A 68818-nucleotide genomic window follows, 5' to 3' on the forward strand; every position below is an offset into this window, starting at 1 on the left:
CAGATTTCAGAGTAAGTTTACATAGCTGGAATTGTTATTGAGATTACAGTGAAGTTTAGATTAATTATGGGAGAACTGACATCGTCATATATTGGGCCACCCCTGCCAAGAGTGTGAGATGACTACTTGGAGAGTGTCTACACTCCCAATTTGTGCCCATCCAGCAATTAGCAGGAACTAGATAGTTTGATAAATCAATGCTAGGGAGGAAATCTCCAAGGGGGAAGGAAGAGAGGGCCTGGAATGTTCCTCAGCACCAACTCCCTCTATTCAGCCAAGTCAGGCAACAGGGAGGACACACCCTGCTGAGCCCTAGAGAGAGGGGCCAGAGCCCCTCTGCCCAGATGAATGCCAGCCTAAGTTCTCTTTTCCAGATGACGTACAGAAGGAAAGCCCATCTAATTCAGGGAACACTGACCCCCAACCACAGGGCGGGCCTCTGTCCCTCTGGGCCCAGGGACCCAGTTGCGTGTGTCGGGACATTCTGGGTGATTCGGTCTGGCCTGAGCCCAGGGTGGGGCTCCCGAGGTCCAGTTCAGGTAGGGCCAAGCCCCAGTGAGTTTCTCTGTTTCCCCCGAGGTCCGGTCAGCCAGTCAGTCTGCACGGCAGCCGGCCGGCAGGTCCTGCTGCATGGCAGCTCCATGTTTTCTGCGCACCGTTTGATGAGCACACTGAATTCTCAGTATCCCAACCAAGATGCAGGTCTGAGAGATGTGCTTCTTTTTAAATGTCCAAACTGCAGCCGACAACACAAACAAAACACATTTCTTCCAAAGAAGCAACAGGACTGAGGACAGAAACTCTGCTAGATGACAGACCTGGTGTCTGCCATCACAATCCGTGCAACTTTCAAGTCTGAAGCATCTGTCTGGGGCTACTTCTGAGCGTTAAGTCTCCCTAAGAAGGAATGGTGGGGGCCTACAGGCAGCTGTGAAACTCAACTGCCTACACAGACGGCGTTCCCAGAACAAAGGCGCCTCAGGTCAATGCAAGTCTGTACTCTTAGGAGGCAACTTATTTCTAATTAAAGGTGGTCTTGGGTTTTTTGGTTTTGTTTTTGTTTTTGTTTTCCAGATTCTGAAGCTGAAGTGTACCCTGATACAAAAGAAGGGTAAGATGGGGGACAAAATGGATTCTGAAAATGCTAAAAGGACATTGCAACCTGGGTTAAAGTGAACAGACAGAAACATATAGCCTGCGTAGATAGACACAAAACGGCACAAAAAAAGTAGAGGAATGGCCACACCCTGGAGGGGAAGGGTGAGGGCAGTCAGATCAGGGCTGGGGAGTCAGAGAGTAGGTGGGGGTATGAACCCAGCCAGGCTCCGATGTGGCTTTGCTCAGTGTCACAGTGTTCTGAAACTGTGGGATTCTCTGGCTGTCATTACATGGAGGGCAGTGTAAGAACAAAGCACAATCATCCCCTCCTTCATTTATTCTGTAAGCCTGGCCTACTACTTGCTGGTCCCCTGCTGTGTGCTGGGAACAATCAAAACATGAATGAACCTATACAGTCCTCGTTCACCTGAAGTTAGGGCGGAGACAGGAGTCGGGTATTAATCAAGTAACCACACGAATAAGCACACTGGTCACAGGGCCAGCTGAAACTCGGGCACCTCGTGACTGCATTAAGTTCCTGACTGTGGTCTAGGGTTCTAATCAACAAAGGAAATGACACAGAGGAGGCCTGACTTGTTTTTCACGAAACAAAACTGGCTTCTGGTGATCTCTCTTCGAAGCGTCCCCGGCTCGGGATTTTGCGAGAGCCTACACTCCAACTTGGCAGCACGTGTACCCTGGGAACCTCTTTCATTAGAACCTGGCGGCCCACGCGTCCTTATCCTTCGGGTACCCCAGGTCTCGCGGACGCCTCCAGGGGTCCCCACGCACCTGCGGGGGGGGGGTCCACCTGGGAAGGCGAGCAGCACACGGCTTGGGACTCACTGAGCCGCCACGGTCACTCACGCTGCCCCCAACCCCGCCCACACAGGCAGCCCCGCCTGTCCGCAGCCACGGCCACGTGGCCACGCAGCGTGCGGCGCTGCAGCACGCCAGGGGCGGGGCTTTGGGCCCAGCGCGCGTCCCAATTGGCTCTCAGAGCTGCCTTTCAGACGGCGCGCAGAGGCCGCCCGCCGGCACTTTTCGGCTGCTGCTTTGGCGGGAGTCGGCGGCTGGTGTGAGGTGAGACCCGCTGGGATCGCTCCAGTACTGGGCCGGGTCGCACCAGGCCCAGGGCCACCCAGGGGCCTTCCCGCTTCGGGCGCCGACTCGGAGGGCCTCTCTGGGGCTTGGCAAGGGTTGGACGGAGCGCCGGCCCTGTAGGGCTCGCTGTGCAGGTGAACCCCACTGTGGGGTCCGTGGCCTGAGGGGCAGCCCCTCAGAGAGCCCTGCTGTGCGTGGTCCTTGGCCTCTCGTCACCCTGGACCCAGGGCCGGTGCGGCAGACGCCCTTTCTTCCGTCTTGGGGCAGCTCAGGGAACGCTCGCTGTGGGTCTGTGAGGGCCCCGAGTTCTGAGTCCCCCCTGCCTCCGCCCCCGGGTGCGGGCCGAGGGGTGAAGAGGTCATGTTCAAGCCGTGGTTCTTTGTAGGGAACAGACCTCCCAGATAGGGGAAGGGGTTTGGATGTGATTCTTTGGTCAAGCTCAGATGCGCACAGGTGCCAGGCGTTAGGTGTGATTGACGCGGCGGCACACGGGAGGGCATGTGCTGCGGGGCCAAAGGGACATGAGGACAGTGGCGCTGGGGTCCGGCCAGCGGAGGCCCTGTGAGGTGCATGCCAGAGACGTCAGGTGTCAGGGGTATTTTAACAACAGCCGCTGGAGACCCCGGTTTTGTTTTGTTTTGTTTTTTAAATAAGCTCTCTAGTTTTGAATGTTGAGGTTAATTCGTCGCGTTTTAGAATATTGCAGGGCCAAAGAAAATACATCTGTGAATTGCATTTGGCCCTCAGGCAGCCAGTTTGGTGCCTCTGCTGTAGATGTCCTGCGGGGAGGGGCGTCCAGGCAAGAGCTACAGACTGACAGAGAGATCCCCATTTGGGGGGGCTTGGGTGCTAGAAAGATCTATCCCAGAACTGACCTCTGGATTCTGTGAGCTGAGTAGTTGACTTGGTTGGCGACTGGGAGTTACCCCTTGCCTTGTCTTTTAGGGTTAGCACGGATCTAGTGGGGTTGGGTTTGAGAGTGGGGTTGTTCTGAGGCTGGGGAGCAGACATCCTCCTTGCAAAGCCGGCAGGACTCCTCAGATTGCAGCCTGGGCTTGGGGACTCCCTGTGCCAAGTGTCTGTGACTGGGGCTGTGAGAACATTTTCAAAGGAGGAAGTGCATTTGGGATGAGGCTACCAGAGCCGTGCACTGGGGAATTGTGATCCTGGTACGGCTTTGGCCTCATGGTTCTAAATTGCTGACTGGGGAGAGGAGGAGAGACCCAGAGGAACTCTGGGAGAGGAAGTTACAGTCAGTCATCTAGCATTTCCTGGGTCCCTCCTCTGGGCAGGGCAAGCCGCTGGGCGTACAGAGATGAGTCAGTTGCAGCTCTTGCCCTCAGGATACTTTCAGATGATGTGGGGAAATGAAGTCTCAGCCCTGGAGAAGGCTTCTTGCCCGGCAAGCTTGGGCTGGGGGAACCAAGGAAGAGAGGAAAAATCTAGAAGGTGATGCAGAGGCATCACGGACTTAGAGCCATGGGCAGAATTTGGGGAAGTGGTAGGGAAGGGAGAAGGCACTCCTAGGTGGGTGTGTGCCCTGTAGTGGGGTTAGGGATAACGTAAATAACTGAATCAGCCTACCCATCAGGGACGTGGTGAGAGATCAGGGTAGAAGGGTTTTTAGGGCCCAATTTCTGGGCTGGGAGGGGTTCAGTGCTGTCCTATGGAAGATAGATGTTATATTGTGGTAGGAAGGAGGAGGCTGAGGAGATACCAAGTGGGGTCTTCTCTGGAGAGTGCTATGTAAGAGGATACCAGCTGTGGAAAAGTCTGTCTTATCCCCAGCCAGGAGACCATTCCTTGGGAACAGGTCCGTGTGGCATCTCTCTGTGTTCTGACCCCCCACCTGTCCCCCATCTAGTACCCCAGGCCCACATTACTGTAATGATTCAGTGGATAAAGGACTGTCTTCTGGTGCCGAGGGGAAGACCATCTGAGCAGGACCTGGTGGTCTCGTGACAGTGGTCCTGTTCCTCTTTGGCAGTCTCACGCCTCCTTCCTGCCAGGCCAGCCTTGTTCCTTCCCTGTGCACAGAAAGGGTCTGAGTCTCTAGTACAGGCCCATCTGTGCCGTGAGATGGCAGGGTGGGTGTGGATGGTGAGACAAACAATCTCCTTCATGTTAGCCTGAGGGAGCCCTGATCTGAACACTCTGAGACCTTTTGAGGATAGTTGGCTCCTTGGTGGGACCAGTCGGATGTTGGGGGGGAAAGCTTTGATCTGAGCCAGCCCCCAGATTCCAGCCCTGGTTCTCACCACTGCCGGCCTGGGTGTTGTCTGTCTGTCCTGGGGTGGGGGGGATGGGGCTCACTCCAGGAACCCCTGGTTGTGGCCCGGATTCCAGTACCTCCTCCATCCTTCCTCTCCCCAGGTCAGGTTCCTCTGGAGAGAGAGAGAGGCAGAGGTGGCTGGTTCCCAGATGTTATAGACCCCGTGGACACCATGTTGGAAGCCAGACTCCAAACCCAGCAGAGAAGCAGCCAGAATGGTCGGGAGGTAGTGTAGCCTTTCCCATTCCCAGAACACCCTCTGCCCTCCCACCTCCCGTCCTGTGCCCCTCACTCCTGGAGCCTCCCTCCCTCTGCCAAGGACTTTGAGTCCTCTCATCTCTCCCTGTGGCCCTTTTCCAGACCAGCCTGTGGTCCTCAGGTTTTGGGATGAAGCTGGAGGCTGTCACCCCATTCTTGGGGAAGTACCGCCCCTTTGTGGGTCGCTGCTGCCAGACCTGCACCCCCAAGAGCTGGGTGAGTGATGGTAGAGCCAGGCCCTACCTTGTGAAGCTTGGTTCTGGGAGCCATGGCTCCCGTGGCTTTGGGAAGCAGCTTCCTTTATGTCTCCCAACCTCAGCCCTCCCCTGCACCAGCCTCTGCTGTCTTTCACGGAATGGGCGCACTAGTGTTGGTTGGTTGTTGGTCTGGGGCTGGCTCCTGGCTCCCAGGCCTGGGAGAGTTGGGTGGGGAGGTGTAAAGGGGCTCGAGAGGAGGCGTAGAGCGTGGCCAGAGGGCTGGGGTCTGACTATGCCTGCATGAGTCCTGTTGTTCACTTTTAGGGACACTGCCCGCTCAGAGTCAGTCAGCACTCAGCACATGCTTGTGTGTCCGTGCCACGTGCTGGTGCTGATGGGACCCAGGGTTCTGGCGGGGATTAGGCTACATGTTCTCTGCTGTTGGTGAGAGAACTTCTCCGAGACTTTAATACGCTGTTCTCCAAGAGGGTGATCCTACAGAGGATGCAGCCCTTCCATTTTGACCATGGAACCCTCTTTCCTAAGTGAGCTTCAGGATCTGGGGTCAAACATCTTTTGGGAACTGCTGTGCTATAATCCTGTCTCCTGGTAAACTCGATAGTCCGTCAGGCAAAGACCACAGAAGACAGAGCAGGGGCTTTCCTTTGCCGGTTTGCAAAGGCCCCCCCAAGGACATGCTGTCCCTGCCCTTCTTGGGCAGGAGTCCCTCTTCCACAGAAGCATAATGGATCTAGGCTTCTGCAATGTGATCCTGGTGAAGGAGGAGAACACCAGGTAGTCAGAGCTGGGGGTGGGGCAGGGTGGTGGGCAGGGCCCTCGGGTGCAGGGCTGCTGGGGCCCTGCTTTGTGGTATCATTTTCTTCCTTCCTCTGCTCCCAACCCACAGGTGGGGACAGGCAGGCTTGGAGCTTTCCTGCAGTTCCTTCTGTGAGCTTTCAGGCCCTGAACCTGTACGCTACTCGCTGGGGAGAGGGGTAGGAATAGGCCACAGACGGGCAGGTGCTTCCTCTTCCTGCTCCATGATAAGCCAAGCTCAGGTGTTCCCAGTCCCTGGGGTGATCCCTTCCTGATGGAATGCCCCCTGTGGGCCCTCGTCAGGGGCGGGCCCTCTGAGAGATCTACCCCCTGCTCGGGGGCTGTGCCCAGGTTTCGGGGCTGGCTGGTTCGGAGGCTCTGCTATTTCTTGTGGTCACTGGAGCAGCACATACCCCCGTGCCAGGATGCCCCGCAGAAGATCGTGGAGAGCGCTGGGTGAGGAGGCAGGGACTGGGGTCTGGCTGGAACTTCTGGGATCCTTGAAGGGGTGACAAAGGCTGTAGGCAGGGCTGATTGAAAGGGCTGGTTTCTAGTGTTAGCTTGGTCTGGGGCCCTTAAAGATGGCGGGTGAAGACTGGAGGCTGTGCCCTGGGGCTTCTGTGGGGCTGAGGGAAGTGAACTTAGGCCTGCTCCAGCCTGACACCACTGCCTCCCACACCACAGGGTTCAGAATGTCATCCCTGGGAGGGCCCCAGGAGGGGCTGGGGCAGGCCAGGTGCCCAGCCACGTGAAGAGAGAGGTACAGCGCATCTTGGGCCACATGCAGGCTCCACCCCGCCCCGTTCTGATCAGGTAACTCTGTGCTGAAGGGTGCTTTGGGCTGGGGCCTCTGCCCTTTGGGAGAGAGCATTGGCTGGGCTTGGGTAAAGACTAGACTCCCCTCCTGGGGAGCTGGGTGGTAAATTTACCAGTCTGAGTAAGCCCCTGATCTGGACGCTGTGAGACCTTTTGAAGACAGCTGCCTTCTTAGTGGGACCAGTTGGATAAGGGGGAGGGGCTTTGATCTGAGCCAGCCCCCAGGTTCCAGCCCACGTTCTCACCACTGCTGGCCTGGTGGTGTGTATCTGTCCTGGGGGTTGGGGCTTGGGGGTCACCCCAGGAACCCCTGGTTGAGACCTAGACTCCAGTACCTCCTCTATCCTTCCACCTTTCCCCAGGTCAGGTTCCTGTGGAGAGAGACGGGAGGTGGCTGGTTCCTCCATCTTACAGGCTCTCCTCTTCCCTCCCACATTCATCCTGCTGTCACTACCTGCTCCCTCCTCATCTGTCCTGCACAGGTGTGAGCTCCTTAGATGCAGGGCACTCTTCTGGGGAAATGGAGGGATGCTCGGGTTAGAGTGAGGAGAGATGCACACGCCTGCAAGAAGGACAGAACAAGGGCTAGGACTGAGAATACCTGCAGGGGAGGAAGGGACTTGTAAGCCAGGGACAAAAGGGGGAAAGGAGCCAGCCTTGGGGAGGTGAGGATGTGAGGGAACAGTTCTACCAGAGGGAAGAGCATGAGCTATGGCTGCGGGAAGGGGCCAGGTTTGCTCAAGTAGCGGATGTGGTCGGAAGCTGGCAAGTGAGGGAGAGAGTTGTTGGAGACAAAACTGAGAGGTAGAAGGGACCAGATATGCAGGGCCATGCAAGAAGTTTGGATTTGACTTCCAAGTGCAGTGAAAACCAATGGAAAGGTTTTAAGCAGAAAATGACAACAAGATTAATTGAGGTCAAGAGTAGAGAACAGGTCATCTGGGGAAGCTGTTTTGTTAGTCCAGGTGAGACGTAATGATGGGGGATGGGTGTGACAGTAGAACTTGGGAAGACGGATGGAGAGACCAGTATGAAATTATCAGGACTCACTGATGGATTGGAGGGTTGCAGTGGGAGCAGTGAGGGCGGAAGGGGAAGCTGCAGGAGAGCTGGGTTTCTGGCTGAGCACCTGGTGGTGTGGTTGGAGGGGAGGGGGCAGGCTTGGGGAGGAGCGAGTTTGGCCCGCAAAAGGTGTTTTGGACATAAAGAGTTTCTGATACCTGACATGCTGGTGGAGACACTGAGGCAGCTGCTTATATATATATGAGTCTGGAGCTCAGAAGAGAGGTTGGGGCCAGGAACATGTATTTGCAGAGCTTTAGCACATAGATGATGCTTCAAGCCGGGGGATGCGTGAGTCATTGAGGGAAGGAGGGCACAGGGCTGCACATGTCGGGCTCGGCTGTGTTGAAAGTGCTAAGAGGTCAACTGAGCAAGGACAGGAAGTAGAGGTTGTTGGTGACCTACGACCAGCCCTCCATGTGACAATTCTTAGGCTTTTTCGAAACTTCCAGTCCCTTGACCTGAGCACCTTTACACCAGCCACCAGCCCCCCTCCTGTCTTTCCTGCCCTCCAGGCCTAGCTTCAATTCCAGGGCTCCTTGTGACGAAAGTGCCCTTGTGAAGGAGTCACTGGGCACAACCTGGCTGTGTTTGAACCCAGCTGCCTGCCTTCTCTGCACCTAAGCAGCCAAATGTCACCAGAGAAACACACATTGGGTGGACCTGTTTCCTTTATAAGTGTGATTCTCAGAGGGGCACACTGCACTCTCCAAGGCTCCAGTCTAGACTGCTCCTTCTCTAACTTACCCTCTGTTGACCAACCGCCTCATGCTTCATGGAGAAATAGAAGCCATCAGATGAGGACATGCTGTGTGTCCCGCACATCTCCATGCTGCCTGCGTCTACGCTTCTGTCCTCATCTAAAGCCAGTCCCCACATTGAGCCTCTGGACAACCCCTCCCCAGAGATTTTGCCCCTTCAGTTATCCCCTTTCCTTCTTGTATCACTAACTCCTCCCTTTTTAGTTCACTTTTCCCAGCAGTTTGCAGAGACAAGGCCGGGTTATGCCTGGAGAGAGCCTTGGTTCTGTGGTCTCCTTTGGGGTAAATGGAGGCAGGGAGATGCTCGGAGGCTGATAGGAGGCAGCTGCGCCATGAGGTTGTGTTGGGAGACGGCAGCACTTGCCGGCGCGGGCTCTGCTGTCAGGCCCGCCTGCTAGTCCCAGCACCCGCACTTAGCTTTCTCTCTCACCCAGCAGCTTCTGTGACCTCTCTGAACCTCACTTTCCTCTTCTGTAAAGTGGGGACAGTAGTAGTGCCCACTGTAGAGGAGTTCTGGCCAGCCCTCTGGGCTGCCGTGGGCTGCCTCGTGGGCCGCGCCCTGCCATGCCTCAGACTGGGCGCTGCTCTCCAGGCTGTTCAGCTGGGCACTGCTGCGGATCCTGAACTGCTTCTTCCTGAACGTACAGCTGCACAAGGGCCAGATGAAGATGGTCCACAAGGCCGCCCAGGCAGTAAGGCCCACCCTCCATTGGGACGGGGATGGGATGGCGGGGACAGAGGAGCAGAGGCTAGGCCAAGCCCTGAGTCGGGACCAGCCCCATCAGCTGGTGGGAAAAATCCAGTGCTCTTTGACGACCTTCTCTTTGTGTCTCACGGTCCTGCTCCCACGAGGCTTCCTCTAACGGCTTTTCATCATGGTCTTAACAACCATTACGTCAATGCATTACCTTAAAAGCTGTTGACAGAGCTCCTCTGCTTTTGGGAGATGTGGTCAGAGGAAGAATGCTCAGCTGAACCCTCCCTCCCTCTGGGGCTGCCCTGGGTCTGGAGGCGCTAGGTTTCGGCTCCCTGCATCTTCAGGGTGGGGGGCGGATTGGCACTTCCCTTTGGCTCTCCCTGGAGCAGGGCTCGCCGCTCGTCCTCCTCTCTACCCACAAGTCACTCCTGGATGGGATCCTACTGCCCTTTGTGCTGCTCTCCCAGGGCCTGGGCGTGCTCCGTGTGGCTTGGGATCCCCGCACCTGTTCCCCAATCCTCAGGTAAAAGTCTTGTGCCCTTAGACATACAAGGGAGAGGTCCCCAGGCCGGGACAGGGGTGTGTGGGGATGTCAGGCGGTATTCTGGCAGCAGCTCCCCGGAGGCCCTCTTCCTGGCCCCTCTGCTCTCAACTTTGTGCCACCCCAGCCTCTGGGGCTCAGATGGAGGGTCAGCTGTGGGCTCTAGGGCCATGCCTGGCCTCAGAGTGTTCAGGCAGGACCCAGGCTGGCCCTGTGTGGACCAAGGCTCTCACTAGCCTCCTGCTTGGTCCCATCTCCTGAGCGCCTTCCCTCATCTGCCCTGTGCCCCACAGAGCTCTGCTGAAGAAACTTGGGGGACTTTTCCTGCCCCCCGAGGCCAGCCTCTCCCTGGACAGCTCTGAGGGGGTCCTTGCAAGGGCTGTAGTCCGTGCGGTGAGTGCTGTGCCCAGTGGTTGTTTATGGGGCCAGGCCAGGGTACGGGGGCCTGTTGCCGTTCTGGCTTTGACACCTGCCTCCCCCCACCCACTTCCAGGCTGTGGAGCAGCTGCTGGTCAGCGGGCAGCCCCTGCTCATCTTCCTGGAGGAGCCCCCTGGGGCTCAGGGGCCTCGGCTGTCAGCCCTGGGTCAGACCTGGCTGGGACTGGTGGTGCAGGTGGTCCAGGTGGGCGGCGTCCCAGATGCTATGCTGGTGCCAGTGGCCATCACCTACGACCTGGTTCCAGATGCACCCCGTGACACATACCACGTGAGACCCTCCTGCCCTGGGTACCCAAGTGGACACCGTCTCCAGAGAGGAGGCACAATATTGTGTCTGTGGCTGAGTTCCCCTCAGGGCTTGGCTAAGGGGGGAGTGCAAAGGAATTTCAGCCCTACGGTCGTTATCCTGTGGCACCTGCTAAGGCTGTTACAGTCATCCTCTCATTTCATACTCAAAAGACCTTGCTAGGGAGGGATTTCTCCTGTTTCACAGGTGAGAAAATGAGCTTGGAGAGGTCATGGTCATATACCAGTTTGGGCCCAAGATGAATTTGAGCAGAAAGCGTGCCCCAGGCAAGCCGGCTCCCCTGGACCCTTTCTCTCTGCAGGCCTCGGACCCACTGGGGCTGTGGACCGGAGCTCTGGCTGTCCTGCGGAGCCTGCGAGGCTGGGGCTGCAGCCGCCGAGCCTGCGTCCGTGTGCATCTGGCCCAGCCCTTCTCCCTGCACGTATGGACCCCATTGGGCAAGGCTGGGAGTACCTGGGGTCTGTCTAGGGCTTCTGGCGGCCTGGCCCTCAAGGCCACTTCAGGGATAGCATTACCTACTTCAGATGGGCTGTATGCAGGTATCCTGGTGGGCCAGGGCAGACCACCTAAGAGCCTTGTCCTGGGCAGGAATACATCATCAACGCCAGAAGCTGCTGGGGCAGCAGGCAGACCCTGGAGCAGCTGCTGCAGCCCATCGTGCTGGGCCAATGGTAAGGGCAGAGGAAGATGAGGGTCTCAGGGGCAAGGCAGGCAGCTCTTAGGCCCTGGCTTGTGAGCTGGCACCCTCTCCTCCCAGAACCACAAACACATCACCAGCTCCAGCCTTCCCCCACCAGATAACTTCGGGTCATCTCAAACCATGCCAGGCACCCCTCCTTTCCTGTAAGTTGAGTGCGGGTTACGGCACACAGGCCTGGAAAGGACTAGGGTTACACAAGCCACCTCTTTCGGGGATGGGAAACACCCTCACCTTTGAGAAAGCTCTGGGCTCCCCCATGATTGTTTTTAGGTTTGGTCGCTTCATCTTGTGATCTGTGTCTCTATCCCAGTACCGTCGTCCCCGACACTGAGAAGGAGCAGGAGTGGACCCCAGTAACTGGGCCCCTTCTGGCCCTCAAGGAAGAGGACCAGCTGTTGGTCAGGAGGCTGAGCCGTCACGTCCTGAATGGTGAGGGGACCCTCGGTCTGGCCTTTGAGGGAGGCTCCTGAACACTGTTCTCAGCGTTGGCCAGTCGTCAGGGCCCTCCTTTCCAGGTGGGTTTCTGTACCTGCCCCCTCTTGCATGGCCCACTTGGGACATGTGAAGAAGAGTGGAACACCTTCCCCTGCCCCTGAGGAGGGGGTCAGTCAGGGAGAACGTGATGGGGCCACTAAGTGAGAGCACACAGGCGGCCGCCCAGCCTGGCCTCAGGCGCATCACTTCACTCTCTTGAGGTGACATTAGCTGAACTGAACAGTGTATGTAAGGGACGTAACACAGTGCTTGGCACAGAGGGGGCTCTTAACAGCACTGTTATCACCATCTTCTCAAATGTCCCTTCTGTGGCAGAGACTGTGGGTTGGTGGGTAGTACACCTGCAAGAGGCAGGGAAGGTCCCTGAGCTCCCAGCCTGGCTCTCAGCATGTATTTGATACATGCCACTTCTCCACTGGGGAGGGTGGCACCCAAAGACCAAGCCTTCCCAGGGGTGGAGTCGTATGGGGGTGTGTACGTGGCTGCTGCCGGGGAGGTGTGTGCTTGACTGGGAAGGCTTGCCTGGTGACAGAGGGCCCGGGCTGCCGGGCCTCCGCCCCTGAGCGGCATCCCCGCACCCCTGGCCCTAGCCAGCACGGCGAGCTCGGCGGTGATGAGCACGGCCATCATGGCAACGCTGCTGCTGTTCAAGCACCAGAAGGTAGGGCACGGCGGGGTGGGGGCCTGGGGGAGGAGGCGTGGCCCTCCACTGAGCCCCTCACTGCCCACCAGGGCGTGTGCCTTTCGCAGCTCCTGGGGGAGTTCTCCTGGCTGACAGAGGAGACGCTGCTGCGTGGCTTTGACGTGGGCTTCTCAGGGCAGCTGCAGTGCCTGGTGCAGCACGCGCTGAGCCTGCTGCGGCCGCACGTGGCCCTGCTGCGCGTCCAGCAGGGGGACTTGCTGGTGGTTCTGCGGCCCGGCCCAGGCCTCACGCACCTGGCACGCCTGAGCTCCGAGCTGCTGCCCGCCTTCCTGAGCGAGGCCGTGGGTGGTGAGTCCCTAGGGCCTGGGATGGGTGGGATATGTGTAGGGGTGAGGGGAATGGCTTCCTTCCTCACGTCCGGCCCCTCCTCCCCCAGCCTGTGCCGTGTGGGCGCTGCTGGCGGGCAGGGTGCCGCCTGAGGGACCCTGGGAGCTGCAGGGCATTGAGCTGCTGAGCCAGAACCAGCTGTACCACCAGATCCTGCTGCTGATGCACTTGCTGCCGCAGGACCTGCTGCTGCTGCAGGTCAGGCCTCTCCCACCAGCCCAGCTCGGTCCTGGGCCTCCCCTTCTTGGCTGTAGGAGGGGGCCCACGCTTGCCCGAGCCCTGACCCTAAGATGTCCTGCGGCAGTAGGTCTGGTCTCTGTCTCTGGCCGGGCCCCTGCCTGGCTCTCCTGAGGCCACATGGATGCCTCTTTCTCCCCAGCCCTGCCAGTCTTCCTACTGCTACTGTCAGGAGGTGCTGGACCGCCTCATCCAGTGTGGGCTCCTAGTTGCCGAGGAGGTAGGAAGGGCAGCTGGAGACAAAGCCCCTGCCTGGGTCTGGCCTCCTTCAGCCCCCGGAGTGACAGCAGCCCGGGCTCCTCCTCTGGCATGTGTGTGTGTTGGGGGTGTGTGCGTGCGTGCGTACAGCCCCTGGCCTAGCAGAGAGAGAAGCCTGGTCCCCGCCTCGCCACTCTCTGCCCTGGGACTTGTCAGACCACGTCTGCCCTGGGCCCGTGTGTAGCTATAGTGACAGGATTGGACAAATGCACCTGAGGTTTCTGCATAAGCCCCGCCCTCCACCTTTCTTGTCCACACGGGCTGTGGCCCTTGAGGGTGGGTGCTCACTTCCTCTCACCCCGCAAGTTGGCTCCACAGCTGTGATGGTCTGGTGTGGCCTGGGGCATCCTCCTGGGCTCCCCAGGTCTGCGTGTGCTGGTTTCACCTCCCTGGCTGGCCATGCGCCCGGTCTGGGGGCCTCGGGGCTGAACCTTGGCCAGCCTGACTGACAGGGACCAATGGCTCCCATGGCCCTCAGACCCCAGGCTCCCGGCCAGCCTGCGACACCGGGCGGCAGCGTCTGCGCGCGAAACTGCTGTGGAAACCAAGTGGGGACTTTACCGACAGTGACAGTGACGACTTCGAGGAGGCTGAGGGCCGGTACTTCAGGGTGCGCTGGGAGAAGCCATCAGGGGAGGGGGCCGTAGGGAGGCAGTGGGAGCTGCCCTCACCCTGGCCTGTCCCCCTCCAGCTCAGCCAGCAGTCCCGCTGCCCTGACTTCTTCCTCTTCCTCTGCCGCCTGCTCAGCCCGCTGCTCAAGGCTTTTGCGCAGGCTGCCACCTTCCTCCACCAGGGCCAGCTGCCAGACACTGGTGAGGCCCGCGCGATCGCGGCCGTCCTGAGGAGAGGCTGAGCGCTCAGGGTGGGAGCCCTGCCTGCGTGGGGCCCCAGGCCTCAGACCTCTGTCTCCCACAGAGTCGGGCTACGCAGAGCAGCTGTTCCGGTTCTTAGAGGCCACTGCCCAGGAGGAAGGGTTCTTCGGTGAGTGAGTCCCGAGCAGCCAGCCCAGGCCCTGGGAGGCGGGGAAGTTTTGCTGGTGGCTGCCGCCCCCTAGTGGGCAGCGAAAGCCCAACTCCAGGAAGGCCGGCTGAGGAGTCCAGAGAGGGCCTTTGGGTCCAGCTTGAGCCCTAATCTTCGGTTGTCCCTTCCTTAGACAAGAGCAGGAGAGGAGCTGGGCCCTGGGGCTCCCTTCCGTAGCCTTCACTTCTCTTTCCTCCAGAGTGTGTGGACCCAAATCTCGCCATCAGTGCCGTCTGGACCTTCAGAGACCTGGGGGTGAGAGGGGCCGGTCTCTCCGCCCTCCTGTCCCCCTGCCTCCCACTCCCATACCCTGAAACAGCTGCTCAGGGGAGCCTAGCTGTACCCACCCTGGGATTTACCCAGGGTCTCCCACGAATAGGTGTAGTGACAGTAGTTGGAGAAGGTAGGACAGTTTTCCCGCCCCTCTCAGTCTCCCAAACCCCTGGCTCATTCTGCTCCCGGGTGGGGTGCTGGGGGTGTTTTGAGAGGCAGCATTTGCCCTCAAGCACTGAGGCTTAAGGGGCCACAGGTCTCACTGCAGTTTTCCAGGGGAGGGGCCCAGCCCCCGTGGTGAGCGCTCAGAGCCCTTCTGTGTGGCCCAGGTGCTGCAGCAGACGCCCAGCCCTGCAGGCCCCATGCTCCACCTGTCCCGCACCTTTGCCAGCCGGGACAATCAGGAAAAGCTGGAACAGTTCATCCGGCAGTTCATCTGTGGCTAGAACGAGGAGGAGCCGGTGTTGAGACCTCCCAGCCCCAGAACACAACTGCCCTGGAGCCAGAAGGCTGGACTGGGAGGGGCTGCAAACCCTGAGCTGGACTATAAAATCTTTGAGGTCTGACCGTCCCTTGCCATCTCTTGCTTTCTGCATCCTTCGGTGTGATAAACGAGAGGACTGGATGAGTCCTCTTTTCCGAAGCTCAGCAGTGTCTGTCTTTTTGGTGTGATTGATTGTGTGTATTTGCTCTTTCCTTCCCCACTGTGTGAGAATGCCCTATCTCACTCCTTGAAACAAATCCTAAAGGAAGCCAAAAAGAAGTTTATTGAGGAGGAGAGCACCATCTCCTCCCCGTCTACCTGGAAGGGGAGCTACTCAGGGGGGCTGGCACTGGGCCTCTCCCTGTGCTGGGCTCAGTGGGAACGGATGCCCCCACCTCGTCCCGCGGTAGAGGCCGTCACACCACCTTGTTGATGATGACACCTAGTTCTTCGATCTCACACTGGACTTCGTCGCCCTTCTGCAACAGAGTGGGCCGTGAGGCTGTCAGTCCTTTGGTGTGGCACATACACAGGCCTGGATTTCTCAAGTCTGAGCCCACCCTGCCAGGCCTTCTTCCTTTCCTCATTTAGCCAACCTACCTTGAGAAAGACAGGAGGTTTTCTGAATACACCAACACCTGGGGGGGTCCCAGTCAGGATGACGTCCCCTGGGAAAAGAGTGACGAACCTAGGGCAAAAGGGCCAGGTGAGACCAGGGGCCGAGGTGGCTACAGCCTGCCATGGAGCGCTCGGTTTAGCCTCCAGGTGGGTGTTTGGGGGCAGGGCTCCACTCCACTTACTGGGAGACCCAGGCTATTAGCTCTTCTGTCTTAAACACCATCTGGTTGGTGTTGCTGCTCTGGACCACCTCCCCGTTCACTCGGCAGCAGATCTTTAAGTTGTGTGGATCTGAAATGCAAAAACAACACTTTGGGGTTCTCCCTTCTTTCCCTCAAAGCCCTCCCAGTAATCAGCTGGAAAATGAAAGCACAGGGAGGCCTTGTGACTCGCCAGGTGAGAGGGCTGTCTGCTGGGCTCCCTGTGCTTGCTCCTGGCGCTCCCTGCCCTGGAACTGTGTGCGGACACTGGCCTCCGCAGGCCTCCGTGTATCCACCACATAGCAGAGTGCCTGCCAGTGGTCCCTTGGGTGGGTTTAGGAGGGGATGTTCCAGATTCTCAAGGGGGAGAGAAAAATGGCTGTTTCTGCCTTAAGAAACAGATGTCTACCCACAGCAGAGGCTGACTTGGCATCTATAAAGCAACAGGGTAACAGCATAAGCAGGAGTAGTGAAGACTCCTGCACCTGAAGGCTTATCTGTAATACTGTCCCGAGTAGACAGTACTTTTAACTTTTCGGTGTTTTATACATTCACAAACACCCCCCACCCACCCCCCCAAGGGATCACCATTTAACTTCTCTGATGACTGACTGCACGGGGTGGCGTGAGGCTGAACTGCATGGACACGGCCCTGCCCAGAGGGCTGTGCTCTGCCCTCTTAAGCACCGTCTCTCTTCCTGGCTCTCACAGGGCCTCACCCAGCCACTGTGTAGGCAGGCAGCAGCAGCTACAAGCAGCAAGGGCACGGTGAAGGTGCAGGGGGCTCTGGAACAGCCGTTCTCTGTGATGCTCAAAGGCCAGCTCTGCTTCTTTCCAACTTCAAGACTCTCCCAGATGGTGGCAGCTGGAGGAAGCCTGACCCACCCATCCTGAGAGCACTGTGCTTTGTCATTCACTTCATGAATGCAGATTCACCACCTCTGCAACTGTGGCTCTCCATGGGGTGAGGGGACAGGGTGGGGCCCACTGGAGAACTCATGGCCCACGTTGAGAGATTTGCTCTAATATAAGCAATCAACGAAAGGGCAGCTGGGGATAGGGGGCCCACATGGAGCCAAACCCCTCACTCCCATTTCCCGGAAAGCTGCTTTCTCTTCACTGATGTATCTAAGAGCAAGAGGAGTCACCAAGTGGGCTGTCAGAGACCTACCTGCTACACTGTCCTTGGTCACCAAGGCAGGGCCCAGGGGGCAGAAGGTGTCAAAGGTTTTTCCCAGCAGCCACTGCTTTCCATTGCGTCTCATTTGCCAGTCACGAGCACTCACGTCATGTGCCACAGTGAAGCCAGCCACGTGGGCCATGGCATCTGTGGCCTACGGGGGGCAGGGGGTTCGGCCAGATTGGAGGTTAAATCATGACACCAACCCCTGTAACAAAGGATCTCAAAGCCTTGGTCCCACGTTAGTGGCCAGAGGTGGTGGATGAGAGGCAAGGCAGGGTCAGGAGCAGGTAGATGCCAACCACCTCCCAATGCCGGGGACAGACGGCACTGCCCTTCCCACCTCACCTTGATGTGCTTGCCCTTCTTTCCAACGACCACGGCCAGCTCCACCTCCCAGTCCACCTCCTGCAGAGCGGGAAACGAGCAGTGAGCTGCCTGCTCTGGGCCCCGCTCCTCTGCCGAGGCGCTACACACCGCCTCAGGGCCAGGGCCTCTTAACGGTGGGGTTGGCTGCCGGCCCCCATCTGTAAGACCTCGAGCCAGAGTGGAGTGAACAGCAGGGGAGGTATCACGTGCAGACCCATCAACTGGGCAGTGGCAGGCAGCACCCCGAGAGGCAGGCAGACCTCTCCGAGCGGCTGCAGAAGAGCAGCGTTTGTCCGGGTAGGGAGTTTAAGAGTCACTCTTGATACTTCCAGAAAAGGACGAATACCAGGTAACATCAGCTAACCCTACTGTGTGCCAGGCACTACTCTAAATGCTCTAACGCACTAACTCAAATAATAACGAGAAAAAGATCAACATGCCAGAATAAATGTGGGCCAAAGGCTTGAATAAGCAATTCACAAAAAGGAATACATATACATGGCCATAAAAAGGAAAACATGCTCGGCCCTTTCCGTAAACCACAAAGTGCCCTATAAAATAGATAACAATTTAGCCTTTCAAACTGACTGCTCTTTCTAACAGTAACAACCAGAAACACAAAAAAGAACTGGGTTCCTTGGGGAAATGGCTAATTCCAAGTCTGAGACAGAGAGTACAAGATGAGCCTGTAATAGCTTGGCCATAGCGAGGAAGTACTCAGAAAGTGATATAGATGGGGGCCATCTTGAAGGCCCTCACTGGCCAAATTGAGACCTTTTGAGTATCAAAAAGAATGTAAATGATAGACTATGACATATTGAATAAAACTAAAAATCAGGAATTTACAGTGATACTAAAGGGACATGGGTTAAAAAAAGAAAAAAAAAAAAAAAAAAGGAGGGAAGCAGCGTTTCTTCAGAGTACCAGCTAATGAAAGTAGACAGACAGAAAAAATCACCTTTTTCTAACCCTTACTGCAATAATGGATTCAGGTAAGGATGACCAGATGATCCCTGGATGAAAAATTGTGAGGCAATAAGATAGTCACATGGTTTCAATGTCTACCCTGCAGATTGTTTACTAATTACCACAGTGAAATGTACCTTTACAATGGAGAGGTCACATGAGCATCAAGTAAACTAAGGGATCAAACTTCAGGGCCCGACAAGAGTCTCCCAGTGGGATGCAATGCAAGTACACACCTGTTGCTACAGACTGAATGTTTGTGTCCCACCCCCCCCACCCCCCAATTCATATACTGAAACCTAACCCCCAAGGTGATGGTATTAGGAGGTGAGACCTTTGAGAGGTGATTAGGTCATGAAGGCAGAGCCTCCTTGAAGAGGATCAGTGCCCTTATAAAAAGAGATCCCAGAGAGCTCCCTTCTACCACGTGAGGACATAGTGAACAGTCGCCTATGGACCAGGAAGTGGGCCCTCACCAGGCACCAAATCTGTTGGCACCTTGATCTTGGACTTCCTTGACTCCAGAACTGTGAGAATTAAATGCCTTGTGTATAAGCCATCCATTCTGTGGTATTTTGTAATAGCAGCCTGAACAGGTTAAGACACCTGTGTAGAACTTGACAAAAATGTTTAACCTGAATCTAATCATGAGGAACCAACCAGACAAATCCAGAGTGTGAGACATGCTATGAGACAACTTGCCTGGTTTCTTCAAAAAGCGTCATTAAAGATAAAAAAGGGCAGGGGGAAAAACTGCTTGAGATCAGGGGCCGGCAAGCTATGGCCCACAGACCAAATCCTTGCTTGTTTGCTGTCTGTTACTGTAGACAAAATTTTCCTGGAACACAGCCATATTCATTCATTCACGTACCAGCTATGCAGCTTTCATACTTCACAATGGCATAGCTGAACTGTTGCAAAAGACACTATTTGGCACTCAAAGCCTAATACTTACTAACTGGCCCTTTGAGAAAAAGTCTGTGGATCCCTGTTCTAGATAAAAGGCACTAAAGAGACATAACCAAATACAATGTATGACCTTGATTGATCTTGGACCAAAACCAGAAAACAAAACAGGACCCAAATTAAAAGTCATCTTTGGGGGCAATTGGGAATATTCCCAATTGGACTGCACATTAGATATTACTCATGTTAACTTTCTTAGTTGTGATAATGGTATTATGGTCATGTAGGACATTGTCCTTATTCTTAGGAGATGCATGTTGAAGTTTCTATGAGTGACTGTCTTAATGTCTATAACTTACTTTCAAAGGTTCTTCCCACTCCCCCTCCAAAAAAAGTGTGTGTGTGCCTGTGGGACACGAGGGAAGGAGAGGAAGAGGGACGGGGGAGGAAGAGGAAAAGCAAATACGGCAGAATGTTAACAGTGAATCCAGGGAAAGAGTCTGTGGGTAGTCACTGTACTTTTTTTCAACTTTCCTGTAATTTCCAAAATATTCCTAAACTAAAAATTTGAAAGTATTAGTAAGGGTACATACACTGCTGGAAGACATGTAAATTGCTTTTGCAACTTTTCTTAAGGTCACTTTGGCTGATTTTTGAAACCCTGCCTACACTCTGACAAAAACATTCAAATTCTAAGAGTTTATTCAAAGGAAATAATCACACATTCATGGATGTGCAAAGTCTTTTCTATAAGGAGGTTCACTGCAACACTACTTATAAAAGCTAAAAACTGGAAACAACCTATCTAGCAATATGAGGACTACTGAATAAATTATGGCCATTGATACAATAGAAAACTAAGCAGTAACCTAAAAAATGTCAGGGGAGAATATTTAATGGCATGAAAAATGTTCTTGCTGGAGACTTAAGTAAATGGTAGGCATATGTACAGTATAAATAGAAACAGGAACAGAAAAACACTGGGAAGATATACAGCAAAACATAAATGTTGCAAGCCCTGGGCAGTGGGAACATGGGTGACTTTTATGTTTATCTGTATTTTATTAATTTTCTATAATGCAAGTATATTACTTTTGTAATCAGGAAAAGATATAAATTAACTTCTCCCCCCCCCACCCCCGAGAGCAGTCTTATTACTGTATTATCCCCTGGAGTTTCTGTTTAATGCACTACTGAGCAACAGGTGGTTCCTTTAGGCTGGAGGCTGAGCACCTGTGTGACGGGCCCCAGCGACGCGGGGGGACGGTGGGGAGGCACCAACCTGGCTCTCAGGAGGGAGGACGACCTCGTCGTAGGGCCCCACGATGGAGCTGGCAAACTTGCTGAAGATGATGGGCTCCTTGGGCACGGGCACGTTCTGCTCTTTGCAGTGGTCCACATAGTTCATGCCCACGCACACCACCTTGTCTGGCCGTGTAACTGGGGCCAGGAATGTCACTTCTGACCGTGGAAGGACTGGCAACTGGGCAGCCAGGGCTCTGCAAAGACCAGAGCAGGAGAGAGGGGCACTCTGGGGAGATCCTGCAGCAGCTACAAGTTTTTAAAATGTATTTCCTAGATCAACCATCGGAGTCAGCAGGAAAATCAAGCGCAGTTACTGTCCTTTGACATCAGAGCGCTGTTTGTATTTATCCAGTGTTGATTTCCTCTCCCCCATTAGGTGATACATGTCCATGTAAGAGAATTCAGAAGGAGCAAATGGGAATAACAGAAAGGTCTCTCTTCTACACCTTCTCCTAGTCACCCTGCTCCAGCCCTGGAGAAAACCACTGTGTCCTACGTAGCTCTTCACAGCCACTCTCTGCATACTCTTCTCCCATCTTTTTTTATGCAAATGATAGCACAATTATATATACCTTTTAAAAATATATATATTTTAGAGATCTCACCATAACAGTATACAGCTTCCTCGTTTTCGTATGGCTGCATATTACTACACAGTAGAGATACACCCAATTCTCTACTGAGGGACACAGAAGTAGTTTCTCATCTTGCGAGAATATGAAAGTGGGGAAAAATACTGTTACCAACACTGTATGTTGTCAAACATCTGTATTTTTTGTCAGTTAAATAGGTGAAAATGACACCTCAAAGTGGCTTTTTGTTTTTGGGTTTTTTTTGCCACACCATGTGGCATGCGGGCTCTTAGTTCCCGACCAGGGATCAAACCCTCGCCCCCTGCAGTGGAAGCGTGGAGTCTTAACCACTGGACCACTAGGGAAGTCCCCTCAAAGTGGTTTTTAATTTACTGTTCATCAACACCTTCAGACCAGATTCCACAGGACTCCTGGCTTCAGGGAGGCCCCAGCTAACCTAGCCCAAACCCAAGACCCATCTTTAAGAACCTCCTGCAGTCCTCCCTCCTAATGAGCTTCCCAAGATGCCTCTTAGGAACCCAGGTTCCAGCCCCTCAGGCAAGCAGGAACTTAGTGCCCCAGGGAAGGCAGTGTGACAAAGTAGAATTCTGGCTCCACCACCAAGTGTGTGGCCTTGGGATAGTCAATCATCCTCCTTGGGCCTCGGTTTCCCCCTCTGTAAACTGAGGATGTTGTCATAAAAGATTTCTAAGGCTCTTCACTAAGAGAACAGGTGAGAAATGAAGGCTGGGTTGCAAAAGAGGAGGCGGGTGGGAGGAGGGAGGGGGAATGGGGCAGCTGCGGCAGGGCACTGCTGCCTGCTGATTTACCTCTTTGCCACTGAGAGAGCGGCCTCTCCCTGTCCCAGGAACTCTATCATCGTCTTGGGCAGTGTGGGGTCAAAGGCGCTGAGGTTGATGACACCTCCACCGTTCCCTGACTCCAGGCCCAGATGAGGTCCCGTCAGGTGGGGTGCCCGGAACTGCACCAATCTCATGTCTCTGGAGGGTTGAAAGGGCCAACGCTGAGCCTGCAGCAGAGCCGTGAGCCACCTTCTTCTACCAGAGACCAGCATCGGAGCCTATGGAGAAAAAAGTGGGTCCTAGGGGACGGAGAGAGTCCGAAACCATCACTGGGGTTCCCAAAGCTCCTCAAGCTGCAGCCCAAGTCCTTTTGCCCCATGAGCCATTCTTGGCTCACCACATGGGAAGTGGTCCAGGCTTTAACTTATTTCACGTGTTTCAAATGAAACATTTCTAGCGAAGCAACTACTTCACGCCAGCCACTGAGCTAGGTCCCAGGGATTCCAGCCGTCCGTCAACCAGTGCTTTCTGAAAGCTTAGGCTGTAGCTGGCACCACTGGGGCACCGGGCAAACAATGTAGGTCAGACACACTCAGCCCTGCCATCCTACCTACAGGGGAGACTGATGTTAACAACGGATGCCGTTAAGTAGGATTCTGCAATTGGGACTGCTGCTGTGTAGATCAAGGGCCCTGTCTTTGTCTAGTTTCTTGAGGAAGTGTGGGCTGGGCTAAGATGAGCAGGGCTAGGAATTAGTTAAGAGTGGGGCCCAGCATGAGCAAGAGATCACAGGTGAAACTGGCTTCACAGCTGCCACAGGTAGTTTTTTAAATGCCAATTTGATCCTGTTACCCTCCTACTTAAAATGCTTTCCACTGCTCACACGACCAAGCCAGAACCCCTTCCAGGCTGTCGCAGCCTTTTAGGAGCAGCCCCCGCTTGCCTCTCGAGGCAGTAATTATTTAGTGGCTCCTGTGCTGGAGTACAGGCTGCCCTAGGAAAGAGGCTGCAGACAGAGGGCAGGGTCTACACCTGACAGGCATCACAGCGCTGTCTCCCCTCTGGGTTCTGGGGCCACAGCTGTCTCTTTCGCTGCCAAGTCCATAGTGCCTTGCACTGTGCCTGCCACACAGAAAGCTCTCAGCTACTCTCTGTTCAATGATCAAATGCCAGAAGCAGAGGCTGGACTCTTCACTACTTGGGAAAGCTTGGTGATTGTCAGCCTCAGGAGGGGTGGCTGTGCCTTCTCTCCTCAAATCACTTAGAAAGTATCAACAAGGCTCAGGTCCCATTTTGAGTTCTAGGCTCCACGCCAAGACAAACCCCATTCTCTTCTTTTGTTTCTGAGTCTGGCCTCCACCCCAACAGTCCCTCCTCTTCATGGTTCCTTGCCTTTAAAAGTAGCCCTTTAGGGATTCCCTGGTGGCGCAGCGGTTAAGAATCCGCCTGCCAATGCAGGGGACACGGGTTCGAGCCCTGGTCCGGGAAGATCCCACATGCCGCGGAGCAACTAAGCCCGTGCGCCACAACTACTGAGCCTGCACTCTAGGGCCTGCGGGCCACAACTACTTGAGCCCACGTGCCACAACTACTGAAGCCCGCGCGCCTAGAGCCTGTGCTCCGCAACAAGAGAAGCCACCGCAACGAGAAGCCGGCGCACTGCAACGAAGGGTAGCCCTCGCTCGCCACAACTAGAGAAAGCCAGGGTGCAGCAACGAAGACCCAATGCAGCCAAAAATAAATAAATAAAATAAAAAAATAAAAGTAGCCCTTTATGCTCAAGCACGTGGAGGTCATCCCAGACTCCTGGTTCTCTGATGATTCCATCTGCCTTGTTCAGTTAAACACTCATTAGATCCAGGTCACTGATCTGATCGCTGTGCTGGCCGGTGAGTTTAACCAGAAAACCAGGAGTTTTGAACCTCCCACCCTCCTGTCTTACACAAGCACCAACCATGCCACTGTCAGGGGCTGTTCAAGCTAAAGTGTATGCACTCATATACTCCACACACTAAGATTATTATCCCACTGCATGCCAGGTCTTTGTTTTACCTACAATGGCTGATTTAATTCTCTTGACCACTGTGGACGGTAGGGACTGTTGGTCCCATTTCACAGATGAAAAAACTAAGGCTCGAAGAGGTTAAGGGATTTGCCCAAGTTCCCAAGGACAGGAAAGAACTGGGACTTGAATCCAAGTCCAAGTGACACTTAAGTTCTTGGTTTGGGCTAAAATGTCCTAGGGATTTGGGGAGTTGGACACTTTAGCCCAGAGGTGGTGGTGAGAAATAGGAACCTCCAACAGGAAATCTTCTGGAGGCCCAGCGACACCCTGCATGCCCTGAAAACTTGATCTCCTGCTGGCTACTGCCTCAGGGATAAGGCTGGTCACCTGCTCTCCCAGATAACCGCAGGCCCCACTGACTGCTCTTCCCACATGTCAGGCCCTTGCAGGTTCTCATTCCGCGCCCTCTAGCAATCCCCTCAGGCTGAGCGCCTCATTTTACAGAAGGGGCACTGAGGATGAAGGAGGTGAAGTCACCTGCCGAGGTACCTGAAAGTGGCCCCGCTGCTCCTGAGGGAACCACTGTGCCGCAGAGCCTGAGCTCAATCCGACTCTGGAAAAGGGTCCCTAAGCAAAGAGGCAGGGACATGGAGCGGCAAAGGCGCAGGTGAGACAAAGGTTTGCACCTGGGACCGCGTCCCACCATCCACTCGCCTGGGCCCCTGTGCCAGTCCCCCACTTTCCCTGTATGCCCAGCTCCGTCCCCTGCACTCGGTGGGAGCCCAAGAGGGCCCGCCCGCCTAGTCCGTGTGGTCGGAGCGGCCGGGCACCAGAGTCCAGTCCTGCCCTCAGCGGGAGGCCCGGAGGAAAGCTGGGGCCCGGTGCACCCCGCCGTCTGGCCTAAACCTAACCTACCTGGCGCCCTGTGCTGTCGGGATAGGACTCGCGGGCCCGAGGCCAAGGTCACCGGGCGCCTGAGCGCAGGTACAACGCCCCAGAGACCGCAACCAGCCAGGAGTTCTAACGCTGCGGCCGGGGACGCCGCGCGGCTCCTGTAAATAAGGCGTCAGCAGAGGCGGGCGCTCCCTCGTGACGTCACGGGACAACGGCCAATAGCAGGGCGTATAGTTCGGTGCCGGAAGCCAAGTTGCCGAGGGGGCGGGCCCAGCGCCCGAGGGTGGGTAGTCTCTCTCGCGTTCCAGTAGGCCTGTGGGTGCGGATCTGATGCCGGCGAAGCCAGGCGGAATCCCCGGACGCCACATGCTCGAAGGCACTCGCTCTCGGGGCGGCGTGCGCTTGCATGAACCCGAAAGGGGGTGCTTCTTGACATTTTGCGCCCTGGGTGCCTCGCTGGCCTCGCCCGCGTCGGGCCCAGCATCTGGGCCAGGCCCTGCTCCGATAGTTGAGCGAAATGCGTGGAGACCAAATTCGGGCGCGCTGGTTGACAAAGACAGCTCTTTTTGTCTACTGATTGTGCCATATCAGTGAAGAGAGGAGTGGTGATTGCACCAATTTTACATATGGGGAACCTTCGGCCGGAAGTATTTTGCTTAAGATGGCATTCTTAAGCAAAATTACAGCCTTTTACAGCCCTGTCTTCTTATGCACTATATGGGACTGTGCGCAGGGTAGTAGGAGGCATAACCTCCATCGTTAGAAAACAGGCATTCTAGTGGAGAGGTGGTTTAATTAAACAGTTACAATCCAGCTCTCCAGGCATAAAGACATACGAGGGGCTCTGGGCAAGAAGCCCAAGACTTAATAAAGGAGCAGATCATCAAGGGCTTTATTTGCCCCAGAAAGGAGTTTGAGCCTTATCTAAGCACACAGGAGGCCACTGGAAGGTCCTCACCGGGCGGGGGGGTGGGGGGAGGTGACATGGTTAGACTTGCACTTGAGAAGTTTTGCTCAAGGAAAGGTGTCTGGGTTAAGAGTGGTGCAGCTGAGAGCAGTGGTGGCTTGGTGTGCGGCAGAGATGGTGAAAGTCCAGAGATGTTTAGAAGACAGAACTGATGGCCCTCAGTGATGACAGGAGGTGGGAGTAAGGTGGAAGGAGGTGCAAGGCCGACTCGTAGGTCTCTGGCCTGGTAGATGGCAGTGCCATTCATGGAGACGGGTTCTGGAGAGGCAGCAAGTCTGGGGGGAGGATGGTGAGCTTAGTGTTGGATGGGTTGTATTTAGTGTGCCCATGGGACATTCAAGGGGACTCTGCAGGGTGGGCCATTGGAGACACGGATCTGGAGCTTCGGCTCTTGTCTGGCTTGAAGATAGAGGTCAGCATAGAGACATAAATGGAACCTGGGGTGTGAGTGTCATCAAGGGAACGTGCTAAAGAGAGCCTGGCGTAACCCCCAGTCAGGAGATCTGTAAGGATCAGCCAGAGAGATTGAAGGGAAACACAGTGAGAGGAACACATAACTTAGGCAGAGGTCTGGGAACTATGCTTTCTAAACGCCAAGGAGAGAGGACTTCCGTCCTGGACAAGGTGGAGTAATGGATAGGATTTACCCTCCTTCGTGAAACAACCAAAAAACTCAGACGACATATGCAAAACAATGGTTTTCAAGAAATCGGACCTCAGGCAATGAAGAACAGGGATCTCAGACTTGAAACACATGAGACAAGCCCTGCGGTTCCCCAGATTAATGCTTTGAGACAGTTTCCTCTCCCACGGCACAGAGAGGGGGAACTGAGGTGAAGCCAGCATTCCCCATAAGTTGCAGCAATGGAGCTGAGGGCCTGGTGAGACCAAGGAAGCTAGAGTTTACAGGACAGAGTACTAGACAGGAGACCTGGGCAGAAAGGGAACACAGATCTGCAGATGTTCCCCCTCCAGTATCCAGTAGAGTGCTGAGCAGTGCATGCCTGTGAGGCAACGACCTGAGACCAGGGAAAGATTCATCAGAAAGAATTAGAGGGAACAGTGTTAAGAGATTGACAGGGCCAGGAACAGTGCCTCTTCCCACTAGTCTGACTGGAAAGACACAGAATTCGTGGAACATTGAGTAGAGTACTCATAAAAATCTGGCCTCCGTAATGGGGAATAATGAACCCTAGACTAAACAATGCTCCAGTCCTGCATGACAAATCGTAAAATCAAGACACAAAAGGATCAAACTTGTCTCCAAGTAACTTAAGTACATCACAGACCAAGCTCAATCATGTTTATAGAAAATTAAAAAAATATATCTAGCATCCAACAAGGTAAACTTCACAAGATCTGATTTCTAATCAAAGATTACCCAGCTTGGAAAGAAGCAGGAAAACATGACTCAGAATAGTAAAGCAATTTTATCCAACTCAGAACTGATAGATGTTAGGATTAACCGACAAGGACATTATAACAGTTTTTTACAACTGTACTCGGTGTGTTCAAATGTTAAGTAGAGGGACTTCCCCGGTGGTCAAGTGGTTAAAACTCCATGCTCCCAATGCAGGGGACCCAGGTTCGATCCCTGGTCAGGGAACTAGATCCCGCATGCCACAACTAAGAGCCCACATGCCGCAACTAAAGATCCTGCATGCCTCAACGAAGATCCTGCACGTGCAAATAAGACCCGGCGCAGCCAAAAAAATAAATAAATATTAAAAAAAAAAAAAAAGTAGAGACAGGGAAGTTAAAAAAAAAAAAGACCCAAACCAAACTTCTACTGGTGTAAACTGCAATATCTGAGATGAAAAATACACTAGATGGATTAATGGTAGATTCAACACTGCAGAAGAAAAGATTAGTGAATTTGTAAACATAGCGCTAGCTTTTGGGCTGGCACATCTATCTTCTGATCATTTGCCGAAATGACCAACACAAAAGGAAAGAGGAGAGGTTCCCGATAGATAAATGTTCTCTAGGCCTTTTAGAAGACATGGAGTCGTTCCTTTGGCCACATACATGTGAATCTACAAGAAAGGTGATGTTGACATCAAGGGAATTGGCACTACTCAAAAAGAAAAGCCCACCACTGTTCCCATGGCAAAACTGGAAGAGTCTATGGTGTGTTCCCACATGCTGCCAGCATTGTTGCAAACAAACAAGGGCAAGAGTCTTGCCAAGAAAATTAATGTACATATTGAGCATGTTAAGCACTCTAAGAGCTGAGATAGCTTCCTGAAACATGTGAAGGAAAATGATCAGAAAAAAGAAGGCAGCCAGAGCAAAAGGTACTTGGGCTCAACCGAAACCCAGGCGGCTCCACCCAGAGAAATGCAGGCATTGGTTCTCCACCTGTGAGAACTGTGGAAAGGAGCCTGAGCTGTTGGGACCCATTCCCGATAAATTCTTGGCTTAATAGGTATTAAAAAAAAAAAAAAAGACCTCCGGACTGTAAAAATGTTTCTCTTAATTGAGAAGAAAATGTCCCCTCCCCCAAAGAAGTGTTTCCAGCAAAGTTTTTTTCTTAAAAAAGCGAAAACATAGCACTAGGAACTATCCAAAATGAAATAGAGTAAAATATGATTTAAACATGATGAAAAGACCATCAGTGAGCTGTGGGGAAAATCCAAACCACTTAATATATGTGTAATTGTATTCCTAGAGTAGAGGAGAGGGAAGGGGGAACAGAAAAAAATATATTTGAAGAAATAATGGCCAAGACTTTTCTAAACTTGATGAAAACTATAAACCCACTGTCCAAGAATCTCAACAACCCCCAAGCACAAAACACATGAGGAAAACGACACCATGGCATAGCATAATCAAGTTGTTCAATACTAGTGATAAAGAGAAAATCTTAAAAGCAGCCAGAGGACTTCTGTATCCAGAATAATGGAGAAACACTTGTTTCTATTCCTCCTGCTAAGTACAGCTAAAAGCCTGTACGAAACAAACATAAGACTCTGAAAAGGAGATGAGAAGGCAGACTGGCCTGGGGTCTGCACACCAGTGAGATGATTCAGCAGTGAGTTCTCTGGGTTCTTTTTTCTCATGTATCCAGACTTGGTCCTGGAAGCTGGCAGCCTGGGAATGGCAGTGGGTGCAGACACAAAAAGCCCCAAGAAAATCCTCCTCTTGAGTCAAAGGACCAGGAAAGGGACAGCCTAGCAAAACAGAAAATGTAGACAATAACTGCTGTACTCCAGCCAGACAACACAGAAGAAAACTGTGGTACCATGCCCACCAACAAGGCAGAGTAGGGAGCCTAGATCTTCACCCTTGCCAGGCTGTCGTGAAGTGCCTCAACCCTTCCCCCATGTCAGAGCGGTGAGCGGGGTGGATCAGAGAAGGGAAAGTGGGGAGCCTGAACTGTCCTCCCTGCTGGGTAGTAGCAAGGTCACCCTCCACAGTGGAGGCCATGTGGGGAGCTGAAGCTCCCACCCTGCTGGGCAGTAACAAGGATACTCTGCTCCCTGGGTGTCCTGGAGGCTGACTTAATGAAAATGAAAAGTAACATATCAAAATTTGTGGGGCACAGCTAAGACAGTACTCAGAAGGAAATTTATAGCTCCAAATTCTGTTTTTAGAAAAGAGGAAAATTCTCAAATCAATAAGCTTAGCTCCTCCTAGCTCCTAGAAAAAGAGAGCAAAATAAACCCAAAGCAAGCAGAAAGAAGGAAATAATAATGAGCAAAAAAATCGATGTAATAGAAACCAGAAATATAGTGGAGGAAATCAATGAAACAAAAAGATGTTTCTTTGAAACGATCAATGAAATGACAAACTTCTACCAAGAATGACAAAGGAAAAAAGAAGAAAACACAAATTACCAATATCAGGAATGAAACAGGTGATATCACTATAGACCCTGAAGTCATCAAAAAGATACTAAGAGGCTACTATAAACAAGTATACACACATAAATTTGACAACCTCAGTGAAATGGACCAATTCCTTGAAATACAGACTATCACAATTCACCCAATATGAAATAGATTATTTGAATAACACTATATCTATTAAGGAAATTTAAATTGTAGTTTAAAAACTCCTGAAAAAGAACTATCCAGTCCCAGATGATTTCACTGGAGAATCCTATCAAATATTTAAAGAATAAACACCAATTTCTACATAATCTATTCCAGAAAATAGAAGAGGTAGGAACAATGCTTTAATTCATTTTATGAAGCTGGTATTACCCTGGTAACAAAAAACGAAGACAGTATTAAAAAAAAAGACAACTACAGACCAATATCTCTTATAGATTCGAAACAAAGCATTAGCAAATATAATTCAGCAGTATATAAAAATAATTCTCTGCCATGACTAAGTGGGCTTTATTCCAAGAATGCAAGGCTAGTTCAATAATCTTGGTGAAAGTTTCACAGACGTTCACCAAAAACATAATATAAGAAAAAGATTGATGAAGTGGACTTAATCAAAATTAAAAGCTTCTGCTCTGCAAAAGGATGCTAAGAGTATGAAAGAACAAGCAACAAACTGGGAGAAAAGATTTGCAAACTACGTATCTGACAAAGAACTCATATCTAGGATATTATAAAGAACCATCAGAAATCAGCAGAGAAAAAACCAATCTAATTAGAAAATGGGTAAATGACATGAAGAGATGTTTCACTGAAGAAGCTATTCAGACGGCACGTGATCACAAGAAAAGATGTTCATCATCACTAGAGATTAGAGGCATGCACATTGAGACCAGGATGAGATATCACTGCAGATTACTAGAACAGGTAAACTAAAAAACAGTGACAATCCCAAGTGCTGGAGAGGATGTAGATAACTGGATCTCTTATACATTGTTGGTGGGAAGGTAAAATGCTATAGCCACTCTAGAAAATTGTTTGGCTGTTTCTTAAAAAACTAAACATCACTTATAATATGGTTCAGCAATTGTACTCCTGGGCATTTATCCCTGTACATGATTGTTCATAGAAGTGTTATTTGTAATAGCTAAAAACATGGAGACAAACAAAAGGTTTTACGATAGGTTAAACACAATGTGACACATCCATACCATGGAATACTACTTGTTAATAAAAAGGAAGTATTTATTAACGTGTGTACATTGTTTTTTTAGACATAATGGTATTGCATACTTACTAGACTACAGTATAATGTAACATAACTTTTATATGTACTGGGAAAACAAAAAATCCATGTGACTCACTTTATCACGATATTTACTATATTGCAGTGGTCTGAAACCAAACCCACAATATCTCCAAGGTGCGCCTGTTCCCCCTTTTACACACATTTGGACTCTGTACAGCAACAAAATAACTCTAAATGCGAGGCTAACCTTCTTAGGAGTGAAGAAGTTCTTACCCTTTCCCAAGAGTCATATCCATCACTGGCTATATTATAAATTTATTTATTTATTTATTTAAATTTTTGGCTGCTCTGGGTCTTCATTGATGCGCGCGGGCTTTCTCTAGCTGTGGCGAGCAGGAGCTACTCTTCATTGTGGTGCGCGGGCTTCTCATTGTGGTGGCTTCTCTTGTTGCGGAGCACGGGCTCTAGGCATGCCGGCTTCAGTAGTTGTGGCTTGCGGGCTCTAGAGCGCAGGCTCAGTAGTTGTGGCGCACGGGCTTAGTTGCTCCGCGGCATGTGGGATCTTCCCAGACCAGGGCTCGAACCCGTGTCCCCTGCATTGGCTAGGCGGATTCTTAACCACTGCGCCACCAGGGAAGTCCTGACTATATTAAATGCTCTTCAAATCTAGTAACAGGCCCCTGAATATTCTGTTTCCTAAAATGTAAAATTAAGTTCTGACACTTGTGTGTAAAGTAAAATTGGGAAGAAGGAGAGAGAAGAAGCAAATGGGTAGCATATCCAAATGTAACAATCAAATAGAAAATATGCAAAGCTACTGCAGTTCTCCTGTAATTTGTCACAAGGCCATAAATAATATTGATGTCTTTCTTCTATCACTGCACATTCTGTATTTACCCTACCCTCAGTGAGAACCTCAGCTGGTCAGGGTTCTTTACCTAGAGGAGTGACCTAAACTTTCATTCCCCAAAGGTTTGAGCCTTCAATCATCCTGCCTTTTTTGGTTGCTGTAGGTTTTCATTAACCTTTACTATTTTCCTTAACCTTTACTATTGCTGTATTTTTCATTAAACTTCACTACTAACATATGTCCTGTGACGGCAAATCTCTGCCCCTTCCATGATGGAGAAGGTCCAGTGTAATCAACCTGCCCCTAGAGGGCTGGCTGGTGCCAGGGGGAATGGTGCCATAACGGGGACCCACACTGGTTTCTTCTGTGGGCAGATGAGGCACTTAGCGGTGCCATTAGCCAGGTCAGCCTTGGTAAGGGGAAGTCCATGCTGCTGAGACCACGCACGGGCTCCACTCCTGCCATCCTGGCCACTTAGCTCATGGGCCCATTGAACAAGCACCAGGGTGGGTAGGAAGATCTGTAGAGTACATCATTTTGTCCACCTGATTACTAAGTTTCTCCTCTGCAGTGGATGCCTTTTGGTGGGCGTTCACATGGACATCACTATCTTCACAGTAAGTACCCATTCAGAGAGGTCCATCCACATACTTCTCCAGACTTTCTTGTTACTGATTGTGATGATTAGCTTTATGTGTCAACTTGGCTTGGCCATGGTGCCCAGAAATCTGGTCAAATGCTATTCTGGATGTTTCTGTGAGGGTGTCTTTTGGATGAAATTGACATTTAAATCAGTGGGCTCTGAGCGAAGCACATTGCCCTCCATAGTGTGGGTGGGCCGTGCCCAATCAGTTGAATGCCTTAATAGAACAAAGACTGACCTCCCCCAAGCAAAAAAGGAATTTTGCTGGCAGATGGCCTTTCAACTCAAGCTGCAACTCTTCCCAGAATCTCCAGCCTGCTAACCTACCCCATTAGAGTTTGGACATGCAAAGCCTTCACTATCACATAAGCCAATTTCTTAAAATTATCTATCTATTTATCTATCTATCTATCTATCTATCTATCTATTTATCTACGTATGTTGGTTCTATTCTCTGGTGAACCCTGACTAATTCTCCAATCTTCCATTCCTGTTCCATCCAAGTCCTTGACCGTGAAGCCAAACCATTAGCAACTGATCATGAATCAATGACCAGTAGATTCAAACTTCTGCTAATCTACTGCTCCAGAAAATCAAATAGGCTGCCCAAGTTCTATCCACAGGGAGGATTTTTCTTTACCATTGACCTTCAGGGTCATCCTTGAATGAAATGGTCATGCTGCAGCTTATAACTTTTGGGAGGTGTCAGCATCATATCATGCAGACCCATCTTTAAATTGTGCTTAGTCTTTTCATCCTCAGTAAACTGATCCTAAAGAATATCCCAGGAAGCCTCAGTCATGCGTTGAGGCAGAGGAGGCAGCGTGACTGGAGTTGGTTCAAAGGAACCTGAGCCACCTGCTCCTATAATTTAATTGTACCTCTCACACCTGCTGGAGCTCAGCCTCTTCTCTACTGCTTCCACCGATGACAGATTGCTGCCGCACGTCCAACCTTCTGGGTAGGGGGTCCGACAACACCTAGGTTGCTCCGGAAGGCTCAGGCCTCATGGCCACTTGATAGCCCACGGATAGGTGTTCAGTCTCTACCAAAGCCCAAGAGCAAGCCAGAGCTGTTTCTCGAAAGGAGAGCAGTTATCTCAGAAGAGGGTATGGACAGGCTCCACAGTCCTAGTGTCTGACGTGGTGACTTCCCACCCTGATTTGCCATAAACGCTGCAGCTATCAGATGACCCCTTCCCCAGCCACTGTCTGATTGCAAGTGCACAAGAGACCTTGAATCAGAATCACTATGGGATGTAATGATATCCACGACAGCTCTGCAGCGATAACAGACCACATCAGCCCCCTCGCCGGTTCCCTGCATCCACTCGGCCTCCTCCAATCTGGTGTCCAGTTTCACTCAGAGGGGGATTTTCAAAACACTCATGTGACAGTACCCTTATCAGTGGCTTCCTGCTGTTCTCAGGACTAGGCCGAAGCCTTCAGGGGACCTTGCCCCCTGCCTGCGTCTCCGTCCTGGTCCTGCTGCCCTCCCCATTTCACCCGCTTTTGCGCCCATGATCCGGGCTCTGGCCTCAACAACCCAGCCCCTGATTCTGGGCAGGGCTGTCTCCCCACCTTTCCAACCCTTTACCTAACTCACTCCTACTCATCTGTCAATGAAAACATGATCAGTTGATCTAAGAAACAAATGGAAAATTTTATTTGAGCCAAATTGAGGATTATAACCCAGGAACAACAACTCAGAACAAAATGCATTTCCATTCTTTATACCCTCCTTCCACTGAAAACACGCCTCGCATTTTCCTTGCATATTGAAATGTTTCCCTGATAATTTTAGTAGCTTTATTACATATGTTATAATTCTCAACCTTAAAACCTTAACCTCTAGAGAAAACCAAGAAGTAATTGGGAACTGTTTGTCATATCAGGATTTCCTGACTGGCACTTATGAATGTATTTTATAACCTCTAGAAACATATACCTTCTCATAGAATTTCTTTCTTCAATGTGATACAAGAATTGGTGGGCTTTGGATTATTTCTGGAGCCAGACCTCTGGTCCTGTAAAGACTAGACTTGTAAAACAAGGATAGTTGTTTTTAATTCCTCAAAGAATTGGGTGGCCTCCTCAATGATAGCAAAGGACTGACATAGCCATTCACCTATGCTGGAATGTTTTACTTTCCCTCATTTAGCTTAAGGGAAAAGCCTCCTCTCCCTCAAAAAAAAATTCCTATCAGGCTCTAAACTTCAGCTGTGGTCAGTTTACTCAGACCGGTGGCCTCTCATTTTGGTAATCCATTTACAAACACTTTTGTGGAGCCTCCCTGGGTTTAAGAAGTTCTTTAAACTAACTGTGGCCCCTGGTTCGGCCTTTGATCTGGAGAGATTTGCCTACAGCCTCAGGTGGTTCCATTTCTAAAGGTAATGATTTAATAGGGTCTTCTGAGTGGAAAGGCAATTCAGACAGAAGATTGAGAACTCCAGTAAAGGAAGATAGAGGGGAGCAGTAGAGTTTTAGGTACCTTTTATATCATTAATCTTTGATTAGCCTGTACAAGTCTTTCAATGAGCCTATTTTGGAATTTTGAGGCCTTTCGGGGCTTCTGCACGCCAATTTTAAAAGGTACAATAATTTAAGATGAGAGCTCCCTAAAATTTCAGCAATTTAGATGTTTCTCCCCTTCAAAGGATCCAAGGAGCTAGCCCTACAAATATTTTTCCTTGCTAACCTAATTTTAGAAAAGTGAAAAACACTTACCACTGTTGTTTCCAGTAGACCCTGCAGGCGCAGATCCAGAAGGCTGCCGGCTTTAACTGTGCACTCAAAATTGTTCTGGAGTGCCCAAAGAACCCCATCTTGGCCATTTTAGGGCCCGATTTCCTTTAGTTCCCAATTAAGTACTTGCAAGTATATATAAATCCAGCTGGTATTCCCATAGGTGGCTGTTTGCATGAAAGCTGTCTGGCCTTTGAGGCACAATTTCCCAGTATTAATTTTGCGGCCTAATTCAGATATGAGTTACGATCTGAACAACTTTCTGAGGACAGTGTGGTGGATTGCATGTGTGCTGAGGAGTTACCCTTGGGTCAGTTGGACACTTTTACATGGCCTGGTTTCTCCCTGGTGCTGCCAGAGCTGCTCCAGGTCTTTGCTCAAACCTGTCAACCCCACCTGTAGCCGGAGTTAATATCAACCTTTAAGTTAAAGGGTCCAGAGATAAGAAAGGAAGCTACAAACAAACAAACCCCAGATGGAACCAGCTGGGACCAAGATGGTGATGAATCTGATCTCCAACACACCCCGAGTCTCATTACATGTTGATTTCACTACTTTAGCATATTAAATGACACACCTGGACCAAAAAAGGCTAAAAAGGGGGTGGAAAAATCACTGCCCCCTCCCCAGTAGACTAATGCATATGCCTCCCCATCATTAGCCTCATTCCTCCTCCCTTTGCTTTATTTTTTAAAATTAAACCCCTCTCACCAGGTGGTCGAGAAGTTGATCTATGAACTTAGCTCCTGCTTCTCCAGTCTTTGGCCATTGAATGCAGCTTGTGCTGTGTCCATCTCAGCTTAGGTTTCGTTATTTGCCTACTTGAACCCTAAAGGAAAAAGAACCCTCCCCTGCAGAGGCAGAGAGCCTCGGCCAGGCTAGGGCCCGAGCAGGGTCCATACGACTTAATTCAGTAACAGTGTGACAGCCTAAAACCGTCAGGGGTGCTAGGAGTGCTAGGTTACCAGCCTCTGTCTCGCCGCCCGGACGAGCAGTATTTACTTAAGGTTTGACTGGGTCTCCCTTATTCTTCAGAGCTGAATAATTCAGCCTCTCATTTCAGTAGCAAAACCATATATCAGACCATATATCAACTCCTTTTTTTTTTCCGATTTAAGCCAATTTTAACAAAAAGCCACCTATGTTTCCCTGGGCCTCTTACCCAAATGCCCTAGGTCCTGCCTAAGAAATGCACGGGTGCCCCTTAAGACTCCAAGTCTTAAGCGAAGCAGCTCAAAATTTTCAGGATCGTCACTCGAACAATGAGAGCCGGATATCAGGAGAACTCCCCGGAACACCTGAGGAGTACCGAGAAGCCGGTGGGGCTCAATGGGCCATGCTGGTTCTGGTTCCGGGTAAACTCCAGGTGCCCTCTGGCAGGTGTCTCTGATATCCTGCCGGCTACGTCATGCATGTCAATGAAAAAATTAGTCGATCTAAGAAAGAAATGAAAAATTTTATTCGAGCCAAATGGAGGATTATAACCTGGGAACAGCATCTCAGAAAGCTCTGAGAACTGTTCCACTCATTAGAAGTCAAGGCATAGTTATATCAGTTTTTTGAGACAGAGGGCTGGACATTAAATGACACATTATTGACAGTTTACACAGTCCAGACCTAAGCGTCATCGTGGCCCCTTACAAGATCGAGAAGGAATGTTATCTTTTAAGGAATCGTCTTGTTGGTGCTGGAAGAATGCTGCTCAGGCTGGCTGAGGCGCCCTACACTGCCAGCCAGCAGAGTTGTTTCAAAGAGATTTTGACCCTGGTGCCGTTGAGAGCTGGCCCTTGACCCTGCAGGCTCAGGGCCTGAGACACCCACCTCCCCCGCCTCCTCCCCTGCCCCCCCCAGGCTGTCGCCGTGACCTCCTTCCCTATGACCTTCAGTGCAGCAGCCTTACTGATCAATCCCCTCCCCCTGTGCCACCCGTCTTGGGTGCCCGTCTTGGCGGGGGTGGCTCCAGGGGGGAATGCTTGCAAGATGTCCACAGCCAGGCAGGGGAGGTGGCGCTGGGCGTGCTGGCCCCTGGCCCCCCTTCCTTCAGGGCCCACTGGAGTCTGCAAAGCGCGTTCACCACCCACAGCCTGACGTTAGTGGCCGCAGCAGTCGAGACTTTTTCAGCTGAAACTGCCAGTCAACCCAGTTTTAACTGGCTTCGGGGGGAGGGGGAATCCTCTTAGTGACTCTTATGACTGAAGAGTCTAGAGACTGGAGAGTGGGGGGTTGCTTAAGGTGCAGTTTGATTTTGAGCTCAAGGGCTGACCCCCTCCCCCTAAGCCCCCAGTCTTGTTTTCATTCTCTTCACCCCTCAATCAGGCCATCTTCTGCACTGGCTTCATTCCCATGGCTCCTCATAGTGGCAAAATGGCAGCAACAGCTCCAGGACTCACCCCTCAGCTTCAGATAGTGAGGGAGCAGCGTCTTTCCCCGGCATTCCCAGCACAGGTCTCCCTGGGCCTCATCAGCTGCAATCAGGTTGGCTGCCCGCCCCCCAGCCAGCCACTGTGACTGGGGAGTAGGGGGGTGGGTAATGCACCAGTTGACCTGGGCCTGGTCTTGGAGGTCGGGTGGACCCCAGGGCTGCACGGATAGAGTGGAAGAGGGATCCTCCGGCGCTGCCAGGAGAAGAGGGAGGACGCTGCGGAGGCAGAAGACTGATGTCCAATCAGCTGACCTTCCTCATGGCCCCCATGGCGCCCACATCGGTGGGAGAGAAGTTCCCAAAGGCCTTTTCTTGCCAGGGGAATTGAGGAGGCCATGCCAGGCAGGGGGATGGGCAGACATAGATCCTGCAACCACAGGGGTTCAATAATGTGCAAAGCCAGCCAAGAGAGCTGAACAGAGGGAGCCCTAGGTCCGGGTCGCGGTGTAAGAGCAAAGACAGGTAGGGCTGGGGCAGAAGAGTTAGAGGGAAGGTGGGCTTTCCTGCTAGAGGAACAGATGGAACAAAAAAGCACACCACAGTTGGCAGGGAGCCCAGTTCTAAGGCTGGTGGCCCTTGGCAGTCGGGGCAGCTGTCGGGGGAGATCTGTGGGTCGGATGGTTCCCCGGCTGGTGCCACCACCCAAGAAAGGGCCATGATCAGGTGCCTGCTCAGGAGGCCCTGAATCCTTTCCAGGGCCACACCGGGACTTCCTGCCAGGCCCACTCCCATTACACGCTCCTCCAGGACCTCGCAGCTCTGGCCAGTGGCTAAGTAGTTTCTTCCAGTTGCCCTCATCTTGGCTGGCTCTGGTTCAGGCCCACAGACACTGCCCCCTGTGCAGATTGGGCCCTGACTCTACCCCGCTCTCTTCTTCAGTCTCTGAACCCCACAGAGCTCACTCTGCAGGCAGCTAGAGTCTGCACATTCTCTGTTCAGGCAAAGTCCACGCAATTATAGCTGATCACGTGAAACCGGAGCTGGCCGGCCTCTGGTGCTCCCCTAACCCTAAGGGCCAGGGCCCCTGTGAATTGGCGAGAGGGCTAGGAGGGGGCCCAGGACCCACTTTGGGTTGGCAACTGTGTCCATGGCCTTGGGGGCTTGTCTGGGATGGAGAAGGTTGATTGGGGCAGTGAAAAGAACAAGGGACCATGTTAGGATGACAAAACCTGGCTCAGGGAGGGCCCGTACGAGGTCTCAGAGCCCTCCTGACTCAGCGGCACAGCTCCTGTCTGGACTGTGTCCATGTCCATGAGGGAAGGCGGGACAGACAAGGGAAAAAAGGCTTCCGAGCACTGTAAACAGACATCCCGAATACTGTACTAACGAGGGCTCCTCAACTCCTGGCTCTGAGCCTGTTTCCTCTTGCTTTGTTCACAATTCTAGGAGACGTCCCAGTGCCCTGCAGTCCTCCCCGGCCAGCTCGGTCCCCCAGCCTGTAGCTACCCTCGTGGGCCAAATCACTGCCTTGGAGTTTTTTTTCTTTCTTCTTTTGGCTGCGCCTCGTGGCTTGTGGGATCTTAGTTCCCCGACCAGGGATTGAACCCAGGGCCCTGGCAGTGAAAGCGTGGAGTCCCAACCACTGGACCGCCAGGGAATTCCCTGCCTTGGACTTTTGGCCTTCGGTGTTCCCACCGACTTGAATATCCTGAAGGCAGAGCCCGTGTCTCATCCACCGTGGTCTCCTCACGTCTCAGCCCGTGCCCCGTGTGTGGATGGTGTTTACTAAGTGTGGATTGACGCCTCCCTTCGTGTGGACCTAGGAACTCAGAACGAGGAAGGAGCAAGGAAGAGGGTCATTGGGGCGTCACTGCCTGGTGGGTGGGAAGAGGTAGGAAACGTACCCAGACAGACACGTAACACATGCCTCCTTCCCATGGGGTCTCGGACAGCCCAGACGTTTCTCCTGCAGTGCCCAGAGCACTGTCTCTTGTCTGGCCTTCTAGACCCTACAGGAGCCTGGCAAGTGGGTAGGTGGGGTTTTTAAGCTTCTTTTCAGGATTTTCAAAAGCCTTGGGACTTCCCTGTAGGTCCAGTGGTTAAGACTTCGTGCTTCCACTGCAGGAGGCACGGGTTTGATCCATAGTTAGGGAACTAAGATCCCCACATGCTGTGTGGCCAAAAAAAAGAGAGAGAGAGAGGGAAAAAGAAAAAAAAAAAAAAAAAGCCTAACAGGTAAGGCTAGGCTAATCCAAACAGGCACTTTATGTGCTTTGGGCTGGCATGAAATCAGCCCCGTGTGGTAACACTTATGCCGTCTAATGAGAGTTATATGTGTCTTAGTTAATAAAACAGGGCTGAGAGTGTGTCCTCACTCCCAGGACCCAGCTCAGTGGACTCTGTGTGTGCCTGTGGAATTGTTACTTGATACAATTTTCTGAGGGAAAACCAAGTGGAGAACGAGGCTGGAATATAAAAATGTCTTTGAGGTCTTGAAAGAAATGACAAGTAGCTTCCCTTCCAAGTCGGTTTCGGGGGACAGTGGGGGGGGGGGGGCGAGCCTGAGGGCAAGAAATTGGTGGCAAGGGTGGTGTGTGGTACCGTCGCCCCCTGGTGGTCAATGGGAAGCAAAGCACTTGGGCCCAGAGGTTTTGCCTCCAGGGAACCTGAGGTGGAGGAAGAGGAGCTATGGATCTTCTAAATCGTAGACTGGCCATTGCTCTGGAAAGCTGTGCTGCAGAGCAGAGTGGGGAAGTGTATGGTTGCCTTACTCAGTGTCTCTGGCCCTCGTTTTTCTCCGCCCATACCGTAAAGTTTGTAACGAGGGCCTTCCTCCATAGGTCTTTGTGAGAATGAAGGCGTCAAGCCAGGCCCATGGGATGCTCAGCCCTTGCTCCTGGCCCTGGGCAGGTCAGCGCGGCCACGCAGCGAGGGGTGGTGGGAGGGTGGGGTGTGTGGATAGCCTTAGCCAGCTGGCCCCCAAATGGGCCTTGGGGTTACCAGGGCAACTGGGAACCATCACAGATTCATTTGCAGCACCTGGAAACTCCTTCTGAAAGGTCTATCCTTTCTCTGGTGGCTTATTGATATGAATCACCCTTCTATAGAGAGGGGAAAAAAATGCATGAAAACTTCAGTGGGATAAGAAGGAAGGATGCTCATGTTTATTAAGAAGCTAGTAAATAATCATAATCAATCATCAGAACAGTCCTATCAGAGATTGTTCTTCCGCTCATTTTACGGATAAGGCAACTGAGGCTCAGCCAGGTAAAGACATGCTTAAGATGAAATAGAAAGCTCCATCATGAAATGGGCAGTTCAGTGCTGACACCTGGCCTGGAGCCACCTGCCTGGGTCCAAGTCCTGGCTCCACTCTTTAATGGCTGAGGGGCCCCAACATCTTTCAGCCCAGCTTTCCCGGCTGTGCCAAACAGGCTGTGACCACAGCAAACGTTCTCAGCACAGTGGCCAGCCCATGCAAACGCAGGACATCCCATCCCAGGCAGCAAGGTCAGGGCTCCCTTGCCTGGATTGTGCCAAGGCCCTGGGGCTCCGGTAGACTGGAGCCTTCCGTGTGTTTGGTGGTGGAAGGGGGCTCCCTCCATCTATCCTCCCGGTTACTGATGACACACCCATCAGCCAAACAGTGGAGGTGACGTCACATGGCCTGGGGGCTGGTCCTTGAAGCACTAGCAGACCCCCCAGAACCTCCGTCTCCCCATCCCTGAGTTGGGGAACCCCTTCCTCTCCTCCTCTCAGCTTCTCACTTCTTGCCCCTCCTCTAGCATAACCCTCACTGACCCAGGAAAGGAAGATATCTTCAGGCAAATTCTGCTTCTGCTCTGTGACCTGCACCCTCCAGCCAAGGGGACACGCAGAAATGACTTCCTGGAACTGGCAGAGAGAAATGACTTGGGAACGAAATACAAATGGCACCTCAAGGAGTTACCCTACCTCGCGGCTCTGTGTACAGGCTGCAGGGCTGGAGCTTCTCATAAAGGCTTCCCAATCGCGGGCATCTCTTCTTGGCTCCGCCTTCACTGACGGCACAGTGGGAACTTGAAATTGAGTGTGGAAATCGGCAAACTCTACAATTCGGGGAATGTTAAACATTTACCAGCGTGGCACTGGGCAGAAGCCATGGTTCATAGCGGGGATGGGAGGGGCTGGACCAAATTTCAGAGTCGGGATAAAGCCAACAAGAGTCCCTCTCCTTTGTCAAGTTTATTTTATTAAAATATACAGGACTGAATATTGGTGGGCGCTGAGAACAGGAACCACCCTCCTAGGCTGCGTCCAAGGGAGACACTTCTGCCATGCAGACATGCGGCCGGTTCGCATCCCAGAGCGGGAGCCAGACCCCTCCGGGTTGGACGTGCAGCCAGTCTGGCCCAAGGCCGGGGAGGGCAGGGCATGGTGGTGACCCTCTCCTTTGGCCTTGGCCCCTGAGAAGCAAAGCCACACCAGCTGGGAGGGCTGGGCTGAGGGGGTGGGCATGGGGATGGGGGAGAATATCCCTGAGCCGGGGAAAGCTGATGCCCTCCTGGAGGAGGGGAGAGGGAGCCCCCAGTCAGACTGGAGATGGGTGTCAGTGCAACTCCAAGGGGGAGGACCACCTGTGTGTAGGTGCCAAGGGGTCCCTGCGGCCGAGCCAGGCCGATCTCCACGGCCTCCGCCACCCTGCCCTTCCTCTGAGGGCCCTGCTCACCCTAGGGCCAGGCCTGAGCAGAGATGGGGCGGCAGCCGATGGAATGTATGCTTTGGGAATGTTCCTGGGACGCTCCGTGCTCCCTGGGACTAGGTTTCTTGCCAGGGCGGCCTGGGCAGGCGGGAGCAGCCTCTCTCTCTCCCCTGGAAGTTTCTGTTGACCCGCCACCCGGCCTCTGGCCCCTTGGCCCTCATTGCTGGCGCTGGCTTCAGGCTGACGCCAGCCTCCATCCTCAGAGCAGAACCCAGCCGAGCAGAATCCCCAGGGTTTGTGCTTTTGAACGTTGGCGAGCTGGGCTGGGCGGGGGGTGGGCTTCAAGCCCCCCACTGCTCTGAGGCACAGAACTGACTCTCCACAGAACCCTGGGGCCACCTGATGGGGGCCGGTGGCACCCAGCCCTCAGCCCAGCAGGAGGGCCTGGGCTCCCCTCGTGGGCTGCGGCCTGAGCTGCTGGGGGCATTTGTGCTTCTTGTATGGGGTTGGGGTGAGTCTGTGTGGAGGGACGGCTACAAGGCTCCAAGACCCTAACCAGGAAGAGGGGTTCATCCAGGCTGCTGGGCTCAGGGAGACGGGGGCCAACAGGAAAGAGGGAGGGAGAAGTCCCTTCCCAGGCCTGCTCTGCCCACCCGGGCTCCCTGGGGGTCAGGCCCTGAGCCATGTGACCTCTCCTCAGGACCCACGATGACCTGGGTGCCTGAGGGGTGTGGGCAGACCCCCTGCTGCATCCCCACTGAGCCAGCCTGGGGGAGGGGAGGTGGAGTTGGCAGACAGTTCCCCTCAGATTCCCCACCAAGAGACCCCATCCCCAGCTAGAAAGCCCCCTTCCTGGGGTGGAGGAGAACAGAGCCCACTGGTCCCTCACCACCGGGGCTCCCACCAGCTCAGTGGGCTGGCAGGCGTCCTGGGACCCAGGGAAACGTTTCCAGGAAGCAGCTGCCTCTGTCTAATTACCACCTCTTTCCTAGTCTGAACTCCCTTGACCCCCAGCTGCCCCTCCGGGGTCCTGGGGTCAGGGCCATCCTGGAAGTGTAGTCAGTGGGCAGGGAGTGGCTTGGGGAACGAGAAGGCCAGAGCAGCCTCCGGAGCCTGGCCCCTGCGTGGTGGGAAAGAAGGGTGGCAGAAAGGAGGGGCGAGTGGGCTCCCACGGGAGCAGCTTTTGCTCTGGAGACTGGACCCTCCTTGGCAGGGGAGGCAACACCCAGTGGCCAGTGGCCTGAAGATACCGCTCTTTCAGTTGCCCACCCGGAGGCCTGGGAGGGGGCTGGTGGGAGCTGTGTGGCTCTCATCACCTGGACCCAGGTCCCAGCCAGACTCCGCCCCTCCCTAACCTTTGTCCCCCCGCACCTGCGAGCCCAGAGGAAGGATGTGCATGTGTGTGTGCGTGTGTGTGTGTGTGTGTGTGTGTGTGTGTGTGTGTGTCTGCAGCAAACTATTCACTTTGTGCAAATACATTAGAAACAAGCTTCTCCTGGAGGCTGCTCCTGGCGGCATCTTTGGGGCAGAGGTGGTAACAGCCACTCAGGGACACCCCTCCCCCCCGACGCGTCCTAGATGACGTTCTCGAACAGCTGCATGGAGCTCATGATGCTCTCGTCCTGCACGGGGAGAGAGGACGAGAGGCCCGGTCAGCTCCGGGCTAGCAGGGCCCAAATCCAACGTCACCGTGAGCAGATTCTCATCAGGGGCCGGGAACCCTCCAGGGGCTCTGCCTGTCTCACTGGGCGAAGGGGGAGCTGTCAGGCACAGCCTGTCTCCAGCTCCATGGCCTGATGGTCAGGCTGTCTGGGAGCTGTTAACTCACTGATGGACCAAGCCGCCCCACCCCTGGCTGAGCACTCAGATGGAGGCCGGGGGCCACAGAGGGGCCGCCCGGGGGGGTGAGGCCGATGGCTGAGGCCAGTGGAGGCCCAGCGTCCCGCCCACTGAAGGCGCTCTGCAGAGGAGGGTCAGCAGCAATGCCGGGGGCTCCAGGCTCCTTCCCACAGTGTGACCCTGTCCTGAGGGCCCCATGTCTCTCCCCTCCGAGGGGAGCCACCGAGGGCAGGGCTGAGGGACGTGTGCCCAGCTGGGCTATGGGCTGGCAGGGGCGGGATACGGGGGGTCCCCAAGCCCTGACACCGCCTACCTTCTGACAGGTCTCCAGGAACTCATCAATGGTCACCACCCCGTCCTGATTCCGGTCCATTTTCTGCAACTCAAGCCGCGCCCTCAGTGAGTCTGTGTCCCACCGGGGCCGGCCCCTGCCCCAGGGCTGAGGACGTGCCAGGGGGCGGGTGGGAGGGCTCCTTCCACCCCAACCCGTCCCCTCTGTCCCCTCCCCAGGATCCAGGCCACGTAAAGTGCCCTGTCCAGCCACCTCCACCACGCAGCCGACCTCTCTGGTGTCTCCCCACTCTGTCCCCAACCCCAGACACTGTCCGGCAGCTCTCCTGGGCTCACACTCCCCAGAAGGCACCCCCATGCTCGTCGGACCTCCTCACCTTGCTGACAGGCAGCCGGGGCAGCTGAAGTCAGGATGGAGGCCTGTCTAAAGGGCCCCCAGCAAGCGGGAGGCGGAGCCCTAGCTCCGTCAGTCCCCATGGATACAAAGCAGTCACCCCAACCCCCTCCTCCTGCAGAGAGGTCCCTGGCGGAGTTGGGGGGCAGCTCTTGGAAGGCACAAGAACACTGCTGGGGGGTGTTGGCTACCTTGGAATCTGTGAGCCCCTGCCTGCTCTGAGACGAAGTTTGGCAGATCAGTGAGCGGGGATGGCTTTAATTCGCTCCTTGGGATCCGGACAACCAGCCCGATGGGGAATGCAAGCTGAACCTCCTCGTGGGAGCGGGGAGGCTCACAGAGGGGAGTGGCAGGCCCAGGACTGCCCTAAGAGCCAAAGCCCCTTCCTCTTCCGGCCGCCCTTCCCCGCGCAGCCCGGGGCTGGAGCGCTCACCTGGAAGAACCTCTCCACGTGCTCCAGGGGCGCGTCCTCCCGCAGGATGGGGTAGGTGTGGCGGCCCATCATGTCATAGATGGACTTCATGATGGCCAGCATCTCCTGCAGGGGGGCCGGAGGGGCTGGCCTGAGCCTGGCTGTAAGGAGGTGGGGTGAGGGTTCGAGGGTCTGAGGGGAGGGGCTGCATCCAAGGGTGGGGGGCACCTCAGGGGCAGTGGTGGGTGAGTGCGCGGGGCTGTGGGAGCTGGAGAGAGGCAAGCTCACCCTCACCCAGTCCGCCCAGCGCAAGCTTCTAACTCTTCAAGAGCAGTTGGAGCTAGATTTTTAATGCAATCTCCAGAATTTGAAACTGTAGCAACTATTTCAGAGACAGAAAAATGTTTGGGCCAGACGAAACCAGACTGTGGGCCTGTGTGGTGAGGGACCCCCCCCCCGCCCCCGTTTGCACCCTGCCTTAAGGGACCACACTGCTCCCCCTCAATTGGTGGGAGCCAAGGCCAGCTCCCCACCCCTGCTCCCAGCTTCTCCACTTGTGTCTCCCTCAGGACCTCTCCGTAAGAAAGGATGATCCAGGACACCTGTTGAACAGGATCGAGCCACGTGGTGAGGGGCACCAAAGCTCCACGTCCCCTGCACCCAGGTATCCAGGCCTGAGAGCCCGGGAGAGGAGGAGAGTTCCTGGCCGCTGTCCCCTCCAAGGCCAGGCTGTGAGCTGTGTCTATGGCCAGGGAGTGGGGAGAGGAAACCAGGGCAGCAGGAGAGAGGAGGAGAGAGGCTGGGGATATAGAGCAGTGGGGTGGGGGGCAGACAGGTCACTCCCAGCCTCCCCAGCCACCCCCGTACCTCTTTGGTGATGTAGCCGTCCTTGTTAATGTCGTAAAGGTTAAAGGCCCACTTGAGTTTCTCATGGACTGTTCCTCGCAGGAGGATGGACAGACCGACCACAAAGTCCTGTGGAGGAAGGGGAGGGGGAGGAGTGACAATCCAGCGCTCAGATTCTATTTCCGGTTCGCGGTGTGGCTTCCACTGAAATTCACGCCTATATAGGTGAGGCACCTCCAGCACAGAGTGGGCAGATGGTGTCCATCAGGTCAATACAGTGTGAGAGTGTGTGTGTGTGTGTGTGTGTGTGCGCGCGCGCGCGTGTGTGAGTGTGCATGTGTGTGGCAGGGACGGCATAGTGGCTGGAACTGATCATCTCAAATAAAGACATTCAAACGTACGGTGTCTTAGACCCATTTAATACACTGCCACTGACAGAGAAGGCCTCGGGGTGTTCCTTTAAGGAAGGGGGTGTTCTATTTTCACTTTACCAAGTGTCTGCGTGTCCAGGTGCTTGAAAACTTACAGCTTAAAAACTAAACTAACAGTGCTCAGTTCTGGGGTCATGCCATACCTGTGTGCAGTCACAGGTGTGACAGATAGTTTATTACTAATGTGAATGAACGTTCGAATGGCTTCTGTGTGAAAACTTCAACTGTTTTGTTATAACAGTTGGTAGAAAGCAAGTCTTTCCTGCCCCTTCCGGAAGGTTTGCAGGTTGAGCCCTCCCTGCCCCATGGGGTCCTCTCAGGCTGCTCCGAAAGAAGGGGAGCAGAGAAGGGCTGTCTATGGAGGGGAATGGAGGACAAGCGGACTGTGGAGGGACAGGGCTTTGCACCAAGGGGCTTGGTCCCACTCAAATTTTATTTTTTATTTTTTTGGCCATGCCACGTGGCTTGCGGGATCTTAGTTCCCCGACCAGGGATCGAACCCAGGCCCCAGCAGTGAAAGTGCTGAGCCCTAACCACTGGACCGCCAGGGAATTCCCCCCACTCAAATTTTAGATTTTCTGGATTAGAGGAAGCCTGTATCATAAGAAAGGAAGACTAAGGGAAACAGAGAAAAGCAGTTTGGAAGAAACAAAAAATTATTCCAGGAGAAAAAAATACTTAACATAAACTATTAGATTCAGAGATTAGATATCTGGCATCCCTACAATAAGAATAGGGTGCTATAAAGAAGGAATACTTGGGAACAAGAGAGAGCTCTTGGGAATTAAAAATGAGAAAGCAAAATGACAGACTCAGAAGAAGGGCTGGAGAAGCACGTGGAATCTTCCATAAAGCAGCGTGAAAAGGCAGAGCTGGAAAATAGGAGAGAAAAGCGGATAATGAGAGGTCCACTCCAGAGGGACCGAAACTTGACCAGCTGGAGTTCCAGGAAGAGCCGGAGGAAATGGAGGGAAGCGTGTCCAAGAGGCAATGAAGGGGAAGGCTGTGAGTGTTCAGGTCCTGCTGTGGACCTAACGATGCGGGGAAAGAGCCCACAGTGTGGCCTGCAGGCATACATCACGAGACACTTCGGAAAACGGGTGCAAGGACAGGATCCTACAAGCTTCCAGAGAGAAAAACAAAACCAAACAGAAACAACAATAACAAGATCAGGTCCTGTACACAGGGTCGGGAATCAGCAGGATGGCTTCCGCCGTAGCTCTGGTCCCACACAACAGATCAAGCAAGAGTGAGAACGGAACGAAGTCACTTCCAGGCGTCCAAGGGCTCAGAAATTACCTCCCACATACTCTTTTGTAGGAAACTCCTGGAAGACGTGCTTTTGAAAAGAGAGAGTAAAGCAAGGAAGAAGAAGATGAAGGATTCCAGAACCAGGAGACCCAACCCAGGAGAAAGGGGAAGAGGTCCCCAGAGGGCACCCAGCACCAGGATGATGGAGCTGGTCAAAGGCTAGGGAGATGCCCATTCAGATGACTGGAGAAGGACGGAGTTGAATTACTGATGAGGTCACAGACACCAGGCAAATGACAAATCGGGACCACAGTTAACTGAAGGCAAAATAAAAATGTGTGCAGGAAATGGGAACGTAATCACCATTCACTGCAAGGCTCAGCTGGGGAACAAATTCACATCATGAGTAAACCGAGAGTGCTTAGCCAATCTGAATCCCATCGTTCTGGAAAGCCAGGGGATGGGAAAGGTGTGTGTGCAGAAGACTCAACTCCTCACCCGTGCAGAGAGTCAACGGGCAGCATCTAAAGCTGGGCAGTCGGGAAGGAGCAATAACAGGATATTAGGCGACAAGAAGAAAAAGAGTGACAATCGGCTAAAACAAGGGAGGTGGTTCCTTCCTCGGGTGTATCTGTGGGGTGGTAACTGCTGTTTTTCCAAAGCACACCCTGTAAGTCTACTGGAGCCTGAAAGTCCTGTGTGTGTATAAGTGAAGAAAACAAAGATATACGAAAGGAGAAACAGTGTGATATTTCTTATGTGCCTGAGTTTGAGGAATGCTAACCACTGAAGCTGAGCTCGTGTATGGTTTACAGAAGGAGTGAGAGTCAGAGCATCCCGGAAGCCACATCACGCCCTCTTCCCTGGGGTCTGACGGGCTTTCCCAGTGGGAAGCAAAGGCTCGGACTCCTAAGCATCTCCTCAGATGCTGTGTAGAAGCCCTCGTGGTCAGCCACGCTCAGGACTGTCCCTACTCGGTGTCCCTTAGCGGGTGTGTAGCATAATAGTGACGGTGCTAGGAGAGAGGTGGGTCGGAATGTCCCCTGCGAGACCACTGGCCCATCCCCAGTCACACACAGATGACCCCAAGCCTAGCCAGCCCACGTCCAGGTGCTTGCTGGTTCTAAATTTCCAGCTGCACACAGCACAGCTTCACTTGGGTCTGTCGCTCGTTGGAGCTCCTTGGTCTCAATGCCGAGGTGTATGAAGCCCGTCATATCCACAGCCCCTGCTCTGTGCTGTGCCTGAGGGGCTCCTCAGCGACACCGGCTGGGACACCCCAGAGAGCAGAGCAGGGGCTCAGTGTGGGGCGGGGGTGATTAGGTCACGGGGCTGCAGGCCTTCCCGAGGGTACCGACCACAGCCGTCATTTGGCCAGTGGCACAGGGAGCGAGTTACTGCAGGGGCAGGTAACGGACAGGGCAGTCACCAGTGCTGAGGTTTGCTTGTTCTGCCATCTACTTACTCTTTCAGGTAAGGGCAGGGAAGTGACAATATTTCACCATATCAATAAACTCTAATTAATATGTATGTGTCTTATCTCAAGAATATACACAAAGGATTGGGATCATTGTAAATATGGATAAGCTGACCTGACTTTCTGTTCTAAGAGCACGTTGAGAGGTTTGGTCTGAGGTAGCGAGGAGGGCTGAGTGTCTCCCCCCAACCCCTCCGGATATCTCCTGACCACAGGGAACCCCACCCATGGTGCACCCAGGATTAGGCCCTGCCCGTTGGAAGGTCCCTGGGAGACACACGCCCTCCTCCCTTCCTGAAAAAGGCCTCCTAGAGCAGAGCATTGATATTAAGATGCCGAAAGTAAACAAACAAGAAGGTCCCCAAGGTAAACAAACCTCCCCATAAGAAATCAGAGGAATTAATTTCAAGACGGAGAAGCATGACCTTCTGAGAAGGTGCCTAGCAGAAGGGGGTCAGCGCCAGCGCCCCCCGCTCAGCCACTGACAGCACCTCCCCAACAAAGACCCACCATTGACCACCTTAAAGGGACCATGGTGAGAGGCGACCACAGGAGGGTGATGGAGACCTTCCTGACACCCGCCACTATGTGGGGGCCCTGCTAAGCTGTCTGGTCATCTGATTCCTGAACAAGAGAAACCATCATCAAAGTCCTGGTTGGGTCTGTCACACAACTGCTTCTCACACTTCATTCCCAGAAGCCTCAGGTACCTCTTAAAGGATACACAAGAAACTGGCCACAGGGGTGGGACCAGGGAAGGAAAATGAATTTTCCCTGTTTACTCCTTTATACTGATTGGATTTTTACCATGTGCAGGCAGAACTGAAAACAAAAAAGCTGAAAACACTGTAAGTTCACAAATACACTAAGAGTGTGGCCCGGGGAAGGTGAGACCCCTGTGGTCACAGAGCTGGCCGTGGCCTTGGGCTGCCCCACCCCGGCCGAGGGTCAGTGAGCGGACCAGCTGGAGCAATAAGGGAAGCTGAGCAGCATCTCGAGTTATTATTACCCCAGCTGGTGCAGGGGCTTTCTCTCTCACTTTCCTGTCAGCCGCCCTTGGCCTTGGAAGCCGAGCTGCGGGGTTATCGATCAAGCCTGGCTCTCAGCAAGGTTTTCCTCTCCGAAGAGGTTTCAGCTTTTCTCCTGCAGCTATTTTTAGGGGCCTGGGCTCCACAGCTGGGGCCTCAGTGGAGCCCACGTGCTGCTGCACAGAACCCAGGCAGGGCCCTCCTGGGGGCAGGCGGCTGGGGGTGGGAGGCCAGGCAGGCTCGCTCACAGTGCTGCTGGGACGACCCCTGGGCCTGCTTGGGTGGGGAGGCTCTGCCTGTTTTCGGGCAAGGGGGTAAGTTCCAGGGCGGGGTGCCCAGATCCCCTTAGCACAGACCTCTAGTTAAACCTCACCCTCTTTTCAAATGCAAATTCACGTTGGGTCACTACCTCCTCAGTGTGCCTTAATAGCTCCCTTGGCTTGGCAGGGCTGGAGTGGAAGGAAAGGCTGAGAATAGGGTGGCCAGACAGCAAAATCAAATTTCACTGACTTCACAGTCAGGCCCAGGGCCAGCCAAGCAGAGTCCACTCGTTCCCTGGGTGACACACTGGACCGTTTACACCAGGGTCATGTCTGAGCCTCTGGCGGCCCCGAGGGGGTGGCGTGGTGGCCGGGAGATGCAGGACCAGGGGACGTGGGAGGGGTCGACAGGGACCTACCTCAAAGCGGATGGCCCCGTTCCCGTCTGCATCGAAGGCGTTGAAGAGGAAGTGCGCGTAGGTGGTGGAATCTGGGGAGACCAAGGGCAAGGCTGGGAGTGTCGGGGCCGCCTGAGCCCCTACCCCACGCACCCTCAGCCTACTGCTGCTGAGTCCTGGGCTGGAGTCCCCCCGCCGCCTGCCGGACGGAGGCAGCACCGGGCAAGGGATGCTGGGGAGGGTGTGTGCGGGTGAGGGTCCCCTCCCCATAAAAGGGATGCCCACCCTCTGCAGGGCTGCCACAGCGAAGCGGGAACTTTGGAGGAACTGGGGGCCTGGGCTCAGACTCACCTCCTTGAGGGAAGAACTGCGAGTAAATGAGTTTGAACGTGTCTTCATCCACCAGGCCCGTGGGGCACTCCTGCGGCAGGAAGGCACCCCTCTCAGTAATCCCAGACACCCCCGTCCCACACCCTGACTCCACAGGGCCTGGGCTCTCTCCTCCCTCTGGGGGACACCTGCTGCCTGAGGCACCGCTGGGCTCCACCAGCCCCGGGCTGGGCAAAGCCTGGTGGGGTGGGCACGGCGGGAGGGGGTGGTGAGTCCCCTCATGCCAGGTCGGTCCCTCTGCAGGTTCCTCCCCTGCACCAGCATCGAGACACACAGAAGGGGGTGTGGTGCCTTCAGAACACTGACTCTAGGACCTGGCCCACCCCCCAGACAGCTCTCCCGCAAAACATGAGCCCCATAAAGGCCCTGGGATATTCACTGTGCCATGGGAAGTGTCCAGAAGGTCTGCCTGCATCCTGCAGCCAGGGACAGGAAAGCCGGGGGGATCAGGGCCTCTCCTGGGGGGATGGGGGGCACTCACATTCTTGAAGCCCCTGTAGAGGGACTGCAGCTCCTTCTTGGTGAACTTGGTCTGTGCCTGCAGCTGGTCCAGCCCCTCCGGCTGGTGGCGCACCGTGGACAGCTCCAGCTCACTGTCGCTGCTGTCTGGAGGGGGACACAGACCCAGGAGGGTGGAACATGCGGCCCCGCCCCCATCTTGCTCCAGTGTGGGCACCGTAAGGGGCGGAAGTAAGGGGTGGAGGGACTCTCCTCGAGCGACTACCATGTACAGTGACCCAGGCTGTGCACTGCACAAATGTACAGGCTATAGAGGAACAGCACACTCAGGAGTTGTGCCTCCTGGTCTCTCTGCTGCCCTGCTCCTCACATAGAGTGGGCCCTGCCCGCTGGCCTCACCTTGAGCGTGCCACCCTCTCAGCCACACGGTGGGACGGGGATGAGAGTTGGGAGCAGGTCTTGTCCTGGAGAGACACTGAACAAGGCGAGGTGGGAGGGGAAAAAACAGAAGACAAGCACAGGGGACCTCGACCTTCAAGATCCAATTCCTGGACCACCTCCTCCACGCACCTCTCCCCGCCCCGATTTCCCCCAGGAATTGGGAGGCCACTCCTCTTGGCTCATCCAGCCTAACATGCTGCTGTCCAGCTGCATTTGGTCTGGGGCTTTTATTCACATTTGGGTAGGAGGTCAGACTTCAAGGGTCTGTAGGGCAGGGACCAGATCTTTTCTTTAATAACCACGCATCAAAATATTAACTAACCATGGCTACCTTTTGCAGGGGAGGTAGATTTCAGGTGATCTTTAATTTTTTACTTATGGGTTTTTGTGGGTTTTTTTACATTTTCCTAATTTATTTTAGTACGGCACATATCAAGTTTATAATACAAAACAAAGCTATAAACAAAACGGCATTGAATACCTACCCCTTGCTGAGTAGCAGGCTCACATATTATAGAACTTCCCACCGAAATGGGCAGTGCCATCCCCACTGCTCTGTCACCATGCAGTCTCCCTTCTTGCCCAAGGAACTGTGAGCCCATGGTTACCTGCACAGCTGTTTGCTTGTTCCCACTGCAGGGTGAGCCCTGCAACACGGCCTCAGCAATCAAGGCCCTGTGATGGTAGGAGCTTGGGGGAATTTTCTTCTGTGAAGTAGGAAGCAACTTGAGGGTAAGGATGGTGGGGGGGGAGGAGGTACTGGAAATTTAGAGAGAAGGAAGGAAGGATATAGCTCTCTTGCAGAATGGGTGCATGGATGCACCAAGGCAACAGAGCCTGACTGCTGGGTAATTTGCAGAGAGCTCTTGAGAGGCAGTGCTCATGGTAGAGGCCCAGGCACGGAGCTGGCACAGCGCTGGCCCAGCACAGGGCTCAGCCGGATCAGGCTAGGTGTGTGAGGCTCTGCAGGCCCCGGGGTGGGTCATCAGAGAGGCTGCCTCACAGGGTTCACCCTGCAGCGTGTTAGACTTTGACCACAGTGACATTAAATTGGAATCTAAAACAATAAGATATATTTAAAATCCCAAATATTTGGAAATTAAAAAACACACTTTTTTTCTTTTTTTTTGGCTGCACTGCGTGGCTTGCAGGATCTTAATTCCACGACTGGGGATTGAACCCAGGCCCCAGGCAGTGAGAGCACAGAGTCCTAACCACTGGACTGCCAGGGAATTCCCTAAACAACACACTTCTAATTAACCCATAGGTTAGAGAAGAAAAATCACAAAGAGAATTTTGAAATATTTTGAATTAATTGATAATGAAAACAACATACCATAATTTTCTGGATGCAGGTAAATCTGTGTTTAGAAGGAAATTTTTAGCTTTACATTCCTTTATTAGAAAAGAAGATAGGTGTAAAGCCAGCAATATAAGCTTCTAGAATCTAAAAATAAGAGCAAATTAAACTCAAAGTTATAAGAAAGGACATAATGAAACTAAGAGTAGAAATTAATGAAAAAGAAAACAGGCAAACATAGAGAAAAAGCAATAAAGTCATTTAGAAATTCAATAGGCAAGTCATAGACTGGAAAATATATCTGCAGTACGCATATCTGACAAAGACTCATTTCCAGAATATAGAAAGCACTCCTGCAAATCAACAGAAATAAAACTAATAACTCAATTTTTTAAATAGGCAAAAGACTAGACCATTTCACAAAAGAAGAGATATAAATGGTCCATAAGAAGAGGAAAAGATGCTTGACAGCATTCATTGTCAAAGAAATGCAGATATTCCAATGCAACATACCCAAGGATCTGTCATTTCAAAAACACTGACAACACCAAATGTTGGTGAAGATGTGGAGCAACTGGAACTCTCATATAATATATTGTTGGTGGAAGTGTAAAATGGTGTAACCATTTTGGAGAACTGCTTGGCAGATTCTTATAAAGTCAAACATACATCAACCTTATAACCTATTTACCTAGGACAGATGAAGACATACGTCCGCAAACAGACCTGTACAAGAATATTTATAGTAGCTTTATTCATAACAGTCCTAAACTGGAAACTACTCAATCAACAGAAGAATGGAACTGTGGCACATTCACATAACAGAATAGTATATTCCATTTAAGAAAGGATGAACTACTGTTATATACAACAACGTGGATGCGTCTCAAAAATTATGCTCAGAAAAAAAGCAGAGATAAAAGAGTTCATACTTTATGATTCACTTATATGAAATTATAGGACAAGTAACAGTAATGCATGGTATTAGAAAGCAGTACAGCAGGTGGTGGTTAAAAGGGTGTATACAGTTGTCAAAATTTACTGAACTGAACATTTAACATCTGTGCATTGTATTGTATGTAAGTTATACCTCAATTAAAAAAACATAACTGCTTAGACTTTTGCCTTTGGTCATGATGGGGTAGTGAGTGTTAGACTTACCTTCCCACCACAATCAACTTGAAAACTGGAAGAAATATGTGAGGCAAGTATTAGCAGGCTTTGGACTACAGCACGGGACTACAATCTTTGGGAGGAGGGAAACATATGAAGCGAGCTCCACATTCACCCTGGGTATGGGCTGGGGACACTTTCTGTGACATGGGGAAATGCTGATGAGGCAGAGATCAGAGTTTGGAGCTGCTGAGACAGATGGACTTGCAGAGCAGCATTCTGGAGAGGAGGGAACTGCACAGAGATGGGGCCCCAGAAGTCTGTGTGGGGTTTCCCTTGGGGCTTTGGCCAAGAGCTGGGCTACACATGTTCTGAATGAGACTCCGTAAGGCCTAGCTGTGAGCAGCTGTTGGGGGGCAGTAGGACAGAGACCTGAAAAGACATATCAGAGTTCATGCAATGATGAAAAAAATTGGGAGTTCTGGTTCATCTAGAATGGAGATACTTCCCTATGAACTTCAGGCATTCAGCTGAAACCCCAGAAAGGCCATGCCTTGGGAGAAAGCACCATGCTCTAGAACTAAGAACAAAGTTAAAACAAACCTATTCTAACAAAGTCTAAAATAAAGTCTGTGCAGATGAAGGGATCTGCCAGGAATTTAAGTGCCTGTCAAACTAAAATTCAATGGCTTTTTATGAAGATAATATAGTCCAGATTCCCTACAATATACTACCCATAGTAGCCACCATATAATAAAAAATGAAAAGACACGAGAAGCAGGAAAATGTAACCCAATGATCAAGAGATAAAGCAGTCATCAGAATTAATAGGTTTTTAAATTATTAGAATTATTATTTGTTTAAAACAATTACTACCAATATGTTGAAAGTATTAAGGGAAAGAAAAGTGAACAGATGGGAATCTTAGCAGAGAAGTAAAAACTATAAAAAAAAAAACAAAGAAAAGAACCAAATGGAACTTCTAAACCTGAAAAAAAACTCAACATCTAAAAAAAATTCACTTGATGAACTTACGTTTAGACACTACAGAAAAATAGGTCAGTGACCATAAAGACAGGTCAATAGGAATTATCCAAATTGAAAACAAAGAGAAAAAAATACTAATAAAACCATGCATAGAGTCTTAATGACAATATCAAGCAGCCTAATATGTATGTAATTAAAATACCAGAAATAGAGGAAAGAGAAAGTGGGACATAAAAAATATTTGAACAAATAATGGCCAAAATGTCCCCAAATTTGTTGAAAAATATCAATACACAGATTCGAAAAATTCAGTGAACCCAAAAAGGATAAATAAAGAGAAAACCACACATAGGAACATCATGATCAAACTGATGGAAACCAAAGATAAGGAGGCAATCTTAAAAGTAGCCACTGGAGAAGGGGAGGTCCTACAGGAGAACAGCAATAAGAAAGATAGCTAACTTCTCATGTGAAATGATGGAGATCAAAAGACAATGGAACAACACCTGTAATTCTTTAAAGAAAAAAATCTATTAACCTACAATTCTATATTCAGTGATCTTTCAAAAAAGAAGGGTGAAATAAAGGCATTTTCAGATAAGTGAAGGCTAGAGAATTTGTTGCCAGCAGAATTGAACTACAAGAAATGCTAAAGGAAGAACTTCAGGATGAAGGGAAATGACATCAAATGGAAATCAACTTCTGCAGGAAAATAACTGGCAGCTAACAGAAATATTTTGAACTGGATGCATATGAAAAGATATATCAGAATTTGTGGGGTGCAGCTAAAACAGTACTTAGAGGTAAATTTAAAGCCATAAATGCCTATTTTAGAAGAGAGAAAAGATTTTAAATAAATAATATAAGCTTCCACCTAAAGAAACTAGAAATAGAAGAGTAAAATAAACCCAAAGCAAGCAGAAGAAAGGAAGCAGGAAAAGCAAAAATCAATGAAATTGGACTTCCCTGGTGGCGCAGTGGTTAAGAATCCGCCTGCCGAGGCAGGGGACACGGGTTCGAGCCCTCGTCCGGGAAGATCCCACATGCCGCAGAACAACTAAGCCCGTGTGCCACAACTACTGAGCCTGAGCTCTAGAGCCCACAAGCTACAACTACTGAGCCCGTGTGCCACAACTACTGAAGCTCATGCGCCTAGAGCCCGTGCTCCGCAACAAGGGAAGCCACTGCTCGCCGCAACTAGAGAAAGCCCGCGCGCAGCAACGAAGACCCAATGCAGCCAAAAATAAATAGATAAATAAATTTAAAGAAAAAAAATGTAACTATCCAAAAAAAAAAAAAGAATAAGTTCTGGGGATCTGATGTACAGCATGGGGACTACAGTTAGCAAAACTGTATTGTATACTTGAAAGTTGCTAGGGGAGCAGATCTTAAATGCTCTCACCACAATAACAACAAAAATGGTAATTATGTGAGGTGATGGATGTATCAACTAACTTTATTGGGGTGATCATTTCATAAATGTACACAATGCTACGTGTTAATTACATCTCAATACAGCTGGAAAAACAAAAAAATAAACAAAAAGAAAATTATGTGCCCATTTCACTTTTGAACATAGATGCAAAATCTTAAACCAAATGTCAGGTCAGGTAACTGAATCCAACTGTATTTTTTTTTTAAAGTACACCAGGATCAAGAAGGTTTTATTTGTAAGAGTATAAGGAGAGAAAATCATATGAAAATCCTAATACAGAAAAGGCATTTGATAAACATCCACATCTATTTATAATTAAATAAATAGACAAAAACTCTTAGCAAGCTAAGAATCAAAGAGAACTTTATTAACTTGATGCAGCTTATATTTGCAAACCATATATTTATTTACAGACGATATTAGGTTTAACGGTAAAGGCTCAGACACATTTTCTTTAAGATTTGGGACAAGCCAAGGTTGGCCACAGTCACCACTAATTGATGTCCGGCCAATGCTCTAAGGAAATCTTGAAAAAGGCAAAAAAAAACCACCCCAAAAAACAACAGAAAAAACCCCAAACAGTGTAAGAGTTGGGACGTATAAGATAAAACTAACACTATTTATAGATGGTATGGTCCTTACAGTGACAAAAAGAATCAATATACCTGAGAGTTGAGTAAAGTTGCCAGATGCAAGATTAATTTATGAAAATCAATAGCAATTTTCCACACCAGTAATAACCACCTAAAAATATAATAAAAAAGATAACATTCATAATAGCAATAAAAATTAAAAGTATCTAAGTATTAACCAAAACTCGAAGGACTGCTATATAGAAAGATAATCTGAATAAATGAGACATTCTATTTTAGATAGGACCATAATAACATTACAGAGATGTTATTTCTCCTGTAATAAACTGTACATTCAACAGCATCTCAATCAAAAATCCAGTTGGATTTTTTGAAGACCTTGATAAATTTTCTCTGAAATGTATAACGAGGAATTTAAAAATCCATAAAAATCTAGAAAGCAAGAGTAAAGAGGGAGTTTTCCCTATTAGATACTAACACATATTCGTAATCACTGTAATAAAAATTGTGAGGCTGGTACAAGAATGGACGACAACTCCATCCTGTGGGTGCTCATGCCGAAACCCTGGGCATAGACCTTCCTCCCAACACTCAATCCCCATGCCAACCCTGCCAGCGCTACCCTCAACCTGCACCTGCCTCTGAGCCCCTCTCCCACCTCCACTGCCCCCACCAGACTCCAGGGCTCCATCATCTCTCCTGGCTTCTCTCCCTGCTTCTGCCCTGGATCCCACCGGTCTATTTTTGAAATAGCGCTGGAGGAAGCTGCTGAAGACATATCCTCAGGTACCCCTCCGTGCAACAACCTCCTGCACCAAAGTCCTTAAACGGCCAATAAATGTGCTCCCCCGCCCCCAGCTCTGACCTCATCTCCCAGGTCCCTCCCTTTGCTCCCCCGCCTTCAGCCATGCTGGCCCCTCTGGCCCCTCAAACCCACCAGGCACACTCCCTTGCTCTTCTCTCTGGCTCGAATTCTCTTCCCTTGGAACCCACATTTCCTTCAGGCCTCTGATCAATCATAACCTCCTCAGGGGTGTCACACACATCCCACGTTCCTATCTATCCCTCGTCTCTGTTTTACTTTCTTCATTTGGCCATGACTCCCTGGCATATGCATATTTCTCTGTTTACTGGTGTGATGGACAGAATTGTGTCCCTCTCTCCCCAACTCATATGTTTAAGCCCTAACCCCCAATGTGATGAGGTCTTTAGGAGGTAATTAATGTTAAATGAGGTCATAAAGGTGGGGTCTTAATCCAATAGGTTATGGTGACCTTATAAGAAGAAGAAGAGTGATTCCCCCTCCAACATGAGGGGGAGGAAAGGCCATGTGAGGACACAGCAAGAAGGTGGCCGTCTGCACGCCAAGAAGAGAGGCCTCACCAGAAGCCAACCCCGCTGGCACCTTGATCAGGGACTTCTGGTCTCCAGAATTGTGAGAAAATAAATTTCTGTTGTTTAAGGCCCCTGGTCCATGCTATTCTGTTATAGCAGCCCGAGCAGAACAAGACAACTGGCTCTCCTGCCTGCTCACTGCTGCACCCAGCCCTGGAACAGTACCTGTATGTGAGGCACGCTCTGTAGCACATGCTGGATGGGCGGATCCCCCACGGCTATGTTTGCTTGGGTGGGTTTGTGGATTATTGCCTTGGGTGTCAATTTTAATGTCTCTAGTCCAGGCTTACCTCCTGAAGCAACATGCCGTGTGGTTCACACCTGTTGGGCAGGGGGTGGGTGGGGAATCAGAGAGAAAGGTGATACTCCAAGACTCAGGTGCAATGCCAGCACGGTCAAAGGGCACCCTGGGCAGAGGGTCCAAGGTGAGCCAAGGGATATATGGGCACGGGAGCCACGGAAGGGCCAGAGTGGAGGAAGGGCTTGTCTGATCTTCATTCCAGAATGGCCACTCTGGCCTCGGGTGTCAAATGAGGTGACACAGAGAAGAGAGACTGGCAGAAGGTGTCAAGAAGGAAGAAGCCACTGCCCCTGGCTACCAAGTGGACCAGGGCTGGGAGGGCAGAGCCCAGGATGACCTCATGTTTCTGACCTGGGAGATTAAGTGACTGCTGGTGCCTTCCACCAAGATGCAGGTGTTAATTACCCAGAACTGGAAGATAAGGCAGAAAGATCACCGAGGGCTTTTCAACGTCACACTAGAACACTTGCTTTAGGAAACTCTGCTTGACTTATTTTCTATCCATCAGAGCCCAGGTGCTGCGAAGCTAGATGTCAACCAGACTGATGGGTTGCAAATGACTTGTGTCCACTAGGGACGGAACGATTTCCATCCTTGGAAAATATGGCCCTTAAAGTTACTGGCTATTAATTTGCCCTTTGGAACATCAACCAGTTTTGATTCCTATGTAGCGTCAGTTTCTGAAACAGCTTTGCTCTCCTGCTTGTTCCCTAAACAAGTGAGAGTCAAGTTTTTAACTTTGACACTTGCACTTGGACCGGGAGAATACAAGAGGCAGGGGAAATCCCTCCTGTTTCTTGGCTTGGGAAATAGCTACCAGTTCTCTACGCCCACCCGACTCCCGGGCTCTGTGGACCCTTCCCCACCCTCCTTCCTGAGGAGCTGGGTGCCCCTCCCTCCAGAAGCCCGATGCCACAGCATCCTGCCCAGCCCGCTGGCCTCACGCTGGGCTCTGTGGGGTCGTCTCAGGAGCAGGGAGCCCGGCTCCTTCCTGACGCCCACAGCGTCAGGCCAGGTGCCAGGGACCCTACCTGCTCCCAGGGGCGCTGGAGGCCTCTCCTGGCTCTTGCACAGGAGAAATCCACAGGTTCCTCCCTCTTCGGTTAGTTTCAGTGCAGACGCAGCCAGATCTCTTAGGAGCTGCCCAAGACATCACACCCTCCTTCTGCAATCACAGGTGCACTGGCGATGAATGGACCTAAACAGCCACCGGCACGGCTTTCCTCAACACGCTGAGGAGCCTTGTTCGGCAAAACTGTGAGGTCAACCTGCCTCTATCATCTCCCTGCGCTCAGCCCTCCCCTCCCCTCTCTAGGGGCTAGTCCGGGGCCATCCCCTCCCCATTAAGTAGTATTCATTGATAACCAGGGGGTCAGCAATACAGATTTCACCTCTCTATCAAACAAGCATTTTGTCAAAGGAGTGAAAGCATGAGGCTTGAAGAGAATTGTTTTAAGGCTAAACGTCTCAAGGTCGTACCACAACCTGATAGGTGACAAACCAGGCTTTCTTCCCATTGCGTAAAAGTCTCAGTCCCTGTTCCCGTCCCCCACTCCACGCAGCCCCCTCTGCGCAGGACCCACCTGCAGGGGCTTGGGAAAGGTGGCTCCGAGTCTTTCATTCTCTGAGCTAAGGGCACCAGGTACGGGGTGAGGGGCGCTTTTCACCTGCCCGCGTGCAGGAGCCTTCCCACAACCCTGGCTGCCCCGACACCTCTGCGAGGCTCCCCACTAGGCTGCTTCTCCTGCCAGCCAGCACCCAGCTTTGCTTCCCTTTGCAGCAAAACTCCAAGCTGCCGTCCACGCTCGATGGCTCCAATCCCTCTTGAACCCAGCTGCTGGTCAGCGTGCCCTCGGTGGGCTGCGGCGCATTCCTGCAGCCTGCAGTGAATGGGCATATCCAGCCGAGGACTTGGCACACGTAGGAACCAGGGGTGGGGGCACTGGCACAGCCAACAGGCAGACCAGCCCCGGATCAGGGTGCCAGTGAGGCGGGGGCACCGGGCTTTGTTGTGATTGAATTTGAGAATTCACAAGGCATCCATGTGGTCATCAAGGGGAAAGCTCAGGGACTTCCTTACACCAAGGCTGGGTTACAACATGAAGCTTAACTTGATTTACCAACAGGAGGCTCTACAATCCCTGCATTCTTGGGGCCTCTGAGTCCTCCATGTGGTCCCCTCACTAGTGACCTAACATCATACCCCTCCTTAGTGAGTGTGGGTTGAGGAAGAAGGCTGCGGTGACTTTGCATGATCCAAATTAAGCCTCTGGGGACCAGGAGGGAAGACGGTCCTAACACTGCCCCAGGGACCAGCCTCTTAGGGATACGAGAGCTCAGCTCCCAAGAATCACAGTTGAGCCTGGAATTGCCCACAGGTGCCTCTGGCTGATGGTTCACGAGGGCTCAGAGAAGAGGAGGCTGGGCCTCCAGCACACAGTGAAATGGGCCCCCACCCGCCCTGTTGTGGGTGAGAGGCGCTTTTTGGTCTACCCCAATGCATGCGCCTGGCGTGGACTCTCTGGGCTGCTCCAGACACCGTTGCAAGGCTCCCCTGAGGCTGCGGGATCTCCTCTTGATGCCTCCAGCCATGGCCATCTTGGTTCACATTCCCCGGCTCCGGCCCCGCTTGAACTCAGCTGGTGGATCTCATCCCTCACTCTCTGCTGGTCAAGTGACACCTAGATCTTGGGGTCCCACAGAGGAGCCCCGGGGACTGCCGTGGGGTAAGGGGAGGCCTATGGGGCAAGACTCCCTTCTCAATCTGAGCAGCGCCCTTTCTATGTGTCGGGGGTACAGGCTTCTAAGCAAGGCTTCATTTGAGGTTCCATCAAGCTGCTTTGAAACCTCTGACTGTGTCTAGATGTGCAACCATTGAGGCATTGACTTGGGGATGCGGGGAGGGGGCCTTGCCTAAGTCCCCCAGCCCACAGCAACATCAGGCCTGGGCTCCAGCCCACCTCCCTGTCTTGCAGAAGCCACCCACACAGAGCCTGCCTCTCTCCTTCCCTTTCCCAGGCCCGGGGGCCCAGGAGCCCGGACCTTACAGAGCACACAGTGAAGGACACCCACCGTGGTGAAGTGCCTGTCAAGTGCACCCTCCTCTCTCACTAACTTCTAGTGCACAAGTTAGTGATGTGTGACGCTGGGGGGAATCTGGGCTAGGACATAAGAAATGACGAGAGCTAACACATACAGCACTCACTCCATGCCAGGCCCTGCTTTATGAGCTTTGCGCACATTCATGCAGCTCTACGAGGGAGACTTTTCCCACTTGGGATATGAACCCGGACAGCTGCCTCCACTTTGGACTCCTGACACCTGCACTGTAGAAGGCTGGGACACAGAGTTGTGTCCAAAGCCGCTTTAGCCGTGCAGAGTTAGAGATGCATCCAGGACGGGTGCGCCAGAGTTCGAAAAGGTACTAGCTCTGCCACTCCCTGAGCCTCAGTTTCCTCATCTGTAAAGTGGGCCTGCTGTTGAGGACAAAATTATGATGTGTATAAAGTGCCTAGTGCAGAGAGCGCTCACTAGATGCCGGCTACTGTCACTGTCATTAGCATCCCAGATCTGGAAACTCTGCCCAGGGGCTGCAGGAGTCTTGAGGGACTTGCAGTTTACCAAAAGTGGTGGAACCCGCCAAGGAGAAGGGAATCCAGGATGCTCAGAACATCACCACGCCCTCAGCAAAGGTAGCAGAGGGTGTTGGGGGGAAGAAGAGCAGGAGAAGGAGTAGCAGTAACAGCAGACCCGTGGGCCTGCTCCAAGCCAAGAGTTGGCTGTGGACCCACCAGGCGCCCAGGTCACCTTTGCAAGGCCGGGCCCCCATGGGCAGCTGTGCAGAGGGCAGCTGCAGAGGGCTGGGGCCGCCACTCAGAGGCAGCAACAGGGTGGTGGGCCAGGCTGTGCATATCTCTGCCGTGGGCACTACTCTCTCTTGCTCTGGTCTCTATACCTACCTGTACTCAGGCGCTCACTATTCAGCCTCCTTGCCGCCACCCCAGCCAGCAGGACCCTTCCCTCAGAGGGCATCTCCCAGGGCTGCCCTAAAGGGAGGGTCAAGATCCTGCATTGCTTGCGTTCCTGGCAGCGTCACACTACCTGGCATACAATGGGTGCCCAACAAGTGTGGCTGAAAATGGCATATGGTCTACACAGACTCAACACCTGCTGTTTGCCAGGCAGTGCTGGGCACACTCTGGGGCCACAAGTGTATGGGCACAAGTCCGTGCCGCCCTTGGAGAGCTCACATTTGGTGGGGACAGGGACATAGAAAATTTCAGGACAGTGTCATCTAATACGACCTGAGGGGCAGGGATCCAGAAGGGTCAGGGAAAGTTCCCAGGGGAGATGGTGCCTCTAATCCAACCGCTCACAGACAAAGAAGCAGAGCTCAGATAGGAAAAGTGAGTTTCCCAAGTTAAGGACAGCAGGTCAGGGACCACATCAGAGCTGAAAGGCAGTTCTCCTAGCCCCAGGTCAGAGTTCCTTCTAGAGCAAGGACGCTCCTCCTCCCCACTGACACTGGGCCTGACATTCTTCATGGTGAGGGCTGCCTGTGCCTTGCAGGATGTTTAGCAGCGTCCCTGGCCTCTGCCCACTAGATGCCAGTGGCACCCTCCCTATCAACTGTGACATCCAAAACGCCTCCAGGCATTACCAAACGTCCACTGAGGAGCAAAACTGCCCTCGGTCGAGAGCTACTAGTCTAGAACTTCAGAAATCTGAACTGAGATAAGAGAGGCAGCAGCCAAAGTCAAGCCCTGGGTCACAGATGTGGACGAGAAAGTCTGGTGTCAGGGCTGGGCCAGCCTTGCAAATAAGCACCAGGCTTACCAGCCCAGGCTCTTTTTACCAGTGTGCCCGTACTTCTGAGATCCCTTAGATTTGAGTCTCGCTTGTAACTTTTTCAAAGTGCTTCAGCTCACCACACCCCTGTGAGGTGTATAAGAGAAAATATTCTGTTATTATCCTCATTCTACAGATGAGGAAATTGAGGTTCCAGAAGCTTAGATGCACCAAAGTCACCCAGTGAGCTAGTGGCCAACCCAGGCTGGAACTCCCCTGGATGGAGCCGCCCCAAGACAGAGACTGACAGGGCGGAGAGAGGAAGGTCTTTCAACTTCTGCATCTACTTCTGGAAGCCTTCGTCCCTAGAATTCAAATCCATTAGTTCCTAACAATCCCCAGGGGCACCATAACTCTGGTCTCTTACAGATGAGAAGTACGGAGGCTCAGAGAGGACAATAGCACGTCCAACTGCACACGAGAAGGCCTGGAGGGGAGCTGGGCACTAGCCCTCTTCCCTCAGTGCCAGCTCCCCTCCAGGCTGGGGCCGAAGGGTCTGGGCTCCTCACGGTCCATGACAGTCCCTTAGACACTGCCTGACCAATGGGTCCTTCCAGGCACGTAGCGGGCACCACTCCCCATCAACATGGAACATCTGGTACTTATAACTCCCTCCCTCTGATGCAGGCAGGGGAGGCCTGTCTGAGTGAGAGAATGTTTTCATCTGTGAATCAGTTCTGCTATTAAGAGTGATCATTCTATCGCTAATTATTGGCGATAGCAATGGTTCACAACGTTTGTGCATTTATTACACACCAAGAACAATCCTGGGGGCCATTAAAGCCCTACTGACTAAAGTGTGCCGCAGCCCCATGGGGCAGGAATTATTGGCCCCACTTTACAGATAGTCAAGCTGAGGCTCAGACAAGTTAAGGAGCTTTACGGCCAGTATGTGTGGGTGACAGGATCCCAACTCAGACCTGGTTGACTCTGAGGCTCTGTGCTTCTCCCACCACATCGAGACCCCAGAACTCCAAGGGGCACAAATGGGCAAATATACCAGAAAAGACAAACTCATTAGAGCCTGAAGTGGGTTTTTTTAGCAAGTTGAATAAACCATCCGTAGTCTTGCGCATCCGATCCACCCTGTAAAGAAATCCCTCTTAGAAATCACAAAGGTAAACTTCAGGCTGCCAGACCTGTGAGCATGTTGGGCTCAGTTAAGAAGGGTTTGTAGTACTAAGTAGAGTGAGCCTGGCTGCTGCTCCCGGCCTCTGGTGGTCCCAGGAGGGCCCAGGAAACGGGGAAAGAGCAATGTAGTGGCCTTGGTTTCCCCAGTACCAACCACCCCACTGCAGTCTCCAGATGGGGAAAGGATAGGGGATAGTGGGCAGGCTAGTGTCCCCAGGAAGCGTGGGTCCTCAGGGCACAGCAGTGTGGGATGCCCACCTACCCCTACCTGTATTGCCTATGGAGTCGCCTGTCATAGATTCCTCCTGCCAGGGTCAGTATCCATCCAGCCAAGTTCATGCCCAGTTTGGGCAATTTTCTTCCCCAATTAAAATGTAAAGTTCAAGGTGGCACTTCTCAGAACCACCTTGAGCAAGTCCCTTCTCTCTGGGCCTCCTGAACTCACCTAGAAAAGGTGTGATGCCGCCCAGTGGCTTCTGAAGGGCACACGGCCGTGGACTTCAGGAAAAGAGCCAGCCCTGGGCTCTGAATGGAGCTGGGCCTTGCTTCCTGGCCCTGGGCCCCTTCCTGCCCTCAGCAGCCGTTTGCAGGGGGTTGTGGCTCATCCCTAGGCCGGAGAGAGGGGCTGCGGGGCAGTCCAGCGGCAAGGAGAGGTGCCTCCTCCTCCCCTCTCCGGGCCTCTGGGTTTCAGTCCCAGGAGCTGGAGCCTGGCAAGGTCAGCAGAGTGCTGAGGCAGGCAGGATGCCCATCCTCCTCTGAGAGGACAGCAGGGGCACACAGGTGACAGGAACAGGACCGGCTGGCCCCGTCCCCACAGGCCAGAGGTTCAGGGCGCAGAGGATAAGTTACAGCCCTGGTGGGTCAAGGTCCCCTTCACAATGGGTGTGTCCTGGAGGGGCTCCTTTTAACCTGCCCAGAAGTGGGAGAGAGGTACCTAGGGTTGGGAAGCAACTCTAAGGGTCCCTGTCAGGGGTCCCAGGGAGGCCATCAGTGTCTGATTTAAGAGCAGGTCTGTCTCCTCAGTTAATATTTTATTGGGACCGAAACGTGGCGCCTGAGGGTTTGGTTACCTATCCCTGAGCCTTGCCTGGGGAACGGGACTGCGGGCTAAGAGTCGAAGGAACGGCCCATCTCTCAGCAGAGGTTTTATGTTACTCGCTGCTGCAGCCTGACGCCCTGGGCTGAGGGTCCTTCCCGTTATCTTCACCCTGTGCCACCCCCCACCACCGGGCGGCCAAGCCGGCGGTGCTCACTGCGGGCGGCTAAGACCGGCGGGCCTAGGACAGCCAGGGGTGCCCTCTCAAGGTGTCATCGGCATCTCACTCACACCCACCCCAAGCGCCGCGCTTCCATCCCCTCTGGGACTCTTCGGAGCCCAAGCCCTCTCTGCCCCCTTAGTCCCAGGCCAGCCCTCCGGAGCCGGGAGAGGGCGGCGGCCGAGGCGGGCAGGGCCGCGGAGCGCGGCGTCCCTGAGGGCCGCTCCTCGCCGGACCCGAGAACCCGCACCCCGGAGCGCAAGTGCTGCTCCCTCCCCTCTGACCGCTGGCCCCCGGCGCAGGGCAGCGGAGGGGCGGGTGACCGTGCGTTACCTTCCATGGACATGGGCTCCAGGATGCCGAACTGCTTGAGGACGGCGATGAACAGCAGTACCACCACGGCCATGGCGCACAGCTCCATGCCCTGGATGCCCATGGCGGCCCGGGCTGCCTGGGGCCGGGGCGTGCCCCTCGCCCGCGCGCTGCCTCTGGAGGCACCGGGGCCGGTGCAGCCTGCCCGGCCTCTAAGGGAGACCGCGGCTCACATGCTCCCGGCAGGCGGGGCTGCGGGTGTCGGCGGGGCCGGGGCCCCGCGGAGGGCGGCGGCGGCGAGCTGGGACCGGCCAGGAGGTTGGACCCCGCGCGGCGGCCGAGCAGAGCGCAACTTTCCGAGTCAGCCGGCAAACTTCGAGGCGCGGCGGCGGCGGCGGCGCGGAGCGCAGCTTGGGCGGCCGGCGCGGGCCAGAGGTGCCTCCATGCCCGGCGAGGGCGCCGCGCCTCTTTCGCCCCCTCTCCAGCCCCACGGGCTCCGGGGCGCGGGGGCGCGGCGGCTGCGGGGGACCCGTGCGTTCCCGGGCGCTCCCGGCCGCCCCAGCCTCCATCGCGGCTCCCCGCGCGCTCATTGGCCTAGGCGCGGCGACCACCCGGGGAGGAGTCCCCTGCGGCACCCCCGCGCCAGCCCGGGAAGGGGCGGAGGGAGGCGGCCCCGCCCCGCACGGGCCAGCCCCGAGACGGAGTCTGGCTCCGAGCCACCGCTACCCCGCCAGCCCCCGGGAGGCCGCGCGGTCGGCGGTTTCACCGAACCGCCCGTGCAGGGTGGGGCCGAGTGGCTGGGGAGGGGGCCGGGGCCGGAGAGGAAGGGAGCCGCAGCGCCGCTCCCCGTGGGGAGTCGGGGCTCCCCTCTCCTGGCGGAGGAGCACTGAGCCTGGCCACCGCCAATCTCCGCCCGGCGGGCCAGCACAGAGCTGGCCTTAGGAGGATCCGGGGAGCCCTCTCGACCCAGGGTATTTCCTACAACCATCAGCCCACGGCCGGAGATTGAACTTGGCCCGGGTCTGGCCCCCGCTGAAAATGGAAAAGTTGGTATCCAAAGTTCTCCAGTTCTGGAAACCCGCATGCGCTCGAGGCTTTAGGAGGGAGTTGGGCTTTGGCATTAGAGTCTATGGAGCTGAGTTCAAATTCTGACTTTGCTGCGTGACCTTGGTCGAGTCACGGACTTGCCGCCTCCTCCTCCTCCCCAAAGAGGGGCTGGTGCCTGCCTTTCCGGCTGTGGGAAAGAGCTGAGCGGATGCCAAGTGCTACGCGCGGGCAGTGCAAGGGAGTGCTAAATCGTTTGTGGATCGCTTTCTTCCTGCCTGGGGACACTGGGTAGGAAAGGAAAGCTGCGGAAAGGAAGGAGAAAGGAAGGGGAGAGGAGGGGGCGTGGCAGGGCGGAGCCCGGAATCCTCCAAGCCCCCAAACTCCGGGACTTGAGGGCCGGAGCCGTGACTCTCCGCTGCCCTCCAGCGGGCGCTCCGCACCGCGGTGTCCTCACCAGCCCAAGACTCCGAGCGCTTGGAAGCGTGCGCTGCTGTGAACACTAAGTTCTCCTTTTCTCTGTTGTCTTAGTGGAGGGGGAAATCCAGCCCCGTACCACGCTTGTGAGCGTTAACCCTGTTTGGACCTGAGGCCTGAACAATAGCAGCTTCCATTTATGGAGCCTTTGCTACCCACTCTGTCATTCATTCAACAAATACTGAGCGTGTACTGCGTCCCAGGCGCAGGGGACAGTTCCCAGGGCAGGGCAGGGCGGGGCGGGGCGGGGCGGGAAACCACCGCGTGAGCCGCTGAAGGCCCCGCAGGAGCTGCAAGCGAGCCAAGCCTTTAGCTTTACTTGTAATCCTTAAGGGCTCCCCCAGTGGGCATTCCTCTTCGCCCATTTTACAGGTGAGAAAACCGAGACCTAGAGGGTGGATTATGGAAGGGGATACAGGTGCAGCCCAGGCCTGCTGGATCGCAGAGCAGATGCTGTCCCAGGAAACCGCACTGCTCCTGGTGGAAGCTGAAGCAGAGAGAGGCTGTGACGTCTCTTTCCGCCTGTGCAGTTCAGCCTCACTATTTAACACACCTGGTTAAAAGACTGAGTTATTGGAGATATTTTTAAAGAACTGTAAATGCACAGCTTTCAATTCCATTTAAGTGGGCATGTGGTGAGTCTCCACTGACCAAAGGCAAGAGGTCTAAGTAGAGATGCTAACGATTGCAGGAGAATG

The 68818-nt window shown here is 52.9% G+C and overlaps 3 protein-coding genes across 8 annotated transcripts in view; 1 reads left to right on the plus strand and 2 right to left on the minus strand.

The window, feature by feature from the left end:
• Window positions 1-4561: 4561 nt before the first annotated feature.
• On the plus strand, window positions 4562-15023 carry GPAT2 (glycerol-3-phosphate acyltransferase 2, mitochondrial). Its single transcript, XM_082426745.1, has 21 exons — window positions 4562-4700; window positions 4835-4948; window positions 5651-5724; window positions 6097-6201; window positions 6430-6558; window positions 8977-9076; window positions 9471-9604; window positions 9916-10015; window positions 10116-10328; window positions 10669-10788; window positions 10956-11038; window positions 11378-11496; window positions 12153-12223; window positions 12295-12553; window positions 12642-12790; window positions 12972-13049; window positions 13566-13697; window positions 13779-13899; window positions 14003-14068; window positions 14307-14510; window positions 14710-15023. Exons 1-21 carry the CDS (start codon window positions 4647-4649, stop codon window positions 14916-14918), a joined length of 2634 nt encoding a protein of 877 aa, XP_082282871.1. The 5' UTR covers window positions 4562-4646; the 3' UTR covers window positions 14919-15023.
• Window positions 13965-25065, minus strand: LOC309643747 (oxaloacetate tautomerase FAHD2A, mitochondrial). 4 transcript variants are annotated; one of them, XM_082426743.1, is made up of 8 exons: window positions 24704-24840; window positions 21811-22082; window positions 20386-20602; window positions 17211-17270; window positions 16854-17016; window positions 15665-15773; window positions 15465-15552; window positions 13965-14356 (listed from the first exon to the last, which is right to left on the minus strand). In XM_082426743.1, the coding sequence occupies exons 2-8, from the start codon at window positions 22053-22055 to the stop codon at window positions 14288-14290; spliced, it is 951 nt and encodes a 316-aa protein (XP_082282869.1). In that variant the 5' UTR covers window positions 22056-22082; window positions 24704-24840; the 3' UTR covers window positions 13965-14287. The 4 variants fall into 4 exon arrangements, with proteins under 4 accessions (XP_082282869.1, XP_082282868.1, XP_082282867.1 ...); XM_082426742.1 differs by having other exon boundaries at window positions 13966-14356; window positions 21811-22061; window positions 24704-24843; XM_082426741.1 differs by lacking the exon at window positions 13965-14356 and adding an exon at window positions 15125-15343 and having other exon boundaries at window positions 21811-21981; window positions 24704-25065.
• Window positions 25066-40472: 15407 nt separating this feature from the next.
• KCNIP3 (potassium voltage-gated channel interacting protein 3) overlaps window positions 40473-68818 on the minus strand; it is an 89554-nt gene continuing 61208 nt past the window's right edge. For 2 of the 3 annotated variants that reach the window (XM_082427368.1, XM_082427369.1), the window contains 7 exons: window positions 51510-51634; window positions 50990-51059; window positions 50660-50730; window positions 45815-45922; window positions 44969-45073; window positions 44164-44226; window positions 40473-43633 (listed from right to left, as the gene is read on the minus strand). In XM_082427368.1, coding sequence (XP_082283494.1) covers window positions 43586-43633; window positions 44164-44226; window positions 44969-45073; window positions 45815-45922; window positions 50660-50730; window positions 50990-51059; window positions 51510-51634 — 590 coding nt within the window. In that variant the 3' untranslated portion in view covers window positions 40473-43585. Of the gene's footprint in view, window positions 43634-44163; window positions 44227-44968; window positions 45074-45814; window positions 45923-50659; window positions 50731-50989; window positions 51060-51509; window positions 51635-66620; window positions 67122-68818 lie in introns of those variants that run through there. The other variant, XM_082427370.1, reaches the window with a different exon arrangement.

Source organism: Balaenoptera physalus (assembly GCF_965194825.1).
Source record: "Balaenoptera physalus genome assembly, chromosome: 15".
Taxonomy (NCBI): domain Eukaryota; kingdom Metazoa; phylum Chordata; class Mammalia; order Artiodactyla; family Balaenopteridae; genus Balaenoptera; species Balaenoptera physalus.

What these genes read in the sequence shown, in the direction of transcription:
- LOC309643747 (XM_082426741.1), bottom strand. Translation starts at nt 25,050, where the DNA reads ATGTGGCGTCCGGGGATTCCGCCTGGCTTCGCCGGCATCAGATCCGCA. An exon ending in TCCTCCCTCCTGAGAGCCAG is followed by an intron (nt 17,271 to 20,385) that starts GTTGGTGCCTCC and finishes CCCGCTCTGCAG; the next exon opens with GAGGTGGACTGGGAGGTGGA. An exon ending in GACCAAGGACAGTGTAGCAG is followed by an intron (nt 15,774 to 16,853) that starts GTAGGTCTCTGA and finishes TTTGCATTTCAG; the next exon opens with ATCCACACAACTTAAAGATC.
- GPAT2 (XM_082426745.1), top strand. Translation starts at nt 4,647, where the DNA reads ATGTTGGAAGCCAGACTCCAAACCCAGCAGAGAAGCAGCCAGAATGGT. An exon ending in CCCAGCCCTTCTCCCTGCAC is followed by an intron (nt 10,789 to 10,955) that starts GTATGGACCCCA and finishes TGTCCTGGGCAG; the next exon opens with GAATACATCATCAACGCCAG. An exon ending in GGCTCCTAGTTGCCGAGGAG is followed by an intron (nt 13,050 to 13,565) that starts GTAGGAAGGGCA and finishes CATGGCCCTCAG; the next exon opens with ACCCCAGGCTCCCGGCCAGC.